Below are 72089 nucleotides of genomic sequence, written 5' to 3' on the forward strand. Positions count from 1 at the left end.
TTAGGACATAAATGTTTTTAGCCCCTGGAACGCAACATTGATTTTGATCATTTTAAATTGGCCGTTAAACTCTGTGGGGCATTATATGGTAATATGGCAAGGATTGTTACTGTGTGGGGCATTATATGGTAATATGGCAAGGATTGTTACTGTGTGGGGCATTATATGGTAATATGGCAAGGATTGTTACTGTGTGGGGCATTATATGGTAATATGGCAAGGATTGTTACTGTGTGGGGCATTATATGGTAATATGGCAAGGATTGTTACTGTGTGGGGCATTATATGGTAATACTAGCCCCAGCGTAAGGGGCTGCGCCCCCTTAATTTGTGAATATTTGTATATGAGAAATATGGTTAGAATATGAAAGATGCCTGTATTACAACTTGAGTTATAGGTGAAATGTGTTAAATAGAGAGCATATGATGTGGAAGGGGGTGTGTATTGTTTTGTTTAATTAAAAAGCGGTTACAGAGTAAGATGTACATTGATAGTGTGGAGGGTACAGTGACATTTGTGGGTGTGTGGGGGGTGTGTGCATGTTGTTCAGGTGTGTGTGCAACAGTATAGTAGGCTGTTTTTGAGTCAGCGGCTCCCCACTGGCGGAGGTCACGACACAAGAAAACAGGAGGCTGGGTAGTGATAGGGGTGTGTGGGCATAAGGGGGACTAAAGAGGAGGGTGGGGGACACTGTGCAGTTTTTGCTAGTGGGTAAGGGTCCAGCGTGGCATCACAGGACGGTGGCCCTGAGTCAGTGTCTCCTCCTACTGGGTGGGAGTTAGGGTGCATGAGAGCAGGAGGCTGGGCTATGAGGCGTGATAGGGGTATGTGGGCGACACAGCGTCAGCGACTCGCCAGTGGTGGAATTTACGGTTCAGGAGAGCAGGAAGCTGGGTAGTGATAGGGGTGTGTGGGCATAAGGGGGACTAAAGAGGAGGGTAGGGGACACTGTGCAGCTTCTGCCAGTGGGTGAGGGTCCAGCGTGGCAGCACAGGAGTACAGGACGGTGCCCCTGAGTCAGTGTCTCCTCCTACTGGGTGGAAGTTAGGGTGCATGAGAGCAGGAGGCAGGGCTATGAGGCATGATAGGGGTATGTGGGCGACACAGCGTCAGCGACTCGCCAGTGGTGGAATTTACGGTTCAGGAGAGCAGGAAGCTGGGTAGTGATAGGGTGTGTGGGCATAAGGGGGACTAAAGAGGAGGGTGGGGGGACACTGTCCAGCTTCTGCCAGTGGGTGAGGGTCCAGCGTGGCAGCACAGGAGTACAGGATGGTGCCCCTGAGTCAGTGTCTCCTCCTACTGGGTGGAAGTTAGGGTTCATGAGAGCAGGAGGCAGGGCAGTGATAGAGGTGTGTGGGCATGAGGGGTAGTAAAGGTTTTTGGCTGTTGAAGAGTAGGGATGGGCATTGGTGCAGACGCCATCGATGGTTGGCATTGATGGTGATTTTGCACCCTGCCATCGATAGTAGTAACATATTACTTGGATAACCATCGATTGTCGTAGCTATCGATGGTCATTCATTATATCTGACTGAATAGGACGTGGGTCAATCAGAACTCGGTGGCGGGACTTCCGGGTGTGGGGGGCGGAGCTATGCTCCGTATCCCGGCACCTTAAAAAATTTGAAACTTGATCGGTTCTCCTTTGCCATTGATGTAGGGAAACCATCTGGTCCTCCCACATCGATGGCAAAAGTATTCAACATCGGCCATAAACCATCGGTGATTTGAAATCATTGATGGTCGATGGGCATCCCTAGAACTGGAGGAGGGTGGGTAACAGTATGCAGCTCCCGGCAGTGGGTGAGCGTCTCCTCCCACTGGGAGGGAGTGAGGGTGCATGAGAGCAGGAGGCTGTATAATAGTGGTATAGTGTTCCCGCTAGGCTGTTTTAGCGGGGCGCTGCGCCCTGCCCGTTTTTTTAAAGAGCAAAATGCGCCCTGCCCCTCTAGCAGCGCCCCGCTAAAACAGCCTGGTGCCTGCCCGACTCCTTGCGCGGGGAAGCCCAGCGCCGCCTTAGACGGCGATGCCTGGCGCTTCCCCGGCATCAAGGCACCTTCCCCCAGCATCTTCAGCGCGGCCGGGCCCACCCACTTTAGTGACGCCGGCGGCCCGCCCACTTTAGTGACGCCGCCGGGCGGGCCCGCCCACTTTAGTGACGCTGCCGGGCGGCCCGCCCACTTTAGTGACGCCGCCGGGAGGGGGCACGAGGGGGTCATGAATCGCGGGAGGGGGGTGTGAATCACGAGGGGGGTCACGATTCGCGGGAGGGGAGCGCGGGAGGTGCCGTGGGTGTCTGTGAATCGCGGGAGGGAGTCCGCAAATCACGGGATGGCGCAGTGGGGGGTGCTGCCGTGAATCACGGGAGGGGGACCGCAAATTCCGAGGGGGCCAGGGCCGGATTTTCACCTAGGGGCGGCACCTGCTTGTGGCGGTACAGGATCCCATCATTCTCACGGGGGTATGTGAAATGCAGGAGCGGGGTCGCGTGGTTCTGCTGGGGGGGGGGATTGCCGGAAAGGGGTCAGGGGGGTCTGCAAATGGCGGGAGAGGGAAGGTGCGGGGATCTCTGATTAGCGGGAGGGGGCGGGGGTCAGGGAATCGCGGGGGGGCAAATTGCGGGAGCGGGGTTGTGGGGGTCAGTGAATTGCGTAAGGGGGGGTTGTGGGGGTCCGCAAATCGCAGGAGGGGCGTGCCGTAAATGAAGGGAGGGGGGCGCGGGGGTCCGCGAATCATGGGAGGGGGGCGCGGGGGGGTCAAGAATCGTGGGGGGGGGGGGTAGTGGGAGGTCGCGAATTGCGGGAGGGGGGGTGCGGGGGGTGCCGTGAATCACGGGAGGGGGGGGGGGCGTGAATCGTGGGGGGGGGGTAGTGGGAGGTCGCGAATTGCGGGAGGGGGGTGCGGGGGGTGCCGTGAATCACGGGAGGGGGGGGCGTGAATCGTGGGGGTGTCTGCAAATCGCGGGAGGGGGGTGGGGGAGGTGCCGTGGGGATCCGTGAATCGCGTGAGGGGGTCTACAAATTCCGGGAGGGGGGGCACGAATCGCGGGGTGGCGCAGTGGGGCTAGAATCGCGGGAGGGGGCGGGAATCGCGGGGTGAGGGATCGCGGGGGGCAAATCGCAGCAGGGGGGTGCTGTGAATCACAGGGGGGACAGGGGTTTGCAAATCACGGGAGGGGCGCAGTGAATCGGGGGAGGGGGGGGTCGCCGTGAATAGCTGGAGGGGGGGTCGCGGGGGGTGCCGCGAAGTGTGGGAGGGGGGGCACGGGGGGCCCGCGAATCGCGGGAGGGGTGTTACTGTGTGGGGGCATTATATGATAATATGGTAATGGGCGTTACTGTGTGGGGCATTATATGATAATATGGCAAGGGGGTTACTGTGTGGGGCATGATATGATAATATGGCAAGGGGCGTTACTGTGTGGGGCATTATATGATAATATGGCATGGGGCATTACTGTGTGGGGCATTATATTGTAATATGGCAAGGAGTGTTACTGTGTGGGGCATTATATGGTAATATGGCAAGGGTTGTTACTGTGTGGGGCATTATATGATAATATGGTAATGGTAGTTACTGTTTGGGGCATTATATGATAATATGGCAAGGATTGTTACTGTGTCGGGCACTATATGGTAATATGGTAAGGGGCATTACTGTGTTGGGCATTATATGATAATATGGCAAGGGGCGTTACTGTGTGGGCATTAGATGATAATATGGCAAGGGGGTTACTGTGTGGGCATTATATGATAATATGGCAAGGGGGTTACTGTGTGGGGCATTATATAATATCGTGCAGGAGCATTACTGTGTGGGGCATTATATGATAATATGGCAAGGGGCATTACTGTGTGGGGCATTATATAATATGGCATGGGGCATTACTGTGTGGGGCATTATATTGTAATATGGCAAGGAGTGTTACTTTGTGTGCATTGTGCAGGCAGGGGGTGGTGTGCAGGCATGGGGTGGTGTGCAGGCAGGAGGTGGTGTGCAGGCAGGAGGTGGTATGCACTGTGCAGGCAGGAGGTGGTGTGCAGGCAGCAGGTGGTGTGCACTGTGCAGGCAGGAGGTGGTGTGCAGGCAGGAGGTGGTATGCACTGTGCAGGCAGGAGGTGGTGTGCAGGCAGGAGGTGGTATGCACTGTGCAGGCAGGAGGTGGTGTGCAGGCAGGAGGTGGTGTGCAGGCAGGAGGTGTCCATGTAGGCAGGCAGAGGGTGGTATGTAGTCAGAGGATGGTGTGTAGGCAGAGGTTGGTGGGCAGTCAGGAGGTGGTGTACTGGAAGTAGGTGGTGTGCTGGCAGGGGGTGGTGTGCAGGCAGATGGTGGTGGGCAGTCAGGAGGTGGTGTGCAGGCAGGGGGTGGTGTGCAGGAAGGAGGCGGTGTGCAGGTAGGAGGCGGTGTACAGGCAGGGGGTGGTGTGCAGGCAGGGGGCGGTGTGCAGGCAGGGCGTGGTGTGCAGGCAGTGGGTGGTGTGCAGGCAGGGGGTGTCGAGGCAGGAGGCGGTGTGCAGGCAGGAGGTGGTGTGCAGGCAGGGGGTGGTATGCAGGCAGGGGGTGGAGTCGAGGCAGGAAGCGGTGTGCAGGCAGGAGGTGGTGTGCAGGCAGGAGGTGGTGTGCAGGCAGGAGGCGGTGTGCAGGCAGGAGGTGGTGTGCAGGTAGGGGGTGGTGTGCAGGCAGGGGGTGGTATGCAGGCAGGGGGTGGAGTCGAGGCAGGAGGTGGTGTGCAGGCAGGGGGTGGTGTGCAGGCAGGGGGTGGTGTACAGGCAGAAGGTTGTGTACTGGCAGGGGAGTGATACGCAGACAGAGGTATGCACTGCCTATATTTATTGGATGTGCTGTTTTCCATTCTATGACAGCATTAGATAAATCACTATGGACACTAGATATAACTCTAATTAAACAAATGTGCTTAAAAAAATATTACTAACAAAAATTCTTATATTAAGTCACATCTCACTAGCAGCAGCATGCTATGGATGAGTGCACACCAGCACAGATAAGGAGACCCCCTGTGATCATGTGTTGCTGCCTCTCTCTCCTATCCAGGGTTACCACAAGGGGTTAATGAGAGTGGTCAGCAGCTACAGGAAATCACAGTGATTGCAGCAAATCATTGTCCTTGCAAAGAAACTCTGAAGATTCCGGGAGATTAGGATACTATGCTAGGTAGCAGGAGATTTATGACTGCAGGAGCCTCCTGTGGTATCCGGGAGATTAGGATACAATACAGGGTAGCAGGAGATTTATGACTGCAGGAGCCCCCTGTGGGATCCGGGAGATTAGGATACTATGCAGGGTAGCAGGAGATATATGACTACAGGAGCCTCCTGTGGTATCCGGGAGATTAGGATACTATGCAGGGTAGCAGGAGATTTATGACTGCAGGAGCCTCCTGTGGGATCCGGGAGATTAGGATACTATGCAGGGTAGCAGGAGATTTATGACTGCAGGAGCCTCCTGTGGGATCCGGGAGATTAGGATACTATGCTAGGTAGCAGGAGATTTATGACTGCAGGAGCCTCCTGTGGTATCCGGGAGATTAGGATACAATACAGGGTAGCAGGAGATTTATGACTGCAGGAGCCTCCTGTGGGATCCGGGAGATTAGGATACTATGCAGGGCAGCAGGAGATTTATGACTGCAGGAGCCTCCTGTGGGATCCGGGAGATTAGGATACTATGCTAGGTAGCAGGAGATTTATGACTGCAGGAGCCTCCTGTGGTATCCGGGAGATTAGGATACAATACAGGGTAGCAGGAGATTTATGACTGCAGGAGCCTCCTGTGGGATCCGGGAGATTAGGATACTATGCAGGGTAGCAGGAGATTTATGACTGCAGGAGCCTCCTGTGGGATCCGGGAGATTAGGATACTATGCTAGGTAGCAGGAGATTTATGACTGCAGGAGCCTCCTGTGGTATCCGGGAGATTAGGATACAATACAGGGTAGCAGGAGATTTATGACTAGAGGAGCCTCCTGTGGGATCCGGGAGATTAGGATACTATGCAGGGTAGCAGGAGATTTATGACTGCAGGAGCCTCCTGTGGGATCCGGGAGATTAGGATACTATGCTAGGTAGCAGGAGATTTATGACTAGAGGAGCCTCCTGTGGGATCCGGGAGATTAGGATACAATACAGGGTAGCAGGAGATTTATGACTGCAGGAGCCTCCTGTGGGATCCGGGAGATTAGGATACTATCCAGGGCAGCAGGAGATTTATGACTGCAGGAGCCTCCTGTGGGATCCGGGAGATTAGGATACTATGCTAGGTAGCAGGAGATTTATGACTGCAGGAGCCTCCTGTGGTATCCGGGAGATTAGGATACAATACAGGGTAGCAGGAGATTTATGACTGCAGGAGCCTCCTGTGGGATCCGGGAGATTAGGATACTATGCAGGGTAGCAGGAGATTTATGACTGCAGGAGCCTCCTGTGGGATCCGGGAGATTAGGATACTATGCAGGGTAGCAGGAGATTTATGACTGCAGGAGCCTCCTGTGGGATCCGGGAGATTAGGATACTATGCTAGGTAGCAGGAGATTTATGACTGCAGGAGCCTCCTGTGGTATCCGGGAGATTAGGATACAATACAGGGTAGCAGGAGATTTATGACTAGAGGAGCCTCCTGTGGTATCCGGGAGATTAGGATACAATACAGGGTAGCAGGAGATTTATGACTAGAGGAGCCTCCTGTGGGATCCGGGAGATTAGGATAAAATACAGGGTAGCAGGAGATTTATGACTGCAGGAGCCTCCTGTGGGATCCGGGAGATTAGGATACTATGCAGGGCAGCAGGAGATTTATGACTAGAGGAGCATCCTGTGGGATCTGGGAGATTAGGATACTATGCAGGGTAGCAGGAGATTTATGACTGCAGGAGCCTCCTGTGGGATCCGGGAGATTAGGATACAATGCAGGGTAGCAGGAGATTTATGACTGCAGGAGCCTCCTGTGGGATCCGGGAGATTAGGATACTATGCAGGGTAGCAGGAGATTTATGACTGCAGGAGCCTCCTGTGGGATCCGGGAGATTAGGATACAATGCAGGGCAGCAGGAGATTTATGACTGCAGGAGCCTCCTGTGGTATCCGGGAGATTAGGATACAATACAGGGCAGCAGGAGATTTATGACTGCAGGAGCCTCCTGTGGTATCCGGGAGATTAGGATACTATGCAGGGCAGCAGGAGATTTATGACTGCAGGAGCCTCCTGTGGTATCCGGGAGATTAGGATACTATGCAGGGTAGCAGGAGATTTATGACTGCAGGAGCCTCCTGTGGGATCCGGGAGATTAGGATACTATGCAGGGCAGCAGGAGATTTATGACTGCAGGAGCCTCCTGTGGGATCCGGGAGATTAGGATACTATGCAGGGCAGCAGGAGATTTATGACTGCAGGAGCCTCCTGTGGTATCCGGGAGATTAGGATACTATGCAGGGTAGCAGGAGATTTATGACTGCAGGAGCCTCCTGTGGGATCCGGGAGATTAGGATACTATGCAGGGCAGCAGGAGATTTATGACTGCAGGAGCCTCCTGTGGGATCCGGGAGATTAGGATACTATGCAGGGCAGCAGGAGATTTATGACTGCAGGAGCCTCCTGTGGGATCCGGGAGATTAGGATACTATGCAGGGCAGCAGGAGATTTATGACTGCAGGAGCCTCCTGTGGGATCCGGGAGATTAGGATACTATGCAGGGTAGCAGGAGATATATGACTGCAGGAGCCTCCTGTGCGATCCGGGAGATTAGGATACTATGCAGGGTAGCGGGAGATTTATGACTGCAGGAGCCTCCTGTGGTATCCGGGAGATTAGGATACTATGCAGGGTAGCAGGAGATTTATGACTGCAGGAGCCTCCTGTGGGATCCGGGAGATTAGGATACTATGCAGGGTAGCAGGAGATTTATGACTGCAGGAGCCTCCTGTGGGATCCGGGAGATTAGGATACTATGCAGGGCAGCAGGAGATTTATGACTGCAGGAGCCTCCTGTGGGTTCCGGGAGATTAGGATACTATGCTAGGTAGCAGGAGATTTATGACTGCAGGAGCCTCCTGTGGGATCCGGGAGATTAGGATACTATGCAGGGTAGCAGGAGATTTATGACTGCAGGAGCCTCCTGTGGTATCCGGGAGATTAGGATACTATGCAGGGTAGCAGGAGATTTATGACTGCAGGAGCCTCCTGTGGGATCCGGGAGATTAGGATACTATGCAGGGTAGCAGGAGATTTATGACTGCAGGAGCCTCCTGTGGGATCCGGGAGATTAGGATACTATGCAGGGTAGCAGGAGATTTATGACTGCAGGAGCCTCCTGTGGGATCCGGGAGATTAGGATACTATGCGTTGTACATGATACACACATAGTACATTATATTTTACAACAGCAAATGCTCCTGATTTAGAGATTCTATTAACCTGACAGAACTAAGCTGGGTACCTCGCTGTGCGATATGTCGTGTGTTCCAATGGATTGGACAAGGATATGGTTGACATAAGTTTTGGGGATCACACCCCTTTGGGAATAATAAACAATGAATAAATATACAGTAATGTCAGTTCTGTACTTTCCTAGAACCTTTTCCTCTAATAGAATCCGGCGCAGTTTTGTGAGAGTGACCTTAGCGATACATCCTGACGTCCTTCATCCTCTGAGGTGGTAATGGAATGAGGTCTGGAGCGGTCACTAGTAGCGGCATCCCTATGGGAAAGCTGCAGAGCCCTTCCATTGATCCAGCTGTCCACACTTCACATACAATTCTGTCCGCACCACTGACCGCTCTGCGCGGGGATCGCGCCGGCTCTGCAGATGCTGGAAATAGCACGTTCCTTAAAGGAGAACCTCGCCATTGTTACTATAACATGTAATCCCTACTCGGTCCATAAAGAGGGGCGATGTATCAAGCATTGGACGGAGATAAACTGGAGGAGTTTCCAGAAGTAACCAATCAGCTTTTAGTTGGTAATATAACATGGGGTACTTGTGTAGTTTCACAGCGGCAGCTTGCGTAGTTAGCGTAGCGTCCTGTCAGAATCGGCATAGTGTTCCTGAGGCCAGCCTAGTCAGCGTAGTCAGTCAGAAGTAGCGTAGTGTTCACGCGGCTGCTAACCGTAGTCAGCGTCCCTGTCTGATCCAGCGTAGTGTTCCCACGGACAGCGTAGTCAGTCATCAGGTACATTGTCTCAGAGTTACATTGGCTGCTGAAAAGCTTACTATTTTTAACCTGCCGCAGACGGAGGACGAGTCTGTGGCTTTTTTACGTTCCTGAAACAGCTCCACTATCCACGGCAGCCCGAAGCGTGGCGAGCACAGCATTACACGTCCTCCCGACCTTTTCATACCCCCACTATCCACGTCGGCGTGGAGTGGTCTTTATATAGTGTGGCGAGTCACTGAGCCCGAAGCGTGGCGAGCGCAGCAAGGGGACACGGGTTACCTTACATGTAATCCCCTCTCCGCCAAAGAGATGGGATCATGCTGGCGCCGACGGTGTGAGAGAGGCGCTGACTAGGCTTGCCAGGGACGCCGGGCACAGAGATGCAGAGTCACGGCGGCAGCCTACGCTGCTAATGTAGCCTAGGCTGCCACGTGAAGTAAGGCAGCCGTATGTATCTTACGCTGCTGCTGTGAAAGTACACAAGTACCGGATATGGTAATTCAGAGGCGGGGCCTGATATAAGTAGCTGCCTCCTGCTCACACTAGTGATTCGTTCTGCAGCATCGGATCACCATCGTTAATGATATTGCGCAGACACATCCGCTCGCATGCAGCCACACGGGAGAGAAATTAATCAATGATCGCTCACCATCGAATGATATTTTTTTTCCCCTGCGCAGATAAATGCCGGTCTAAACTGACTTTTATCATGGTCTGAGATGGTCGAATCCGGGGTGGGCGCTGATGTCATGTGACGACAGCTGTCCGCACCAAGCAGGCGTCGACACTATGGGCATTCCTCTGCCCGCCCATCCAGCAGGCAGCACCGATAGAGTACATTGGCGCAGGCACAGTATACCGATAAATGCTCAGCTGCGTGACCATCGGCATTGCGTACAAATCTGAGTCAGGCGCTAGGTCTGTTGGAAGTAGGAATAATACCTGTGCCACATGTACAATAACCCGACGGCCCACATACAGCGGGTGAGACCATTTCATGTGTCCAAACATTTTTTGGGATGTCATGTGACCTGCGGTAGTTGCGCAATGCTCATTTAGGATTGTTTTGGACAGCCAGGATATCTTCATGGGGCCACAAGGTCGCCTTGTGGAAAATCTGCCTTGGGTAGAGCCCAGTGATCAGTTAATCAGAAATCCTGCCCTGTGCATGACTGCAGGGAGCGTGTGAAAATATAACAGCTGCAAATATATTCACAATCACTCCCCATGTAATGATTCCCCAGTGTGTGCAGTGTGTGCGTAGCCCAGGACTTACTCAGCGGCTGCGATAGAATCAGGCTGATCGGGGGCGGAGCTGACATCACATGACTTCCCCTCACACACCTGGCCACGCCTGCGTATTACCTGACACTCCCAGATAACAGCCACTCACCATGTAATGATTCCCCAGTGTGCGCAGTCTGTGTGTAGCCCAGGACTTACTCAGCGGCTGTGATAGAATCAGGCTGATCGGGGGCGGAGCTGATGTCACATGACTTCCCCTCACACACCTGGCCACGCCTGCGTATTACCTGACACTCCCAGATAACAGCCACTCACCATGTAATGATTCCCCAGTGTGTGCAGTGTGTGCATAGCCCAGGACTTACTCAGCGGCTGCGATAGAATCAGGCTGATCAGGGGCGGAGCTGACATCACATGACTTCCCCTCACACACCTGGCCACACCTGCGTATTACCTGACACTCACAGATAACAGCCGCTCACCATATAATGATTCCCCAGTGTGTGCAGTCTGTGCGTAGCCCAGGACTTACTCAGCGGCTGTGATAGAATCAGGCTGATCGGGGGCGGAGCTGATGTCACATGACTTCCCCTCACACACCTGGCCACGTCTGCGTATTACCTGACACTCCCAGATAACAGCCACTCACCATGTAATGATTCCCCAGTGTGTGCAGTGTGTGCGTAGCCCAGGACTTACTCAGCGGCTGCGATAGAATCAGGCTGATCAGGGGCGGAGCTGACATCACATGACTTCCCCTCACACACCTGGCCACACCTGCGTATTACCTGACACTCACAGATAACAGCCGCTCACCATATAATGATTCCCCAGTGTGTGCAGTGTGTGCGTAGCCCAGGACTTACTCAGCGGCTGTGATAGAATCAGGCTGATCGGGGGCGGAGCTGATGTCACATGACTTCCCCTCACACACCTGGCCACGCCTGCGTATTACCTGACACTCCCAGATAACAGCCGCTCACCATGTAATGATTCCCCAGTGTGTGCAGTGTGTGCGTAGCCCAGGACTTACTCAGCGGCTGTGATGGAATCAGGCTGATCGGGGGCGGAGCTGATGTCACATGACTTCCCCTCACACACCTGGCCACACCTGCGTATTACCTGACACTCCCAGATAACAGCCGCTCACCATGTAATGATTCCCCAGTGTGTGCAGTGTGTGTGTAGCCCAGGACTTACTCAGCGGCTGTGATGGAATCAGGCTGATCGGGGGCGGAGCTGATGTCACATGACTTCCGCTCATACACCTGACCACGCCTGCGTATTACTTGACACTCCCAGATAACAGCCGCTCACCATGTAATGATTCCCCAGTGTGTGCAGTCTGTGCGTAGCCCAGGACTTACTCAGCGACTGTGATGGAATCAGACTGATCGGGGGCGGAGCTGATGTCACATGACTTCCGCTCATACACCTGACCACGCCTGCGTATTACCTGACACTCCCAGATAACAGCCGCTCACCATGTAATGATTCCCCAGTGTGTGCAGTGTGTGCGTAGCCCAGGACTTACTCAGAGGCTGTGATGGAATCAGGCTGATCGGGCGCGGAGCTGATGTCACATGACTTCCCCTCACACACCTGGCCACACCTGCGTATTACCTGACACTCCCAGATAACAGCCGCTCACCATGTAATGATTCCCCAGTGTGTGCAGTGTGTGTGTAGCCCAGGACTTACTCAGCGGCTGTGATGGAATCAGGCTGATCGGGGGCCGAGCTGATGTCACATGACTTCCGCTCATACACCTGACCACGCCTGCGTATTACCTGACACTCCCAGATAACAGCCGCTCACCATGTAATGATTCTCCAGTGTGTGCAGTGTGTGTAGCCCAGGACTTACTCAGCGGCTGTGATAGAATCAGGCTGATCCGGGGCGGAGCTGATGTCACATGACTTCCCCTCACACACCTGGGCACACCTGCGTATTACCTGACACTCCCAGATAACAGCCGCTCACCATGTAATGATTCCCCAGTGTGTGCAGTATGTGTGTAGCCCAGGACTTACTCAGCGGCTGTGATAGAATCAGGCTGATCGGGGGCGGAGCTGACGTCACATGACTTCCCCTCACACACCTGGCCACGCCTGCATTATCCCTGACACTCCCAGATAACAGCCGCTCACCATGTAATGATTCCCCAGTGTGTGCAGTCTGTGCGTAGCCCAGGACTTACTCAGCGGCTGTGATGGAATCAGGCTGATCGGGGGCGGAGCTGACGTCACATGACTTCCCCTCACACACCTGGCCACGCCTGCGTATTACCTGATACTCCCAGATAACAGCCGCTCACCATGTAATGATTCCCCAGTGTGTGCAGTGTGTGCGTAGCCCAGGACTTACTCAGCGGCTGTGATAGAATCAGGCTGATTGGGGGCGGAGCTGACGTCACATGACTTCCCCTCACACACCTGGCCACGCCAGCGTATTACCTGACACTCCCAGATAACAGCCGCTCACCATGTAATGATTCCCCGGTGTGTGCAGTGTGTGCGTAGCCCAGGACTTACTCAGCGGCTGTGATAGAATCAGGCTGATCAGGGGGCGGAGCTGATGTCACATGACTTCCCCTCATACACCTGGCCACGCCTGCGTATTACCTGACAATCCCAGATAACAGCCGCTCACCATGTAATGATTCCCCAGTGTGTGCAGTGTGTGTGTAGCCCAGGACTTACTCAGCGGCTGTGATAGAATCAGGCTGATCGGGGGCGGAGCTGATGTCACATGACTTCCCCTCACACACCTGGCCATGCCTGTGTATTACCTAACACTCCCAGATAACAGACGCTCACCATGTAATGATTCCTCAGTGTGTGCAGTGTGTGTGTAGCCCAGGACTTACTCAGCGGCTGTGATAGAATCAGGCTGACCGGGGGCGGAGCTGATGTCACATGACTTCCCCTCACACACCTGGCCACACCTGCGTATTACCTGACACTCCCAGATAACAGCCGCGCACCATGTAATGATTCCCCAGTGTGTGCAGTGTGTGCGTAGCCCAGGACTTACTCAGCGGCTGTGATAGAATCAGGCTGATCGGGGCGGAGCTGATGTCACATGACCCCCTCACACACCTGGCCACGCCTGCGTATTACCTGACACTCCCAGATAACAGCCGCTCACCATGTAATGATTCCCCAGTGTGTGCAGTCTGTGTGTAGCCCAGGACATACTCAGCGGCTGTGATAGAATCAGGCTCATCGGGGGCGGAGCTGATGTCACATGACTTCCCCTCACACACCTGGCCCCACCTGCATATTACCTGACACTCCCAGATAACAGACAGGTATTACACATTGGTCAATCAGCCATAAATAAAAGACACTGGATTTAATTGCAGCACGGTCTTGCGCATGCGTACTACAATCCATATACGTGCGCAGATGATCAATAAGTGCTAAATAGCAGCCATGCGATCAGGTCTGTATAACCCCCCATGTACCAACAGAAAGCAGCCGAACACTTCACAGCAACTGCAAAATAACCAGTGTGCAGCTGGCGCCCTCTGCTGATCCCACTGAATATTGCAGCTGTAATTCATGTTTAGGGGCCCATTTATCAAATAAGATTTGCGGCTAAATCCCCGAAAGTTAACAATATGATCCTGGGCAGTAATATTCCGCCCAGATCGCATTATAAATGCGATATTGATAAATGTGACCCATAGTCCTTTCTCCGTCAGACCGATCACTTTGCTCGGATACAAGTAACAATGTTTAACTCCTTAAATAACTTGGACTCCAGAAAGACCCATATCAGAAGAGATAAGTGGTTGCATGATGCCCATTGCCATATAAAGCAGCAACAGCCGCTACGTTTCCATAGGGGACACAGCTCATACTGTAGGGGAGGTGTACAGAGGTAGAGCTACCACTGGTGCAGCATCATGGCCCCTAAGGACTAAGGGGCCCACTGCTGCCCCTGTCACACTCTTCCTGTCACGCACTGTTTTTTCCTGACACACTCTGCTCCCCCTGCCTCTCCCTGTCACCCCCTGCCTCTCCCTGTCACCCTCTCAACCTCATTAGTCTAGCAATCTCCCTCATGTTACCTAGCCCACATTACACTGTTACACCATAGTTACCTCCCCTCCTGCATTCTGCAGGAGACTCCCTGACATAGCAGCAATCTCCCTCTCTCCCCCATTAGTCTAGCAATCTCCCTCATGTCACCTAGCCCACATTACACTGTTACATCATAGTTACCTCCCCTCTTGCATTCTGCAGGAGACTCCCTGACATAGCAGCAATCTCCCTCTCTCCCTCATTAGTCTAGCAATCTCCCTCATGTCACCTAGCCCACATTACACTGTTACATCATAGTTACCTCCCCTCCTGCATTCTGCAGGAGACTCCCTGACATAGCAGCAATCTCCCTTTCTCCCTCATTAGTCTAGCAATCTCCCTCATGTCACCTAGCCCACATTACACTGTTACATCATAGTCACCTCCCCTCTTGCATTCTGCAGGAGACTCCCTGACATAGCAGCAATCTCCCTCTCTCCCTCATTAGTCTAGCAATCTCCCTCATGTAACCTAGCCCACATTACACTGTAACATCATAGTTACCTCCCCCCCTGCATTCTGCAGGAGACTCCCCGACATAGCAGCAATCTCCCTCTCTCCATCATTAGTCTAGCAATCTCCCTTATGTCACCTAGCCCACATTACACTGTTACATCATAGTTATCTCCCCTCCTGCATTCTGCAGGAAAATCCATGACATAGCAGCAATCTCCCTCATTAGTCTAGAAATCTCCCTCATGTCACCTAGCCCACATTACACTGTTACATCATAGTTACCTCCCCTCCTGCATTCTGCAGGAGACTCCCTGACATAGCAGCAATCTCCCTCTCTCCCTCATTAGACTAGCAATCTCCCTCATGTCACCTAGCCCACATTACACTGTTACATCATAGTTACCTCCCTTCCTGCATTCTGCAGGAGACTCCCTGACATAGCAGCAATCTCCCTCTCAAACTCATTAGTCTAGCAATCTCCCTCATGTCACCTAGCCCACATTACACTGTTACATCATAGTTACCACCAATGTTCCCTCTAATTTTACGAAGGCTGTGTGCGGCAAAAGATTTTGTTTGTGCAACTTTGGAAGGAAATAAAAAATTTGTGTGTCACTTAAACATAACTGGAAAATGACGTTCAACATTTGTGTTAACTTTACTTCAAAATGATATTAAACATTTAAACATTCAAAACACAGCACACAATGTAGTTAATGGGTGAAACACACATTAATTGAGTCCACAACTGCAAAAAGGGACCACTGCTGCTTTGTGCACTCTGTAATGTCTGTGCGCACGCTCGGCAAGTTGTGTGCGCGCGCACGTGCGCACAGCTTAGAGGGAACACTGGTTACCACCCTCCTGCATTCTGCAGGAGACTCCCTGACATGCTGTAGCAGCAATCTCCCTCATTAGTCTAGCAATCTCCCTCATGTCACCTAGCCCACATTACACTGTTACATCATAGTTACCTCCCCTCCTGCATTCTGCAGAAGACTCCCTGACATGCTGTAGCAGCAATCTCCCTCATTAGTCTAGCAATCTCCCTCATGTCACCTAGCCCACATTACACTGTTAAATCATAGTTACCTCCCCTCCTGCATTCTGCAGGAGACTCCCTGACATAGCAGTAATCTCCCTCTCTCCCTCATTAGTCTAGCAATCTCCCTCATGTCACCTAGCCCACATTACACTGTTACATCATAGTTACTGCAGGAGACCCTGATATAGCAGCAATCTCCCTCTCTCCCTCATTAGTCTAGCAATCTCCCTAATGTCACCTAGCCCACATTACACTGTTACATTTTGGGGGGAAAAAGGAATGAGAGACAGGTACATTTACACTGAATCATCAGCACCATTTCCCAGCACTTTACCAAGTAAATCTCTTACTAACTGCTTTGGGGGATCATCTACATTTGGATATAAGTCATTTTTACAAGATTCCTCTCAGATGTAGCAGTACACACCCACGCCTCTAGGTGTCACATTCACAATCTCTTTTCACAATCTCTCCATATATGGAACTAGACACACCCTTTGGGAGGAGCATGACACGCCCACTCAATGGGGCACTGTGCAAAATTCTATTACCAACTATAATCTCCCTGAAACTAGTTTTCAAAAGTAGGCAATTATGGCACATGGTCCGTGCGCACACTACACTACCCCTGCACATTCGCACACTACACTTCCCCTAGCACAGCACAAGGTCCATGCACACATTACACTACCCCTAACTCTACACACAATCAAACAATACATTACTGCTAGCCTTGCACATTCTACCTGCACAAACGGGCCCGGTGCCTCGCTACGCTCAGCACGCTATTTTATTCTCCCTCTATGGGTGTCGTGGACACCCACGGAGGGAGAAAGTTTCGGGATTTCGGCGGTCGGGATTCCAGTGTCGGGATTCTGAACGCCGGGATCCCGACCGCCGGCAAATTGACCGCATCCCGCACAAACTACACTGCAGCTAGGGCTGCACCTACTCCCTGCACACAAGCTAGCATTTACCTTAAGAAAAATCCAATTTTCACTTAATTGGATACCACAGATATTGGAAGGGTAGTGCACATACCCTTGGTAAAATGGGATGTCGGCATATTTAATGCGGGCAACACCTTTCAGCCAATTGAATAATCCCCTTAGTCCACACAAATTCTAAACAACAAAGTTTGCACAATAAAATGAGTGTGTGTGTTTGCTAGCCCAGCCCCACCTCCCACTTACATCTAGCTGTGACTCCTCACCACAGCCCTGAGTCCTCTCCCCCAGTCCATGGGCTCCAGAACAGGAAGTAATTTTCAGGCTGCTCCTGTTTGCATGATGACAAAGTTACCGATAAGCTCCGCCCCTTTTGGCCTCGAGGTTAAAGGGAAAGGAATCCTTTCTCCCCATTGGTGAATGGTGGCCATTTTTTTGTAGCCTGCTATGGGGGTATCCATTTTCTGTTAGCACCTGCTTCTGAATCTGCCTCCCTGTGACCAGTGACATAGGTAGCAATAGCATCTTCTGCCTGCGTCCTGCAGTCAGGCGGCCCTCGGACACTTAAATGAACTGCCTGGGGGTTAGATGGCACCCTGCCCCCCGGCCCAGCCCGCCTTTGGTCGGCGCTGTAGGGGAGGTGTAGCGGTGTGTCAGCGCTGTAGGGGAGGTGTAGCTGTGTGTCGGCGCGGTAGGGGAGGTGTAGCTGTGTGTCGGCGCTGTAGGGGAGGTGTAGCTGTGTGTCGCCGCGGTAGGGGAGGTGTAGCTGTGTGTCTGCGCTGTAGAGGAGGTGTAGCTGTGTGTCTGCGCTGTAGGGGAGGTGTAGTTGTGTGTCAGCACTGTAGCGGATTTGTAGCTGTGTGTGTCGGCACTGTAGTGGAGGTGTAGCTGTGTGTCTGCGCTGTAGAGGAGGTGCAGCTGTGTGTCTGCGCTGTAGGGGAGGTGTAGCTGTGTGTCTGCGCTGTAGGGGAGGTGTAGTTGTGTGTCAGCACTGTAGCGGATTTGTAGCTGTGTGTGTCGGCACTGTAGTGGAGGTGTAGCTGTGTGTCTGCGCTGTAGAGGAGGTGCAGCTGTGTGTCTGCGCTGTAGGGGAGATGTAGCTGTGTGTCAGCGCCGTAGGGGAGGTGTAGCTGTGTGTCAGCGCCGTAGGGGAGGTGTAGCTGTGTGTCTGCGCCGTAGGGGAGGTGTAGCTGTGTGTCGGCGCCGTAGGGGAGGTGTAGCTGTGTGCCGGAGCGGTAGGGGAGGTGTAGCTGTGTGTCAGTGCTGTAGGGGAGGTGTAGCTGTGTGTCAGTGCGGTAGGGGAGGTGTAGCTGTGTGTTGGCGCTGTAGGGGAGGTGTAGCTGTGTATCAGCGCGGTAGGGGAGGTGTAGCTGTGTGTCGGAGCTGTAGGGGAGGTGTAGATGTGTGTCAGCACTGTAGGGGAGGTGTAGCTGTGTGTCGGCGCGGTAGGGGAGGTGTAGCTGTGTGTCGGCGCTGTAGGGGAGGTGTAGCTGTGTGTCGCCGCGGTAGGGGAGGTGTAGCTGTGTGTCTGCGCTGTAGAGGAGGTGTAGCTGTGTGTCTGCGCTGTAGGGGAGGTGTAGTTGTGTATCAGCACTGTAGCGGATTTGTAGCTGTGTGTGTCGGCACTGTAGTGGAGGTGTAGCTGTGTGTCTGCGCTGTAGAGGAGGTGCAGCTGTGTGTCTGCGCTGTAGGGGAGGTGTAGCTGTGTGTCAGCGCCGTAGGGGAGGTGTAGCTGTGTGTCAGCGCCGTAGGGGAGGTGTAGCTGTGTGTCTGCGCCGTAGGGGAGGTGTAGCTGTAAGTCGGCGCCGTAGGGGAGGTGTAGCTGTGTGCCGGAGCGGTAGGGGAGGTGTAGCTGTGTGTCAGTGCTGTAGGGGAGGTGTAGCTGTGTGTTGGCGCTGTAGGGGAGGTGTAGCTGTGTATCAGCGCGGTAGGGGAGGTGTAGCTGTGTGTCAGCGCGATAGGGGAGGTGTAGCTGTGTATCAGCGCGGTAGGGGAGGTGTAGCTGTGTGTCGGAGCTGTAGGGGAGGTGTAGCTGTGTGTCGGAGCTGTAGGGGAGGTGTAGCTGTGTGTCGGTGCTGTAGGGGAGGTGTAGTGTGTCAGTGCTGAATGGGCTGTGCAGGTGGCATGCGGATGGCAGTTAGAGGTCTCTGCCCCACACACCAGCTCTGTGCCATCGTCTCCCAGGTGACAAATGACAATATGTGGATGGATTTGAAGATTACAGGGTGGTGCAGACTGATGTGGAGGTAACTCATCTGGGCAAATGGGCAGTGCGTGGGCACTACGTCTGAGGAGAGACACTGGCCACGAGGCTCCTCTGCGCTGATACATTACCAAAAGGTGAGGGTGGCAGGAAGGAAACCCTGATGCCATGCTTCTTAACATTTGGTGCCACCAACCCGCCAATTAAATCTAGTGCCCAAAACAAAAAGTGGGTTCAGTTATATACAGTCCGGGTATCAGTGGGTGATTGGTTATATACAGGTGATGGGCAGTCCGGGTATCAGCGGGTGATCGGTTATATACAGATGATGGGCAGTCCGGGTATCAGCGGGTGATTGGTTATATACAGGTGATGGGCAGTCTGGGTATCAGCACTGCGCTGCCATGTTCCCCCCATCGTCCTGCCACTGCTGCTGCAGTAACAGATCCGTGTCCCCCCTGCCACTCACTTCCCACCGACCAATCCGCAATCCACGTAGACCGCGTCCCAGGGGACCCGCCTGTTTTGTTTTTTTAAAGTCCCTTACAGGCGTTTGCAGGTTAAATACATGCTAGATCACGTTTTTGCGAACCCTGAACTTACTAATGGAACCAGTACTTTAAGAACATTAGTGGGTCTGATACAGACCCACTCGCTGGGCTGCACCTGCCAATTATCAAATGACCAAACATACGCATGGTACACAGTGCGCATGTGCGAGCCATCCTTCCGCAGGCAGTGAGCAGAGGCGAGCCATCCGTCGGCAGGCAGTGCGCATGTGCAAGCCATCCGTCCGCAGGCAGTGAGCAGAGGCGAGCCATCCGTCCGCAGGCAGTGAGCAGAGGCGAGCCATCCGTTCGCAGGCAGTGAGCAGAGGCGAGCCATCCGTCCGCAGGCAGTGAGCAGAGGCGAGCCATCCGCCTGCAGGCAGTGAGCAGAGGGGAGCCATCCGTCCGCAGGCAGTGAGCAGAGGCGAGCCATCCTTCCCCAGGCATTGAGCAGAGGCGAGCCATCCGTCCGCAGGCAGTGAGCAGAGGTGAGCCATCCGTCCGCAGGCAGTGCGCATGTGCGAGCCATCCGTCCGCAGGCAGTGAGCAGAGGCGAGCCATCCATCCGCAGGCAGTGAGCAGAGGCTAGCCATCCGTCCGCAGGCAGTGAGCAGAGGCGAGCCATCCGTCCGCAGGCAGTGAGCAGAGGCGAGCCATCCGTCCGCAGGCAGTGCGCATGTGCGAGCCATCCGTCCGCAGGCAGTGAGCAGAGGCTAGCCTCGCTATTTAGTACAGCAGGTGGCAGCAGAGAGCAGGCTGGTGTATAGGGTGCGGTACAGCAGGCGGCCGGCGGGGGCAGCAGAGAGCAGGCTGGTGTACAGGGTGTAGTATAGCAGTCGGCCAGCGGGGGCAGCACATAGCCGCTGCAGCGGGTGTAGTACAGCAGGCGGCCGGCGGGGGCAGCAGAGAGCGGCGCAGCTGAGTCTCCGGTAGTGTCTCCGGTGCCCGGTCAGGCAGCGCTGTGAGCCGGTGACACGCTGGAGCGGCGGCGGCAGCAGATCTCGGATTTCTCCAGGTCCTCCCGGGAGAAGCTGCTGCAGCAGAGGGGGAAGATGTTCTCCAAGCTGACGTCCATACTGCAGCAGGCGGTGGAGGCGGTGAGTGCCCGGGGAGAACCGGGGGCAGCTAGGCCGCAGCACCTGTACTCTCCTGCGTAGTGGCCGGGGGCCGGGCTCCGGGAGGCAGAGACAGGGGGCGGCAGGGAGCGATGATGTGGCCGGAACTGCTCAGCCCGAGGGGGGATCCGCTGCTTCCTATATACCCCCCTGTCTGTTATATATGTACACGTACCCCTATACCCCAATATACTACACACATACTGTACACTATATACTACACACATACTGTACACATACCCCTATATACTACACACATACTGTACACGTACCCCTATATACTACACACATACTGTACGCGTACCCCTATATACTACACACATACTGTACACATACCCCTATATACTACACACATACTGTACACATACCCCTATATACTACACACATACTGTACACATACCCCTATATACTACACACATACTGTACACATACCCCTATATACTACACACATACTGTACACATACCCCTATATACTACACACATACTGTACACATACCCCTATATACTACACACATACTGTACACGTACCCCTATATACTACACACATACTGTACACGTACCCCTATATACTACACACATACTGTACACATACCCCTATATACTACACACATACTGTACACATACCCCTATATACTACACACATACTGTACACATACCCCTATATACTACACACATACTGTACACATACCCCTATATACTACACACATACTGTACACATACCCCTATATACTACACACATACTGTACACATACCCCTATATACTACACACATCCCTATATACTACACACATACTGTACACATAACCCCTATATACTACACACATACTGTACTGGTTAGCATTACTGCCTCACAGCACTGAGGTCATGGGTTCAATACCCACCATGGCCCTAACTGTGCGGAGTTTGTATATTCTCCACGTACTTGCGTGGGTTTCCTCCGGGTACTCCGGTTTCCTCCCACAATCCAAAAATATACTGCTAGGCTAATTTGGCTCCCAACAAAATTAACCCTAGAATGTCTGTGTGTGCGTGTACATGTGGTAAGGAATATAGATTGTAAGCTCCACTGGGGCAGGGACTGATGTGAATGGTCAAACATTCTCTGTAAAGCGCTGCGGAATCTGTGTGCGCTATATAAGAAACTGCTAATAAATAAATAACCCCTATATACTACACACATACTGTACACATACCCCTATATACTACACACATACTGTACACATACCCCTATATACTACACACATACTGTACACATACCCCTATATACTACACACATACTGTACACATACCCCTATATACTACACACATACTGTACACATACCCCTATATACTACACACATACTGTACACATACCCCTATATACTACACACATACTGTACACATACCCCTATATACTACACACACATACTGTACACATACCCCTATATACTACACATATACTGTACACATACCCCTATATACTACACACATACTGTACACATACCCCTATATACTACACACATACTGTACACATACCCCTATATACTACACACATACTGTACACATACCCCTATATACTACACACATACTGTACACATACCCCTATATACTACACACATACTGTACACATACCCCTATATACTACACACATACTGTACACATACCCCTATATACTACACACATACTGTACACATACCCCTATATACTACACACACATACTGTACACATACCCCTATATACTACACACATACTGTACACATACCCCTATATACTACACACACATACTGTACACATACCCCTATATACTACACACATACTGTACACATACCCCTATATACTACACACATACTGTACACATACCCCTATATACTACACACATACTGTACACATACCCCTATATATTACACACACACACTGTACACATACCCCTATATACTACACACATACTGTACACATACCCCTATATACTACACACATACTGTACACATACCCCTATATACTACACACATACTGTACACATACCCCTATATACTACACACATACTGTACACATACCCCTATATACTACACACATACTGTACACATACCCCTATATATTACACACACACACACACACTGTACACATACCCCTATATATTACACACATACTGTACACATACCCCTATATACTACACACATACTGTACACATACCCCAATATACTACACACATACTGTACACATACCCCTATATACTACACACATACTGTACCTCTGTATACTACACACAGTGCCTATGTATATACCCCCCTGTCTGTTATATATGTACACGTTCCCCTATACCCCAATATACTACACACAGTGCATATATATATATATATATATATATATATATATATATATATATATATATATATATATATATATATATATATATATATATATATATATATATACACACACACTGTACACATACCCCTATATACTACACACAGTGCCTATATATACACATACTGTACACATACCCCTATATACTACACACATACTGTATACATACCCCTATATACTACACAACATCTGTATATACACTGCACACATACCCCTATATACTACACATCTGTATATACACTGTACACATACCCCTATATACTACACAACATCTGTATATACACTGTACACACACCCCTATATACTACACCAATCTGTATACACACTGTACACATACCCCTATATACTACACACAACATCTGTATATACACTGTACACATACCCCTATATACTACACACTGTATACATACCCCTATATACTACACAACATCTGTATATACACTGTATATATACCCCTATATACTACACAACATCTGTATATACACTGTACACATACCCCTATATACCACACAACATCTGTGTATATATACTGTACACATACACCTATATACTACAAAACCTCTGTATATACACTGTATACATACCCCTATATACCACACAACATCTGTATATACACTGTACACATACCCCTATATACTACACAACATCTCTATATACACTGTACACATACCCCTATATACTACACAACATCTGTATATACACTGTACACATACCCCTATATACTACACACATCTGTATATACACTGTACACATACCCCTATATACTACACAACATCTCTATATACACTGTACACATACCCCTATATACTACACACATCTGTATATACACTGTACACATACCCCTATATACTACACACATCTGTATATACACTGTACACATACCCCTATATACTACACAACATCTCTATATACACTGTACACATACCCCTATATACTACACAACATCTGTATATACGCTGTACACATACCCATATATACTACACAACATCTGTATATACGCTGTACACATACCCCTATATACTACACAACATCTCTATATACGCTGTACACATACCCCTATATACTACACAACATCTGTATATACACTGTACACATACCCCTATATACTATACATCTGTATATACACTGTACACATACCCCTATATACCACACACATCTGTATATACACTGTACACATACCCGTATATACTACACATCTGTATATACACTGTACACATACCCGTATATACTACACAACATCTGTATATACACTGTACACATACCCCTATATACTACACAACATCTGTATATACGCTGTACACATACCCCTATATACTACACAACATCTCTATATACACTGTACACATACCCGTATATACTACACAACATCTGTATATACACTGTACACATACCCCTATATACTACACACATCTGTATATACACTGTACCAGGGATAGCCCAACTATGGCCCTCCAGCTGTTGTGAAACTACAAGTCCCATCATGCCTTGCCACAGTTTTGCTAAAACTATGGCAAGGCATGCTGGGATGTGTAGTTTCACAACAGCTGGAGGCCACAGTTTTGTCATGCCTGCACTATACTAGCACCTATATAACCCCTGATATATATATATATATATATATATATATATATATATATATATATACTATACATTGTACACATACCCCTATATACTACATCAGGGAGGACACATCTGTATACCATAGTTTGGTAGCAGAGGATATATACCACTCAGTAGTAGCGATGTGCGCAGCCCTGCCCGTCTGTAAGACCTCCACCATGTCTGGCCATCGCTGCTGGCAGACTCAGCTGATTAGGTGTCAGGCCTCCTGATTGGGTCACGCTGGTCCCAGTGTGCAGCTCTCAGCCACCGTGGATGCGGTGTACGGAGGCTGAGGGGGACAAACGCGAATACATGTTCCCAGTACCGGGACCTGGTGTCATACAGAAGGTAGCGCTATGTGGGGCTCATTCCTGCATCTGCAGACAGTTCCCTGTATCTTGTACCATGCATATTGTGTGCATGGCAGTGACGCTCTTGTTCCGTCCTATGCAGCTTGCGCCATCACTGCCGCTACAAGAAGACTTTGTGTACCACTGGAAAGCCATCACCCATTACTACATAGAGACGTCTGGTAAGTGAGCCCGTCACCCCTGCCCCGAAGCTCCGCGCCCTCGCTGTCTCCTCGGCTCCATCTGGTGTCAGACTCATACATGTTTCATGGAATATTATAACACGGCTGACACGTACACAGTAACCCCTACACACAACACGGCTACTACCCAGCTCACATCTGTCATCAGCCAGGCATGGCAGCTTGTGAGAGATAGCCGAATCATCCACCCAGTGCAAGGCATTACTATTCCATCCCAGTTAATAAGGGTCTCATAGCGATTTTATTGCAATTACGGATTGGGGCTAATGTAATATGGGAGAGATTTATCTCAGTCTCGTTTGACTCTGAGGGTTATATTTACTAATAGCAAACAATCTGATTCTAGCTCCTTCTAGAAGGTGCTAGATAAGTGACAAGCAGGGACACTACAGCGAGTGCTGTGCTATAGGTACACCCCCTCCTAGGGACACTACAGCGAGTGCCGTGCTATAGGTACACCCCCTCCCAGGGACACTACACCCTGCACATAGTAACCTAGATGGCTGCTCCCATCCGTTCCTGTGTAATGTTACCGCTGCCGTGGCCCCCGCGGGTGCTGTGCTATAGGTACACCCCCTCCCAGCGACACTACACCCTGCACATAGTAACCTAGATGGCTGCTCCCATCCGTTCCTGTGTAATGTTGCTGTAGACCTCTCACCATAACGGCTGCACCCTGTTTCCCTGTGTCACAGATGACAAAGCCCCCGTCACAGATACCAACATCCCCTCTCACCTGGAGCAGATGCTGGACATTTTGGTGCAGGAAGAGAGTGAGCGCGAGTCCGGGGAGACCGGGCCCTGTATGGAGTATTTGTTACATCACAAGGTCCTGGAGACCCTGTACACCCTCGGGAAAGCCGACGTGAGTTTCTTACCGTTATATCGTGTCATTTTGCAATCACCGGGGGGGGGGGGTGTGATGTATCCCCTGGTGTGCTGCTACGGAACCCCGCTGTGTGTAATACTCAGTACTGATGTATCCCCTGGTGTGCTGCTACGGAACCCCGCTGTGTGTAATACTCAGTACTGATGTATCCCCTGGTGTGCTGCTACAGAACCCCGCTGTGTGTAATACTCAGTACTGATGTATCCCCTGGTGTGCTGCTACGGAACCCCGCTGTGTGTAATACTCGGTACTGATGTATCCCCTGGTGTGCTGCTACAGAACCCCACTGTGTATAATACTCGGTACTGATGTATCCCCTGGTGTGCTGCTACGGAACCCCACTGTGTGTAATACTCAGTACTGATGTATCCCCTGGTGTGCTGCTACGGAACCCCGCTGTGTATAATACTCAGTACTGATGTGTCCCCTGGTGTGCTGCTACGGAACCCCGCTGTGTGTAATACTCAGTACTGATGTATCCCCTGGTGTGCTGCTACGGAACCCCACTGTGTGTAATACTCAGTACTGATGTATCCCCTGGTGTGCTGCTACGGAACCCCGCTGTGTGTAATACTCGGTACTGATGTGTCCCCTGGTGTGCTGCTACGGAACCCCGCTGTGTGTAATACTCAGTACTGATGTATCCCCCGGTGTGCTGCTACGGAACCCCGCTGTGTGTAATACTCAGTACTGATGTATCCCCTGGTGTGCTGCTACGGAACCCCGCTGTGTATAATACTCGGTACTGATGTGTCCCCTGGTGTGCTGCTACGGAACCCCGCTATGTGTAATACTCAGTACTGATGTATCCCCTGGTGTGCTGCTACAGAACCCCGCTGTGTGTAATACTCAGTACTGATGTATCCCCTGGTGTGCTGCTACGGAACCCCGCTGTGTGTAATACTCAGTACTGATGTATCCCCTGGTGTGCTGCTACGGAACCCCGCTGTGTGTAATACTCAGTACTGATGTATCCCCTGGTGTGCTGCTACGGAACCCCGCTGTGTGTAATACTCAGTACTGATGTATCCCCTGGTGTGCTGCTACGGAACCCCGCTATGTGTAATACTCAGTACTGATGTATCCCCTGGTGTGCTGCTACAGAACCCCGCTGTGTATAATACTCGGTACTGATGTATCCCCTGGTGTGCTGCTACGGAACCCCGCTGTGTATAATACTCGGTACTGATGTATCCCCTGGTGTGCTGCTACGGAACCCCGCTGTGTGTAATACTCAGTACTGATGTATCCCCTGGTGTGCTGCTACGGAACCCCGCTGTGTGTAATACTCGGTACTGATGTATCCCCTGGTGTGCTGCTACGGAACCCAGCTGTGTGCAATACTCAGTACTGATGTATCCCCCCGCTGTGTGTAATACTCAGTAGTACGAGGTATATTACAGCTGTGTCTGCCAGAGGTGATGTCAGGGCGTCCTGGCACTGTACTTTACCCTCTGTATCAGTGACGGTATACCCTGTACTGCGGGTGTACACCTTATTGGTCATGACATACTAAATCCATGTATGCTAATTACGTGTCCTGTTACTGCACTCACTCTGCTCCTGCTACCTCCATTTTGCTTCCGTTATTGATACCTCTATCTTTAAGGCTGGATCTGCCCCTATATTTGCCAGAGTACAGTGCTCCGTGTGCAGTGTCCTCTGTGTACGTGTAATGTGCCTTCATAGACTGCAGTGTAGGCAGCCTGTACACAGGAGGTGTCTCTGCCTGGGACTCATGCGTGCAGTGTAGGCAGCCCGTACACAGGAGGTGTCTCTGCCTGGGTCTCATGCGTGCAGTGTAGGCAGCCTGTACACAGGAGGTGTCTCTGCCTGGATCTCATGCGTGCAGTGTAGACAGCCCGTACATAGGAGGTGTCTCTGCCTGGGTCTCATGCGTGCAGTGTAGACAGCCCGTACATAGGAGGTGTCTCTGCCTGGGTCTCATGCGTGCAGTGTAGGCAGCCCGTACACAGGAGGTGTCTCTGCCTGGGTCTCATGCATGCAGTGTAGACAGCCCGTACATAGGAGGTGTCTCTGCCTGGGTCTCATGCGTGCAGTGTAGGCATCCTGTACACAGGAGGTGTCTCTGCCTGGGTCTCATGCGTGCAGTGTAGACAGCCCGTACATAGGAGGTGTCTCTGCCTGGGTCTCATGCGTGCAGTGTAGGCAGCCTGTACACAGGAGGTGTCTCTGCCTGGGTCTCATGCGTGCAGTGTAGGCAGCCTGTACACAGGAGGTGTCTCTGCCTGGGTCTCATGCGTGCAGTGTAGACAGCCCGTACATAGGAGGTGTCTCTGCCTGGGTCTCATGCGTGCAGTGTAGGCAGCCCGTACACAGGAGGTGTCTCTGCCTGGGTCTCATGCATGCAGTGTAGACAGCCCGTACATAGGAGGTGTCTCTGCCTGGGTCTCATGCGTGCAGTGTAGGCATCCTGTACACAGGAGGTGTCTCTGCCTGGGTCTCATGCGTGCAGTGTAGGCAGCCTGTACACAGGAGGTGTCTCTGCCTGGGTCTCATGCGTGCAGTGTAGGCAGCCTGTACATAGGAGGTGTCTCTGCCTGGGTCTCATGCGTGCAGTGTAGACAGCCCGTACATAGGAGGTGTCTCTGCCTGGGTCTCATGCGTGCAGTGTATGCAGCCCGTACACAGGAGGTGTCTCTGCCTGGGTCTCATGCGTGCAGTGTAGGCAGCCTGTACACAGGAGGTGTCTCTGCCTGGGTCTCATGCGTGCAGTGTAGGCAGCCCATACACAGGAGGTGTCTCTGCCTGGGTCTCATGCGTGCAGTGTAGGCAGCCTGTACACAGGAGGTGTCTCTGCCTGGGTCTCATGCGTGCAGTGTAGGCAGCCTGTACATAGGCGGTGTCTCTGCCTGGGTCTCATGCGTGCAGTGTAGACAGCCCGTACATAGGAGGTGTCTCTGCCTGGTTCTCATGCGTGCAGTGTAGACAGCCCGTACATAGGAGGTGTCTCTGCCTGGGTCTCATGCGTGCAGTGTACGCAGCCTGTACATAGGAGGTGTCTCTGCCTGGGTCTCATGCGTGCAGTGTAGACAGCCCGTACACAGGAGGTGTCTCTGCCTGGGTCTCATGCGTGCAGTGTACGCAGCCTGTACATAGGAGGTGTCTCTGCCTGGGTCTCATGCGTGCAGTGTAGACAGCCCGTACACAGGAGGTGTCTCTGCCTGGGACTCATGCGTGCAGTGTAGACAGCCCGTACACAGGAGTTGTCTCTGCCTGGGTCTCATGCGTGCAGTGTAGACAGCCCGTACATAGGAGGTGTCTCTGCCTGGGTCTCATGCGTGCAGTGTAGACAGCCCGTACATAGGAGGTGTCTCTGCCTGGGACTCATGCGTGCAGTGTAGGCAGCCTGTACACAGGAGGTGTCTCTGCCTGGGACTCATGCGTGCAGTATAGGCAGCCCGTACATAGGAGGTGTCTCTGCCTGGGACTCATGCGTGCAGTGTAGACAGCCTGTACACAGGAGGTGTCTCTGCCTGGGTCTCATGCGTGCAGTGTAGGCAGCCTGTACATAGGAGGTGTCTCTGCCTGGGTCTCATGCGTGCAGTGTAGGCATCCTGTACACAGGAGGTGTCTCTGCCTGGGACTCATGCGTGCAGTGTAGGCATCCTGTACACAGGAGGTGTCTCTGCCTGGGACTCATGCGTGCAGTGTACGCAGCCTGTACATAGGAGGTGTCTCTGCCTGGGACTTATGCGTGCAGTGTACGCAGCCTGTACACAGGAGGTGTCTCTGCCTGGGTCTCATGCGTGCAGTGTAGGCATCCTGTACACAGGAGGTGTCTCTGCCTGGGACTCATGCGTGCAGTGTAGGCATCCTGTACACAGGAGGTGTCTCTGCCTGGGACTCATGCGTGCAGTGTACGCAGCCTGTACATAGGAGGTGTCTCTGCCTGGGACTCATGCGTGCAGTGTACGCAGCCTGTACATAGGAGGTGTCTCTGCCTGGGACTCATGCGTGCAGTGTACGCAGCCTGTACATAGGAGGTGTCTCCGCCTGGGACTCATGCGTGCAGTGTACGCAGCCTGTACATAGGAGGTGTCTCCGCCTGGGACTCATACGTGCAGTGTACGCAGCCTGTACATAGGAGGTGTCTCTGCCTGGGACTCATGCGTGCAGTGTACGCAGCCTGTACATAGGAGGTGTCTCCGCCTGGGACTCATACGTGCAGTGTACGCAGCCTGTACATAGGAGGTGTCTCTGCCTGGGACTCATGCGTGCAGTGTACGCAGCCTGTACATAGGAGGTGTCTCCGCCTGGGACTCATACGTGCAGTGTACGCAGCCTGTACATAGGAGGTGTCTCTGCCTGGGACTCATGCGTGCAGTGTACGCAGCCTGTACATAGGAGGTGTCTCCGCCTGGGACTCATACGTGCAGTGTACGCAGCCTGTACATAGGAGGTGTCTCTGCCTGGGTCTCATGCGTGCAGTGTATGCAGCCCGTACATAGGAGGTGTCTCTGCCTGGGTCTCATGCGTGCAGTGTATGCAGCCCGTACATAGGAGGTGTCTCTGCCTGGGTCTCATGCGTGCAGTGTACGCAGCCCGTACACAGGAGGTGTCTCAGTGCTGACCTATGTAAATGATCCCTCTCACGTTGTGCTGGGTCCCCTCATGTCCTTTCTCTCTTTCGGTCTCATTTTCCTAATTGTATTGTCATTTTCCAGGGAAATTCCATAATAAGTGATATTAGACTGAACGTACAGTGAGGATGAGAGTTCCTGTAGGAAAGTTTCCATGATGTGAATGGTGTAACATGGGATGTGCCAGGAGTGCCATCCCCTAGGATTACTGCATTGGCGCCGTTACCTGTTCCTTGGTGCAATGCTCCGGATCGGCACATTCACCCGGTACTGATGATGTGACGGAAACCCCCGCGCTGGTGTATATGTATCATGGATGGGTTGGGGAATACTGTCATGTCTGTATCTGGTATGGGGACAGCTGTCACTAGCATTAAACCCCCTCACACCAAACAGCTTGTTCCAAATCATTCTGTGAAATAAGTCTTTTATGATTCTCCTTTCCTAAATGATTCCCGGGACGTTCCTCTGCCAGCGCTGGCTTCCTGATATTGTGTGTTCCCGGAGTGTACAGGAAGCCACCACAGGTTCTGTACAGTGTAACGTCAGGCTTTGTGCTGTCTCCTCCAGTGTCCACCAGGCATGAAGCAGCAGATCCTGGTCTTCTACACAAAGCTTCTGGGCAGGATAAAGCAGCCACTGCTCCCACATATCAACGTGCACCGACCAGTGCAGGTAAATGTGCAAACCGGAGGCCACAAATTCACCAGCAGTGTAACATCCTTCTTCAGGTCATAGATCCCCAAATCAGGGCAGGAATTAGCACATTATTTATTAGAAATCTGCGCACAATTTTATAATAACAGTTACCAATAGATGGGCCATAAGAATATACCTTTTATATTGCGGTTTGCCCTGCCCATCCCGTATCCTCGCATTCCGCGTCCTGATACTTCATTTTTAAAATGTTTTTTTTTTTTTTTTTACACATTCGCCAGCAGGGGGCGGGGAGCCGCCCATTAGATATTCACTGCACACTGGTCCCGCTCATTACATATGCACGAGCGGGACCAGTGCAGCGGCTCCCTACCCGAATCCCCTGCCAGATCTCCCGGGGGCAGCTTCTGCTGCCTGTGTCTCCAGGATCCCTCCTTCTCCCCCACACATTCTAGGGCAGGAAGGGCGGCTTCCATCTCCCTGCCTGCCGCCAGCTCGCAAGGGTTATAAATCGCCGTCAGGGGCAGCGAGCCCCTGAGGCGTTGAATAGGGTGACAGGGAGGGCTGGTAGCGAATGCTCCAGCCCTCCGGAACCCTGCGAATGTGCAGCGATTCGCTGCACATAGTGATATATCACATTGATTACCTGCCTTGGTATTTAACTTGTTCTCTTTGTTCCCCACCATAGAAACTTATCCGTCTGTGCGGGGAGGTGCTGGCCAATCCGACAGAGAATGAGGAGATCCAGTTCTTGTGTATCGTGTGCGCTAAGCTTAAGCAGGACCCTTATCTGGTTAACTTCTTTCTGGAGGTGAGTTCTATAGCCCAATGTCCCAAATACTACAATATGATGGTCTCCATTGCAGATCGCTGGCAGCGCTTTACTCCTCAGCTTAATGTCAGTGGTTCAGCTCACCGCCAGCCCTCACTGCCAGCCCTCACCATAGCCCATCACCATAGCCCTCACCGCCAGCCCTCACCATAGCCCTCACCGCCAGCCCTTACCATAGCCCTTACCGCCAGTCCTCACCATAGCCCTCACTATAGCCCTCACCGCCAGCCCTCACCACCAGCCCTCACCATAGCCCTCACCGCCAGCCCTCACCATAGCCCTCACCGCCAGCCCTCACCATAGCCCTCACCACCAGCCCTCACCATAGCCCTCACCGCCAGCCCTCACCACCAGCCCTCACCATAGCCCTCACTGCCAGCCCTCACTATAGCCCTCACCATAGCCCTCACCATAGCCCTCACCACCAGCCCTTGCCATAGCCCTCACTGCCAGCCCTCACTGCCAGCCCTCACCATAGCCCTTACCATAGCCCTCACCGCCAGCCCTCACCACCAGCCCTCACCACCAGCCCTCACTGCCAGCCCTCACTATAGCCCTCACCTCCAGCCCTCACTATAGCCCTCACCTCCAGCCCTTGCCATAGCCCTCACTGCCAGCCCTCACCATAGCCCTCACTGCCAGCCCTCACCATAGCCCTCACTGCCAGCCCTCACCATAGCCCTTACTGCCAGCCCTCACCATAGCCCTCACTGCCAGCCCTCACTATAGCCCTCACTGCCAGCCCTAGTTCTGGATCGCTGTAGGCCTGCTCTCGTAGGTGGCTCGCTGTAGGCCTGCTCTCGTAGGTGGCTCGCTGTAGGCCCGCTCTCGTAGGTGGCTCGCTGTAGGCCCGCTCTCGTAGGTGGCTCGCTGTAGGCCCGCTCTCGTAGGTGGCTCGCTGTAGGCCCGCTCTCGTAGGTGGCTCGCTGTAGGCCCGCTCTCGTAGGTGGCTCGCTGTAGGCCCGCTCTCGTAGGTGGCTCGCTGTAGGCCTGCTCTCGTAGGTGGCTCGCTGTAGGCCTGCTCTCGTAGGTGGCTCGCTGTAGGCCTGCTCTCGTAGGTGGCTCGCTGTAGGCCTGCTCTCGTAGGTGGCTCGCTGTAGGCCTGCTCTCGTAGGTGGCTCGCTGTAGGCCTGCTCTCCTCTGTGACTCGCTGTAGGCCTGCTCTCCTCTGTGACTCGCTGTAGGCCTGCTCTCCTCTGTGACTCGCTGTAGGCCTGCTCTCCTCTGTGACTCGCTGTAGGCCTGCTCTCCTCTGTGACTCGCTGTAGGCCTGCTCTTGTAGGTGGCTCGCTGTAGGCCTGCTCTCGTAGGTGGCTCGCTGTAGGCCTGCTCTTGTAGGTGGCTCGCTGTAGGCCTGCTCTCGTAGGTGGCTCGCTGTAGGCCTGCTCTCGTAGGTGGCTCGCTGTAGGCCTGCTCTCGTAGGTGGCTCGCTGTAGGCCTGCTCTCGTAGGTGGCTCGCTGTAGGCCTGCTCTCGTAGGTGGCTCGCTGTAGGCCTGCTCTCGTAGGTGGCTCGCTGTTGGCCTGCTCTCGTAGGTGGCTCGCTGTAGGCCTGCTCTCGTAGGTGGCTCGCTGTAGGCCTGCTCTCGTAGGTGGCTCGCTGTAGGCCTGCTCTCGTAGGTGGCTCGCTGTAGGCCTGCTCTCCTCTGTGACTCGCTGTAGGCCTGCTCTCCTCTGTGACTCGCTGTAGGCCTGCTCTCCTCTGTGACTCGCTGTAGGCCTGCTCTCCTCTGTGACTCGCTGTAGGCCTGCTCTCCTCTGTGACTCGCTGTAGGCCTGCTCTAGTAGGTGGCTCGCTGTAGGCCTGCTCTAGTAGGTGGCTCGCTGTAGGCCTGCTCTTGTAGGTGGCTCGCTGTAGGCCTTCTCTCGTGGGTGGCTCGCTGTAGGCCTGCTCTCGTGGGTGGCTCGCTGTAGGCCTGCTCTAGTAGGTGACTTGCCTAGATGTCCCTGTGTCTGTGACGTTGACCCCTGTCCTTCATTCCTTAGAACAAGACGAAGACGTTTCTAACGGCTGGATTGTCTAACAGCGTCGCAGGGGGCAGCCAGGTGGAGGTTCTAGCGAATGACACCGGGCAGTCCCACCACCCCCCTGGAGCAGAGAGCGGTGATGCAGGTGCCGATGAGATTCTCAGCACACACACTGAGCCCCCCGACACCACCCCAACATCTGCCGACACCCTGGAAGATGAAGCAGCCGCCAATTATGTGCAGCAGGATTATAATCTGGTTAACTCCTTACTAAACCTGACAAAGAGCCCGGTGAGTGGGTCCCTCCCATAGCGGGAGGATGGGCCGCCGGTAATCCACGGGGCCCTCTGGTCATTGTCCTTCCTCTCTGCCCTTAGGATGGCCGAGTAGCTGTGAAAGCTTGCGAGGGGCTCATGTTATTAGCGAGTCTGCCGGAACCAGCAGCCGCTAAGTGCCTTACGCAGAACACCTCCCTGTGCGAGCTGCTGACGGACCGGCTGACATCCCTCTACCGCGCTCTGCCGCAGTCCATAGACCCGCTGGACATCGAAACTGTGGATGGGATTAACTGGGGGTAAATATCTGCCTTCCTGTACCGATAGCGGTCTCATCACACGTTCATTTGTCTCATCCATTAGGTGCAGTTCTGTCCCAGTGGCTTTAAGGACATTGAACATGTAAAATAGTCCACAGGGAGGTGGGAATAATTCTGTAGACCAGGGGTGCGGAACCTTTCTGGGGCCAAGGGCCGTTGCTATTAAGGGGATAATGCCTCGGGGGCCATATATAAAAAACACACTTACAAATTGCCCTGCGGCAGCCGTCCCACGCTCCGGCGGCTGCCGCAGTTTAAGAGTCGCCGGTCTGTGTGGTCCGGCGGCTGTGCAGGGAGACAAGTATATGGGAAATCTCGCGAGAGGTCGGTAGCTCTCGCGAGATTTCCCCTGTACTTGGCTCCCTGCACAACTGAGGGGAGGGTGGGCAGGCCACACAGACCAGCTGCGGGGGTAGTATACGGCCCGCGGGACGGAGGTTCCCCACCACTGCTGTAGACTATAATCCACTCGCTGTAGTAAATGGGCTCCCGGATCTCACCGTTTAGTACAGTTCCGTTATTTGCTCTCACTTTTCCATTACAGATGTATAGTACTAGTTCCTAGTAAAGTAACCGGTGCTGGGTGACCTCCAGACAGTCTGGAATCCCGATTTACCTGGGCTTATCTCCCTTGTGGGGGTCAACAACCGCCATGCTGGGAGAATATAACCTGTGGTGAATGCCACCGAGCCGCAGCATGGCAGGACTGCAAGGGGCTTCTCTGTGCTCACCCCGTTGTCGGAGTTCCGGCAGTTGGGATTCCGATGTCGGTCTAATGACCTTCGGAATCCTGACTGTGGAACCCCCAAACCACATCCTAAAGGAACACCTAATAATTATGTGACCGTACAATAGCGTTTGTGGTGTAGCCCCTATATGCCAGGGATATATATATATATGTGGGTGTGGTATAAAAACCCGACGGTCGGGATTCCGACAGTCATTAGTCAGACATCGGAATCCCGACTGCACAGCGTGGGGAGTGCAATGAAGCCCCGGGTCGTGGACCCCCACGAGGGAGCAGTCAGGATTCCGACGTCGGAGTAATGACTGTCGGGGAACCGTCCGGCTCCTATATATGTAAAGTCAATGACTGACTTTGGCAATGTCCAGAGAGGTCTGCATGTATGTTCTGCCGGAAACTGGAGTTACTCCCATGTAGGAGAGATAGTAATTGGTATGCGGGGAGCGAAGGGTAATGTCCTATCACCCCCTGTTCCCCTGTGCTCTGTGTCACACTGTACTGATTGCTGATTGTCCTGCTCTCCGCAGCCTGGACTCCTACAATGTAATTACTGTAGGCCTGCGCCCACTAGGGGTATATGGTTGTATTGCTGTGCGTCTGTATGCGGGGAGTGAAGGGTAATGTCCTATCACCCCCCGTTCTCCTGTGCTCTGTGTCACACTGTACTGATTGCTGATTGTCCTGCTCTCCGCAGCCTGGACTCCTACAATGTAATTACTGTAGGCCTGCGCCCACTAGGGGTATATGGTTGTATTGCTGTGCGTCTGTATGCGGGGAGTGAAGGGTAATGTCCTATCACCCCCCGTTCTCCTGTGCTCTGTGTCACACTGTACTGATTGCTGATTGTTCTCCTCTCCGCAGCCTGGACTCCTACAATGTAATTACTGTAGGCCTGCGCCCACTAGGGGTATATGGTTGTATTGCTGTGCGTCTGTATGCGGGGAGTGAAGGGTAATGTCCTATCACCCCCCGTTCTCCTGTGCTCTGTGTCACACTGTACTGATTGCTGATTGTCCTGCTCTCCGCAGCCTGGACTCCTACAATGTAATTACTGTAGGCCTGCGCCCACTAGGGGTATATGGTTGTATTGCTGTGCGTCTGTATGCGGGGAGTGCAGGGTAATGTCCTATCACCCCCTGTTCTCCTGTGCTCTGTGTCACACTGTACTGATTGCTGATTGTCCTGCTCTCCGCAGCCTGGACTCCTACAATGTAATTACTGTAGGCCTGCGCCCACTAGGGGTATATGGTTGTATTGCTGTGCGTCTGTATGCGGGGAGTGAAGGCTAATGTCCTATCACCCCCTGTTCTCCTGTGCTCTGTGTCACACTGTACTGATGGCTGATTGTCCTGCTCTCCGCAGCCTGGACTCCTACAATGTAATTACTGTAGGCCTGCGCCCACTAGGGGTATATGGTTGTATTGCTGTGCGTCTGTATGCGGGGAGTGAAGGGTAATGTCCTATCACCCCCGTTCCCCTGTGCTCTGTGTCACACTGTACTGATTGCTGATTGTCCTCCTCTGCAGCCTGGACTCCTACAATGTAAAGGACGACACTACGGCCTTTCCCGGGAAGAGAGCCTTGATCTCGTTCCTTTCCTGGTTTGATTATTGCGACCAGCTTATTAAAGAAGCGCACAGGGTGAGTGACTTACCCGTCTGTTCTCTCTCTGCTAGAGTCCCGTTATTACGCTACGATCCGTTGCGTTTAGGGTACAAGATAAACGTATGTCATGTATTGGATGTTCCTCCTCTTTATCCCATCAGACGACTGCAGACACCTTGGCCAGATCAGTGCGGGAGATGTTCCTGGTGGGGGTGATGGAACCGCAGCTCATGCAGACGTAAGTGTCCATTGTATAATGGGAGATCTTCAGCTCCTCCCCCTTCCCGTATACACATAGGGGTGTCTTATGCGACAGCGGGGTCCCGTCAGATATATGGACAATAAACTCTTATTGTGACATACTATACGTAAAGGAGTAAGACTTGTGGGGGGGGAAGCCGTGACCGGCCGTGTGGCGGAGGGGATCTGACACAATGTGACCGGCCGTGTAGCGGAGGGGATCTGACACAATGTGACCGGCTGTGTAGCGGAGGGGATCTGACACAATGTGACCGGCCGTGTAGCGGAGGGAATCTGACACAATGTGACCGGCCGTGTAGGGATCTGACACAATGTGACCGGCCGTGTAGGGATCTGACACAATGTGACCGGCCGTGTAGCGGAGGGGATCGGACACAATGTGACCGGCCGTGTAGCGGAGGGGATCTGACACAATGGGACCGGCCGTGTAGCGGAGGGGATCTGACGTAATCTGACCGGCCGTGTAGCGGAGGGAATCTGACACAATGTGACCGGCCGTGTAGGGATCTGACACAATGTGACCGGCCGTGTAGGGATCTGACACAATGTGACCGGCCGTGTAGCGGAGGGGATCTGACACAATGGGACCGGCCGTGTAGCGGAGGGGATCTGACGTAATCTGACCGGCCGTGTAGCGGAGGGGATCGGACACAATGTGACCGGCCGTGTAGCGGAGGGGATCTGACACAATGGGACCGGCCGTGTAGCGGAGGGGATCTGACGTAATCTGACCGGCCGTGTAGCGGAGGGCATCTGACACAATGTGACCGGCCGTGTAGCGGAGGGGATCTGACACAATGTGACCGGCCGTGTAGCGGAGGGGATCTGACACAATGTGACCGGCCGTGTAGCGGAGGGGATCTGACACAATGTGACCGGCCGTGTAGCGGAGGGGATCTGACACAATGTGACCGGCCGTGTAGCGGAGGGGATCTGACACAATGTGACCGGCCGTGTAGCGGAGGGAATGTGACACAATGTGACCGGCCGTGTAGCGGAGGGGATCTGACACAATGTGACCGGCCGTGTAGGGATCTGACACAATGTGACCGGCCGTGTAGCGGAGGGGATCTGACACAATGTGACCGGCCGTGTAGCGGAGGGGATCTGACACAATGTGACCGGCCGTGTAGGGATCTGACACAATGTGACCTGCCTTGTAGCGGAGGGAATCTGACACAATGTGACTGGCCTTGTAGCGGAGGGGATCTGACTGGCCTTGTAGCGGAGGGGATCTGACTGGCCTTGTAGCGGAGGGGATCTGACTGGCCTTGTAGCGGAGGGGATCTGACTGGCCTTGTAGCGGAGGGGATCTGACTGGCCTTGTAGCGGAGGGGATCTGACTGGCCGTGTAGCGGAGGGGATCTGACTGGCCGTGTGGGGGGGGGATCTGACTGGCCACGTCTCTGTACAGTGGACTCCAGCGCAGGTGCGGCCATTCTGTTACTCCCGGTGGCTGCATGAAGTGCCTGGCTCCTCCGCCGTACCCTCTCTATGTACTAACGATGCTCTCTCTTTTCCTCAGGTCAGAGATCGGCATCCTAACAGCCACGTCCCTCCTCCACAGAATGGTGCGCCAGGTCACGTCTGACTCCCTCCTTACTCAAATCGTCGGCTTTCTTCTGGGAGATGAGCGCGAGGCAGAGACCCTAAGCAGCATCCAGAGAATCCCCCTACGCCATCGTCTCATAGAACACTGTAACCATATCTCCGATGAGGTAATGCCAGCCGGCTGTGTAGAAGTTCCGTCTTCACGCCAGCAGATGCCGCCACTGAGTACCACTCATTACCTGTATCCACAGATCAGTATTATGACCCTCCGGCTGTTCGAGCACCTGTTACAGAAACCCAACGAGCACATTCTCTACAACCTGGTGCTGCGGAATCTACAGGAACGGAACTATATAGAGTACAAGCCGCCGTGTCCTGAGGACCGGGACATTGTGGAGAACGGACAGATCGCCGGGGCCGTGTATGTGTATAGTATATATTTCTGGGTTACTGCATGGGGCTATACGTTATACACTCTCCTATTGATAATCGCCATGGCAATAAACCGTGATGTAGATGTCCCCGCTTTGCGTTTGCAGTGATCTCGAGGAAGATCCCATATTTACAGACATGTCTCCTGACAACGCCCTGTCTAAGGAATGGCTGAGCGCATCGCCCCCCATCACCCCAGATCATCAGCGGAATGACGGCAAGACGGAGGTGCACAAGATCGTCAATAGGTGAGCCTGGATTCTATTGGTTGTTTCATCTGCTGCCCCAGTCAGGGACTTTAGCGTGTGCGCAGTAAGTGATGTATACCCCACAGCGACCCCTGACCTCAGATCATACAGCCAGTGGGATGGATGGAATCATTATCTGTAGCTGGGTGGCAGCGGGACGCAGTCTGTGCAGATTGGTGCCGGATCTGTTGCGCCAGGCCTAGTCCAGGTGTGATTGTACGCTGATGATGTCGGCTATTGGGACGAGCGTACAGATCAGGCAGCCGCGTAGACACAGTGACTACCCGCGTTTATGTCCATGCGAGCAGTGGGTCTGATTCGGACGCTATTGTAAAAGCTGATGCGTTTCCCAATTATCAGGAGGCTGCGCACCGCCACACCGTGCAGACGACTCAGAATCCAGGCCCCGTGTGAGTGTCCACTATCCCAATTATAGCAGAGCAGTCCCAGGTTTTGGGGGAGAAAGGGATCACATCCAGACTGGGTGGGCAGTGAGCAGGTCAGGCTTATACCCCTTTCAGACATACGGCAAAATCCCGGGATTTTTCACGTGCACGCGCACTATCCCGGGACTAGGGTATGTCTGAAAGGTTCTTCCAGGGATTTTAGTCTTCAAAAATTCCGGGTCCTGCGTACCTGCAATGGACCTGGGATTTTTCAAAACCCGGGTTTGAACCGGGTCTAAAATCCCGGGTAGTATGTCTGAAAGGGGTATTAGTGTCATTATCCCGGTCTGTGCCAGTGTTGGTGTCATAGTTACTGTGGAAGAAGAACTTTACCAGGAAATACGTTACCACAGAACCTTTCCTCCCCGTAGCTTCCTCTGTCTCGTTCCTGATGAAGCCAAGTCCTCGTACCAGGTGGAGGGCACCGGTTACGACACATACCTCAGGGATGCGCACCGCCAGGTAACAGGACCGGCACACTCATCATTTATGTCATATACGCCGTGTTCCCACCCCTCCCTGTCACCACATCTCTTACTATACTAATAGTTATCAACACAACTTCTGCTGGGTCAACCTCCGCCAAATGCCACCCGCTGTCTTACCCAACCCCTTCCCACCCACTACATCCTGTTCCCACCCACTTCCTCCCATTCCCACCCACTTCCTCCCATTCACACCCACTTCCTCCCATTCCACTTATACCCTTTCCCTTCTTCCTCTCCCTGGCACCTTTCCTTCTGCTCCCTGACACCTTTCCTTTCCTCCCGCTCCCTGACACCTTTCCTCCCGCTCCCTGACACCTTTCCTTTCCTCCCGCTCCCTGACACCTTTCCTTTCCTCCCGCTCCCTGACACCTTTCCTCCCGCTCCCTGACACCTTTCCTCCCGCTCCCTGACACCTTTCCTCCCGCTCCCTGACACCTTTCCTCCCGCTCCCTGACACCTTTCCTCCCGCTCCCTGACACCTTTCCTCCCGCTCCCTGACACCTTTCCTCCCGCTCCCTGACACCTTTCCTCCCGCTCCCTGACACCTTTCCTCCCGCTCCCTGACACCTTTCCTCCCGCTCCCTGACACCTTTCCTCCCGCTCCCTGACACCTTTCCTCCCGCTCCCTGACACCTTTCCTCCCGCTCCCTGACACCTTCCCTCCCGCTCCCTGACATCTTCCCTCCCGCTCCCTGACACCTTTCCTCTCGCTCCCTGACACCTTTCCTTTCCTCCCGCTCCCTGACACCTTCCTTCTTCCCTCCCGCCCCCTGACACCTTCCTTCTTCCCTCCCGCCCCCTGACACCTTCCTTCTTCCCTCCCGCCCCCTGACACCTTCCTTCCCTCCCGCTCCCTGACCCCTTCCTTCCCTCCTGCTCACTGACCCCTTCCTTCCTCCCGCCCCCTGACACCTTCCTTCCTTCCCTCCCACCCCCTGACCCCTTCCTTTCCTCCCGCTCCCTGACGCCTTTCCTTTCCTCTGACCCCTTCCTTCCCTCCTGCTCACTGACCCCTTCCTTCCCTCCTGCTCACTGACCCCTTCCTTCCCTCCTGCTCACTGACCTCTTCCTTCCCTCCCGCTCACTGACCCCTTCCTTCCCTCCCGCTCCCTGACCTCTTCCTTCCCTCCCACTCCCTGACGCCTTTCCTTTCCTCTGACCCCTTTCTTCCCTCCTGCTCACTGACCCCTTCCTTCCCTCCTCCTCACTGACCCCTTCCTTCCCTCCTGCTCACTGACCCCTTCCTTCCCTCCTGCTCACTGACCCCTTCCTTCCCTCCTGCTCACTGACCTCTTCCTTCCCTCCCGCTCACTGACCCCTTCCTTCCCTCCCGCTCCCTGACCTCTTCCTTCCCTCCCGCTCCCTGACCTCTTCCTTCCCTCCCGCTCCCTGACCTCTTCCTTCCCTCCCGCTCCCTGACCTCTTCCTTCCCTCCCGCTCCCTGACCCCTTCCTTCCCTCCTACTCACTGACCCCTTCCTTCCTTCCTCCCGCCCCCTGACACCTTCCTTCCCTCCCGCCCCCTGACCCCTTCCTTTCCTCCCGCTCCCTGACGCCTTTCCTTTCCTCTGACCCCTTCCTTCCCTCCTGCTCACTGACCCCTTCCTTCCCTCCCGCTCACTGACCCCTTCCTTCCCTCCTGCTCACTGACCCCTTCCTTCCCTCCTGCTCACTGACCCCTTCCTTCCCTCCCGCTCACTGACCCCTTCCTTCCCTCCTGCTCACTGACCTCTTCCTTCCCTCCTGCTCACTGACCCCTTCCTTCCCTCCCGCTCACTGACCCCTTCCTTCCCTCCCGCTCCCTGACCTCTTCCTTCCCTCCCGCTCCCTGACCTCTTCCTTCCCTCCCGCTCCCTGACCTCTTCCTTCCCTCCCGCTCCCTGACCTCTTCCTTCCCTCCCGCTCCCTGACCCCTTCCTTCCCTCCTACTCACTGACCCCTTCCTTCCTTCCTCCCGCCCCCTGACACCTTCCTTCCCTCCCGCCCCCTGACCCCTTCCTTTCCTCCCGCTCCCTGACCCCTTCCTTTCCTCCCGCTCCCTGACGCCTTTCCTTTCCTCTGACCCCTTCCTTCCCTCCTGCTCACTGACCCCTTCCTTCCCTCCTGCTCACTGACCCCTTCCTTCCCTCCTGCTCACTGACCCCTTCCTTCCCTCCTGCTCACTGACCCCTTCCTTCCCTCCTGCTCACTGACCTCTTCCTTCCCTCCTGCTCACTGACCCCTTCCTTCCCTCCTGCTCACTGACCCCTTCCTTCCCTCCCGCTCCCTGACCTCTTCCTTCCCTCCTGCTCCCTGCCGCCGTCCCTCTTATCCCAACACTCCCCTGTTCCTTGGCCTCTATTTGCATGTATGCTTCACACTTAATGTGCCGGGCATGTGTAATTGGAGCTGGGTCGTGCGCAGTGCACATTGGGTGTGATGTACACGTGCCACAGTCACAATGAGGTCACCACACAAATGTTCGTGTTTATGTCAGGTACAATTTGTTTCACTAGAAATGCCGGAATGTTCCTTACAACTCGTTATCTCTTGTGACTTACCAGTTCCGGGATTACTGCGCCATCTGCCTGCGCTGGGAGTGGCCTGGCACCGCCAAAGCCATTGAGAAGTGCAATTTGGAAGCTCCTTTCTTCGAGGGACACTTTTTGAAGATTTTATTTGACAGAATGGGCAGGATCCTCGATCAGGTATATACTGTATACTGTGCAGACTGTATACTGTACAGGGTGTATACTGTATACTGTGCGGGGTATATACTGTGTAGGGTATATACTGTATACCGCGCAGGGTATAATAATGTATTGCACTAATATATTACACTATATATGATACCTGGGTTGGATTACCCCTACTGACTGCGCCTTTGGTGTTTCCGCAGCCGTATGATGTGAACTTACAGGTGACGTCCGTGTTGTCCAAACTGTCTCTCTTCCCTCACCCCCATACGCACGAGTACCTGCTGGACCCCTACATCAGCCTGGCCCCTGGCTGCCGGTCCCTGTTCTCCGTCATTGTCAGGGTGAGTTCTGTTCCTGATTGTTCCGATAGGTGACGATAATCTGTTATCCGTGCCAGGAGCTGAGCGCAGCTTATAGGAAGTACTGTGTGTTTGGGGGAATTGCTTCCCCACAGATGTGTCCGTCCTCTGCGGATAGTTCTTGTAAATGTTCTGTAACTTTTACTGCAGCAGTTTGTGATCTGTGTGTTTAATATGAAGTCCATTCTTTCCGGCTCATTTATTAACCCCGCAGCCAGGACCAGACCCCCTCACAGCGGTATAAATCACTTTCACTAGGGGTCCTGAGGACCGAGTTTGAGAGCCTGTGATCTACAGATGGAGCAGGTCTCATCCTGCCAGTGTTGGCAATCACAGGGTTAAGACCCTCACCCGCAAGCTGATGTGTTGGATATGAGTATATGGGTTTCTGTAGTTATGGAAAGATCAGTGGAGAACGAGTGACTCTAATATTCCGTCTTCCCATCATGATTCGCATGGATTCTACAGACTAAAGGTGCCCATATACGGTACAATTGCTGGGTGCGATGAGATGCTGCACATACTGTACTAGATCTCATCTCATTGCATCCCATTGCCTTGCAAAACCCATGCCATGCGATGTAGTCCAAATTGTATACAATCTTCGCACCGTGTATGGGCACCTTGAGAAATAGAAATTATTTGAGTCCATGTGATATTGGGGTGTGCAGACTCCCCAACGGTCTGAAATAGTTAATACCCAGCATTGCACAATAATGTTATTTGTCATTTCTAAACTGGATTTCATTCTCTTCCAGGTGGTTGGAGATCTCATGGTGAGAATCCAGCGGATCCCAGACTTCACTCCCAAACTTCTGCTTGTGAGAAAGAGGTTGCTGGGCCTGGAGCCCGATGGGCCGATGTAAGTCCTCAGATTCCCCGCAGTTCCCCCGATCAGTCTTGCTTAGTATGAGCCCATGTGAGGCGGCCATTGTTTCTGCCTGCAATGCTTTTGTGACATATGAAAGGTTGCACCAGATTGATGTAAGATGTTGGCTCAGATCAGGGTTGGGCAATTATTTCAGGTGTTTTCTTAAAAAGCTGTAGATAACAGTCAATTGCTGCATGAAAATGTGCAACCCTTTATGCCATCAGATCCTCCTACAGGCCCCCTTTATGCCATCAGATCCTCCTACAGGCCCCCTTTATGCCATCAGATCCTCCTACAGGCCCCCTTTATGCCATCAGATCCTCCTACAGGCCCCCTTTATGCCATCAGATCCTCCTACAGGCCCCCTTTATGCCATCATATTCTCCTACATGCCCCCCTTTATGCCATCAGATCCTCCAACGTGCCCCCTTTATGCCATCAGATCTTCCCACGTGCCCCCTTTATGCCATCAGATCCTCCAACGTGCCCCCTTTATGCCATCAGATCCTCCTACATGCCCCCTTTATGCCATCAGATCCTCCTACAGGCCCCCTTTATGCCATCAGATCCTCCTACAGGCCCCCTTTATGCCATCAGATCCTCCTACAGGCCCCCTTTATGCCATCAGATCCTCCTACAGGCCCCCTTTATGCCATCAGATCCTCCTACAGGCCCCCTTTATGCCATCAGATCCTCCTACAGGCCCCCTTTATGCCATCAGATCCTCCTACAGGCCCCCTTTATGCCATCAGATCCTCCTACAGGCCCCCTTTATGCCATCAGATCCTCCTACAGGCCCCCTTTATGCCATCAGATCCTCCTACAGGCCCCCTTTATGCCATCAGATCCTCCTACAGGCCCCCTTTATGCCATCAGATCCTCCTACCGGCCCCCTTTATGCCATCAGATCCTCCTACAGGCCCCCTTTATGCCATCAGATCCTTCTACAGGCCCCCTTTATGCCATCCGATCCTCCAATGTGACCCCTTTATGCCATCAGATCCTCCTACAGGCCCCCTTTATGCCATCAGATTCTCCTACAGACCCCCTTTATGCCATCGGATTCTCCTACAGACCCCTTTATGCCATCAGATCCTCCTACAGGCCCCCTTTATGCCATCAGGCATCTCCACATGCCCCTGTTATGCAATCAGGCCTCTCCTCCACATGCCCCCGTTATTCCATCAGACCCCTCCCCACATGCCTCCGTTATGCCGTCGGACCCCTCCCCATATGCCCCTGTTATGCCGTCAGACCCCCACCTCCACATTCACCTGTTATGCCATCAGACCCCTCCCCACATGCCCCCGTTATGCCATCAGACCCCTCCACATAAGTAATCTATCATCAGAATATGCGCATTGGCCCTTGGGAAGACACAGAACATGTGCGGCTGGTACGTCAGAAGAGGATTGGCAGCTTTTGTGGATAGAAATTGCAAAGGAACACAGTGACCATTCTGGATATAGACTAGTTAGATTTTAACATCCCACCACCACCACCCAAATATCAACCCCACAAACATACCCCTTACACCAAAGGACACGGCTTATGACAGCAGTTTGCCTGGCAGTGCAGGGGGTAGATGTCTGTACCGGCTGCCTATATACCCAGCTCCTCTAGGACCGGGCAGCATTGGCTGTTCCTGGGGCAGCAGGGAGTCGCCATAGTAATTTATTACATGCATGTATACAGTTATGAAGCGGACCGTCGCTGACATTCTCCCCTGTCTCCTCTCTCCCCAGCGTGGATCACATGACCTTGTTAGAGGGCGTCATTGTACTAGAAGAATTCTGCAAAGAACTGGCTGCCATTGCGTTTGTCAAATATCACAGTTCCGGCACCCCCTGATGGCGTCACCGGCGCTGCCCCAACACACCTGCGAGACCAAATTTATCTTCTAATTATTTGTTTGTTTTGTGCGAGGACTTTATGTTGGAAAGAAGGGAACTGGGACACCGCCTGCGACCATGTCCGGCTCGCAGCCGCGGCTCCCGCCTTCCGGGACACATGGCATAATGACACTTTACTGCATATTGGAGATACGTTATTCTCCTCCGTTACATTGAGTGTTCTACAGAACTTTTTAAGTACTTGGCTTTCGGCTCCATGTATTTGGACTCGTTATGTATTAATTTTACCTTTTTTACTTCAGCTTTTAATTTGAAATCATCACCGCACGGAAATAACCGACGATTCTGCCATTAATCGGAAAACCTGGTGTCAGAAGTTTACGTGAACATTGTGTTATATTTCACACCGCAAAGTGATTGAGGCTGAATCCGAAATGGCGAGACGTTTTATTCTTGCGCATAAAGTGGGGGATTACATTCAGGCGGACTGGACAGAACTACGGCGGTATTGAAACACAGAGACGACAACACAACGCGTTTTGGCGTTTTATTCTTGTGCGTTCTGGAAAAGTTGTTCTTTATTTCGGGCAGGCTGCAACTCTGCGCTCTTCTCATTGGTTGGGGCGAGCAGTAACTGACAGCCCGGACAGTCTCCATGTTTGTGCGTCGTGCCGCCATCCGCTACTGTGCTTCTTGCGTTTTGCACTATGGCGCCAGATGTCATCGCTTAATAACGCGCTGCTACTGTCTGTTCAGCCACACACGATTTTACACCTTTTAAGTCGCTTTTTAACGTTTTTTTTTTACATTTTAATATAAATATTGTTGGTGCGGATGTTGGCATTTGTGATATGAGCTTGTAAAAATAATATATTTCAGGACGGGATGTCATTATATGTCTTCTTCTCTCAGTGTATCTGCTTTCTGTATATATGTAGTGTATAAATTGTACTATACATAAAGTCTTCCCAGGAAGGAAGTCGTTCTGTACCTCAGTGTGTATTGCCCGAAGCGGTCCGCGCTCGCCGTTACCACCATGCACAGGGACGCACGTGTGCTGAGGACTGAGGATTATGGATGTGCCCAGCGTGGCAGTATCGCCAGGCGCCCATTTGGAGAATTTGTCATGTCCATTCACTGATAAGGCGTGTCATACCTCAGTGACATCACCCGGTGTCTGTCTCCCATGATGCTCGCAGGCAGTAGGCTCATGCAAGTGAGGTACACAGCAGAATTGGCAAGGACAGGAACACCAACGCAGTCTGCCACCATTCCTTGTCATGGGATTCCTCGATCTGTAGTTCCCAGCCTAGGGGGTATGCAATCCCTGATCACGATTGTCAGTCCGTCCAGGCAGCCGTGATCCTGGCCCGTATGTCGTTTGTAAGTATGTAAGTTAATTTATATAGCGCACTTTCTCCAACAGGACCCAAGGAAAATCGGCAGGCGGGATTCAATGTCCCATCTGCCGATTGGCGAAGAGGGGGCGTGTCCGCGTAAACAGTCGTGGATTGTCCACCCATCCGAAATAGCAGCGGAGGATTGCATACTCCCCTAGGTCTCTAAGGATCCCCAACCGTGCATGTTTTCCAGATCACCTCACAAAATAACAAGTTTAATAATTACAAATGATACAGGTTGTTTTTTCCAACCTCACCAAAATGTTTCTGTGAGTAATGACTGCACCTGTGCACCAGCTGGGCGATCTAGAAAACGTGACCTGCTGCAGCTTTTTTTTTTAAGACCAATTTTGGGAACTATGGCTATATATCTTATATCAGTGCTGTAGAACCACAAATCACAGCATACCATGACAGAGCGGGACTTGTGGTTCCAACACAGCTGGAGAACTTGGTTTAGTTGTCTGTGTGTGTTTCTACTGTGATGGATATATTATTATTTGAGGTATCTATTTTCTACGCTTGTCTCGCATTACTTGTTTGTCAGATACACTCTGTAGGACGTAGGTGCTCAACTCTAACGTACTCCCAACAGGCCATGTTTGTCGGATTCCTGTCTGTGGTAAAGATCCAGCAATATAGAGGAACTGCATAGCTGGTCCTCCCGCAGGACATGACCTGTTGGGGTACTTGTAGAGTGCAGGTTAGAACCCCGTGGTAGAGCGCACCCCATGTACAGGATCGGGGTGTACCGCGTCCAAACCAATGGCATCTGGCCGCTGGTAGAATACACCCACCCCCCTGACGTAGAGCCTGATCCTAGAGGCACTGTTAGATACACCATACAGGAGTGTTTCTAACTAACAATTAAGCTAATGTAACGTTTCACATAGAAAATAATTATTTGGGGTTTTTAATATAACTTCAGCGCTTCAGTCTGTTACTGTAATTGTTATTTGTCCTTCATCCACTAGGTGTCACTGGAGTGCTTACAGTTGGGGAATAGAAGGGTGACTGCAAGGAGCATGGGCAGTATTGAACAGTGTGGTTAGCTCCTCCCCTTCTACTTACCTGTAATTAGGTATTGTGCAATCTCCAGTCCTGTCCCACAGTAATGTCCTGTAACGCTAGACCTCCGGGGTATAACATGATGATGTCATAGTCTTTATTATCGTACGGATAGTTTCACAGACAGAACCACTTACGGTATTAGAGATACAGGAGCCCGCAGGCCGCTGTAGCGATTGTATACAGATTTATGATAGGTATTATGTCCGGCACTCTGTTATGGATACATGTACTGCGCCCGTGTGTAGGATAACATGTCACTAACCGCAGATGCTGTGCCGCGTTGTACTCTGGCGTAATAAAGCTATTGTGCGCTAATTAGAAATAGAATTCGCCAAAAGAAACACCGGCTTACCACCACTGCCCGGTGCCCCTACCATGGCTGCCCGGAGCCCCTCACCAGGAACCAGAACGCAGGTGAATGTACCCTCGTACAGTGTGGCTTCAGTCACGCCAAACAGCCCTCATGGTGCGCCAGGTCACATGGGATGTAGAGAGTACATTTGCACCTCCCACACATAAATAAAACTATTTGATTCCACTGAATAATGTGCATCATCTGTGTAACCAAGTCTGACGCTATGTACAAAGGGCTCTGATGCAGGGGACAGGTTTTCTCCCTCCATGTTCTGTTGCAGTGTCTGAGATTCAAGGTGAAATCGTAAAGAGAAAGATAACACTCCGCTTCAGTGCTGCGGTGTGACATATAGAGCTGTGGTGAATGAGGTGACCGCTGTGTGCCAGGTGTGTGACTTGTCCGAGTGACCGCTGTGTGCCAGGTGTGCGACTTGTCCGAGTGACCGCTGTGTGCCAGGTGTGCGACTTGTCCGAGTGACCGCTGTGTGCCAGGTGTGCGACTTGTCCGAGTGACCGCTATGTGCCAGGTGTGCGACTTGTCCGAGTGACCGCTGTGTGCCAGGTGTGCGACTTGTCCGAGTGACTGCTGTGTGCCAGGTGTGCGACTTGTCCGAGTGACCGCTGTGTGCCAGGTGTGCGACTTGTCCGAGTGACCGCTATGTGCCAGGTGTGCGACTTGTCCGAGTGACCGCTGTGTGCCAGGTGTGCGACTTGTCCGAGTGACCGCTGTGTGCCAGGTGTGCGACTTGTCCGAGTGACCGCTGTGTGCCAGGTGTGCGACTTGTCCGAGTGACCGCTGTGTGCCAGGTGTGCGACTTGTCCGAGTGACCGCTATGTGCCAGGTGTGCGACTTGTCCGAGTGACCGCTGTGTGCCAGGTGTGCGACTTGTCCGAGTGACCGCTGTGTGCCAGGTGTGCGACTTGTCCGAGTTACCGCTGTGTGCCAGGTGTGCGACTTGTCCGAGTTACCGCTGTGTGCCAGGTGTGCGACTTGTCTGAGTAACCCCTGTGTGCCAGGTGTGCGATTTGTCCTGGTGACCGCAGTGTGCCAGGTGTGCGACTGGTCCGGGTGACCGCAGTGTGCCAGGTGTGTGACTTGTCCGGGTTACCGCAGTGTGCCAGGTGTGTGACTTGTCCGGGTTACCGCTGTGCCCCAGGTGTGTGACTTGTCCGGGTGACTGCTGCGTGCCAGGTGTGTGACTGGTACGGGTGACCGCTGTGCGCCAGGTGTGTGACTTGTCCGGGTGACCGCTGTGCGCCAGGTGTGTGACTTGTCCTGGTGACCGCTGTGCGCCAGGTGTGTGACTGGTACGGGTGACCTCTGCGTGCCAGGTGTGTGACTGGTACGGGTGACCTCTGCGTGCCAGGTGTGTGACTGGTGCACACCATCTTCTACCATGTAATATGTACCTTCATCAATCTCTGGTGCTCCCATGACATCAGGTATTCTATTCTGTCCCCTGCTGTATGGTAACACCTCCACTGCGCACTGTCCAAAAAATACTTCTCACTGCCCAAATCTCTGTCTTCTATATACTGTGACATCCTGCTAACCCTACACAAACATGCAATGTATATATAGCTCTGTGACATTATATATGATATAGGACCAGTTACAGCTGTGTATATATATCCCAGTGACAGTATATATGATATAGGAGCCCAGGGATGAGACTAGTCACAGCTGTGTATATATCTCCCAGTGACAGTATATATGATATAGGGCCCCAGGGATGAGACCAGTTACAGCTGTGTATATATCTCCCAGTGACATTATATATGATATAGGGCCCAGGGAGGAGACCAGTTACAGCTGTGTATATATCTCCCAGTGACAGTATATATGATATAGGGCCCCAGGGATGGGACCAGTTACAGCTGTGTATAGATCTCCCAGTGACATTATATATGATATAGGGCCCCAGGGATGGGACCAGTTACAGCTGTGTATATATCTCCCAGTGACATTATATATGATATAGGGCCCCAGGGATGGGACCAGTTACAGCTGTGTATAGATCTCCCAGTGACATTATATATGATATAGGACCCCAGGGAGAAGACCAGTTACAGCTGTGTATATATCTCCCAGTGACATTATATATGATATAGGGCCCCAGGGATGGGACCAGTTACAGCTGTGTTTAGATCTCCCAGTGACAGTATATATGATATAGGGCCCCAGGGAGGAGACCAGTTACAGCTGTGTATATATCTCCCAGTGACATTATATATGATATAGGGCCCCAGGGATAGGACCAGTTACAGCTGTGTATATATCTCCCAGTGACAGTATATATGATATAGGGCCCCAGGGATGAGACCAGTTACAGCTGTGTATATATCTCCCAGTGACAGTATATATGATATAGGACCCCAGGGATGAGACCAGTTACAGCTGTGTATATATCTCACAGTGACAGTATATATGATATAGGACCCCAGGGATGGGACCAGTTACAGCTGTGTATATATCTCCCAGTGACATTATATAGGATATAGGGCCCCAGGGATAGGACCAGTTACAGCTGTGTATAGATCTCCCAGTGACATTATATATGATATAAGGCCCCAGGGATAGGACCAGTTACAGCTGTGTATATATCTCCCAGTGACATTATATATGATATAGGACCCCACGGAGGAGACCAGTTACAGCTGTGTACAGATCTCCCAGTGACATTATATATGATATAGGACCCCACGGAGGAGACCAGTTACAGCTGTGTATAGATCTCCCAGTGACATATATTATATAGGGCCCCAGGGATGGGACCAGTTACAGCTGTGTATATATCTCCCAGTGACATTATATATGATATAGGACCCCAGGGATGGGACCAGTTACAGCTGTGTATATATATCTCCCAGTGACATTATATATGATATAGGACCCCAGGGATGGGACCAGTTACAGCTGTGTATATATCTCCCAGTGACATTATATATGATATAGGGCCCCAGGGATGGGACCAGTTACAGCTGTGTATAGATCTCCCAGTGACATTATATAGGATATAGGACCCCAGGGAGGAGACCAGTTACAGCTGTGTATAGATCTCCCAGTGACATTATATATGATATAGGACCCCAGGGATAGGACCAGTTACAGCTGTGTATATATATCTCCCAGTGACATTATATATGATATAGGACCCCACGGAGGAGACCAGTCACAGCTGTGTATATATCTCCCAGTGACATTATATATGATATAGGGCCCCAGGGATGGGACCAGTTACAGCTGTGTATATATCTCCCAGTGACATTATATATGATATAGGGCCCCAGGGATGAGACCAGTTACAGCTGTGTATAGATCTCCCAGTGACAGTATATATGATATAGGACCCCAGGGATGGGACCAGTTACAGCTGTGTATAGATCTCCCAGTGACATTATATATGATCTAGGACCCCAGGGATGGGACCAGTTACAGCTGTGTATAGATCTCCCAGTGACATTATATATGATATAGGACCCCAGGGATGGGACCAGTTACAGCTGTGTATAGATCTCCCAGTGACATTATATATGATATAGGGCCCCAGGGATAGGACCAGTTACAGCTGTGTATAGATCTCCCAGTGACAGTATATATGATATAGGACCCCACGGAGGAGACCAGTTACAGCTGTGTATATATCTCCCAGTGACAGTATATATGATATAGGACCCCACGGAGGAGACCAGTTACAGCTGTGTATATATCTCCCAGTGACATTATATATGATACAGGGCCCCAGGGATCGGACTAGTTACAGCTGTGTATATATATCCCCCAGTGACAGTATATATGATATAGGGCCCCAGGGATCGGACCAGTTACAGCTGTGTATATATCTCCCAGTGACATTATATATGATATAGGGCCCCAGGGATGGGACCAGTTACAGCTGTGTATAGATCTCTTAGTGACAGTATATATGATATAGGCCCCAGGGATGGGACCAGTTACAGCTGTGTATATATATCTCCCAGTGACAGTATATATGATATAGAGCCCCAGGGATGAGACCAGTTACAGCTGTATATATATCTCCCAGTGACAGTATATATGATATAGGACCCCACGGAGGAGACCAGTCACAGCTGTGTATAGATCTCCCAGTGACATTATATATGATCTAGGACCCCAGGGATGGGACCAGTTACAGCTGTGTATAGATCTCCCAGTGACATTATATATGATATAGGACCCCAGGGATGGGACCAGTTACAGCTGTGTATAGATCTCCCAGTGACATTATATATGATATAGGGCCCCAGGGATAGGACCAGTTACAGCTGTGTATAGATCTCCCAGTGACAGTATATATGATATAGGACCCCACAGAGGAGACCAGTTACAGCTGTGTATATATCTCCCAGTGACAGTCTATATGATATAGGACCCCACGGAGGAGACCAGTTACAGCTGTGTATAGATCTCCCAGTGACATTATATATGATATAGGGCCCCAGGGATAGGACCAGTTACAGCTGTGTATAGATCTCCCAGTGACAGTATATATGATATAGGACCCCACGGAGGAGACCAGTTACAGCTGTGTATATATCTCCCAGTGACAGTATATATGATATAGGACCCCACGGAGGAGACCAGTTACAGCTGTGTATATATCTCCCAGTGACATTATATATGATATAGGGCCCCAGGGATCGGACTAGTTACAGCTGTGTATATATATCCCCCAGTGACAGTATATATGATATAGGGCCCCAGGGATCGGACCAGTTACAGCTGTGTATATATCTCCCAATGACATTATATATGATATAGGACCCCAGGGATGGGACCAGTTGCAGCTGTGTATATATCTCCCAGTGACATTATATATGATATAGGGCCCCAGGGATGGGACCAGTTACAGCTGTGTATATATCTCCCAGTGACATTATATATGATATAGGACCCCAGGGATGAGACCAGTTACAGCTGTATATATATATATATATATCTCCCAGTGACATTATATAGGATATAGGGCCCAGGGATGGGACCAGTTACAGCTGTGTATATATATCTCCCAGTGACATTATATATGATATAGGGGATGAGACCAGTTACAGCTGTGTATATATCTCCCAGTGACAGTATATATGATATAGGGCCCCAGGGATGGGACCAGTTACAGCTGTGTATATATCTCCCAGTGACATTATATAGGATATAGGGCCCCAGGGATGGGACCAGTTACAGCTGTGTATATATCTCCCAGTGACATTATATATGATATAGGGCCCCAGGGATGAGACCAGTTACAGCTGTGTATAGATCTCCCAGTGATATTATATAGGATATAGGACCCCAGGGATGAGACCAGTTACAGCTGTGTATATATCTCACAGTGACAGTATATATGATATAGGACCCCAGGGATGGGACCAGTTACAGCTGTGTATATATCTCCCAGTGACATTATATATGATATAGGACCCCAGGGATGGGACCAGTTACAGCTGTGTATATATCTCCCAGTGACATTATATATGATATAGGGCCCCAGGGATGGGACCAGTTACAGCTGTGTATATATCTCCCAGTGACATTATATATGATATAGGGCCCCAGGGATGGGACCAGTTACAGCTGTGTATATATCTCCCAGTGACATTATATATGATATAGGGCCCCAGGGATGGGACCAGTTATAGCTGTGTATATATCTCCCAGTGACATTATATATGATATAGGGCCCCAGGGATGGGACCAGTTACAGCTGTGTATAGATCTCCCAGTGACAGTATATATGATATAGGACCCCAGGGATGAGACCAGTCACAGCTGTATATATATCCCCCAGTGACATTATATATGATATAGGGCCCCAGGGATCGGACTAGTTACAGCTGTGTATATATATCCCCCAGTGACAGTATATATGATATAGGACCCCAGGGATAGGACCAGTTACACCTGTGTATAGATCTCCCAGTGACATTATATATGATATAGGACCCCAGGGAGGAGACCAGTTACAGCTGTGTATATATCTCCCAGTGACATTATATATGATATAGGGCCCCAGGGATGTGACCAGTCACAGCTGTGTATATATCTCCCAGTGACATTATATATGATATAGGACCCCAGGGAGGAGACCAGTTACAGCTGTGTATAGATCTCCCAGTGACATTATATAGGATATAGGCCCCAGGGATGGGACCAGTTACAGCTGTGTATAGATCTCCCAGTGACATTATATAGGATATAGGACCCCAGGGATGAGACCAGTTACAGCTGTATATATATATATATATATCTCCCAGTGACATTATATAGGATATAGGGCCCAGGGATGGGACCAGTTACAGCTGTGTATATATATCTCCCAGTGACATTATATATGATATAGGGGATGAGACCAGTTACAGCTGTGTATATATCTCCCAGTGACAGTATATATGATATAGGGCCCCAGGGATGGGACCAGTTACAGCTGTGTATATATCTCCCAGTGACATTATATAGGATATAGGGCCCCAGGGATGGGACCAGTTACAGCTGTGTATATATCTCCCAGTGACATTATATATGATATAGGGCCCCAGGGATGAGACCAGTTACAGCTGTGTATAGATCTCCCAGTGATATTATATAGGATATAGGACCCCAGGGATGAGACCAGTTACAGCTGTGTATATATCTCACAGTGACAGTATATATGATATAGGACCCCAGGGATGGGACCAGTTACAGCTGTGTATATATCTCCCAGTGACATTATATATGATATAGGACCCCAGGGATGGGACCAGTTACAGCTGTGTATATATCTCCCAGTGACATTATATATGATATAGGGCCCCAGGGATGGGACCAGTTACAGCTGTGTATATATCTCCCAGTGACATTATATATGATATAGGGCCCCAGGGATGGGACCAGTTACAGCTGTGTATATATCTCCCAGTGACATTATATATGATATAGGGCCCCAGGGATGGGACCAGTTATAGCTGTGTATATATCTCCCAGTGACATTATATATGATATAGGGCCCCAGGGATGGGACCAGTTACAGCTGTGTATAGATCTCCCAGTGACAGTATATATGATATAGGACCCCAGGGATGAGACCAGTCACAGCTGTATATATATCCCCCAGTGACATTATATATGATATAGGGCCCCAGGGATCGGACTAGTTACAGCTGTGTATATATATCCCCCAGTGACAGTATATATGATATAGGACCCCAGGGATAGGACCAGTTACACCTGTGTATAGATCTCCCAGTGACATTATATATGATATAGGACCCCAGGGAGGAGACCAGTTACAGCTGTGTATATATCTCCCAGTGACATTATATATGATATAGGGCCCCAGGGATGTGACCAGTCACAGCTGTGTATATATCTCCCAGTGACATTATATATGATATAGGACCCCAGGGAGGAGACCAGTTACAGCTGTGTATAGATCTCCCAGTGACATTATATAGGATATAGGCCCCAGGGATGGGACCAGTTACAGCTGTGTATATATCTCCCAGTGACATTATATATGATATAGGACCCCAGGGAGGAGACCAGTTACAGCTGTGTATAGATCTCCCAGGGACATTATATATGATATAGGACCCCAGGGATGGGACCAGTTACAGCTGTGTATATATCTCCCAGTGACATTATATATGATATAGGGCCCCAGGGATGGGACCAGTTACAGCTGTGTATAGATCTCCCAGTGACATTATATAGGATATAGGGTCCAGGGAGGAGACCAGTTACAGCTGTGTATATATCTCCCAGTGACATTATATATGATATAGGACCCCAGGGATGAGACCAGTTACAGCTGTGTATATATCTCCCAGTGACAGTATATATGATATAGGACCCCAGGGAGGAGACCAGTTACAGCTGTGTATAGATCTCCCAGTGACAGTATATATGATATAGGACCCCAGGGATGGGACCAGTTACAGCTGTGTATATATCTCCCAGTGACATTATATATGATATAGGGCCCCAGGGATGGGACCAGTCACAGCTGTGTATATATCTCCCAGTGACATTATATATGATATAGGACCAGTTACAGCTGTGTATAGATCTCCCAGTGACATTATATATGATATAGGACCCCAGGGATGGGACCAGTTACAGCTGTGTATAGATCTCCCAGTGACATTATATATGATATAGGGCCCCAGGGATAGGACCAGTTACAGCTGTGTATAGATCTCCCAGTGACAGTATATATGATGTAGGACCCCAGGGATGAGACCAGTTACAGCTGTGTATATATCTCCCAGTGATATTATATATGATATAGGGCCCCAGGGATGGGACCAGTTACAGCTGTGTATATATCTCCCAGTGACAGTATATAGGATATAGGGCCCCAGGGATGGGACCAGTCACAGCTGTGTATATATCTCCCAGTGACATTATATATGATATAGGACCAGTTACAGCTGTGTATAGATCTCCCAGTGACATTATATATGATATAGGACCCCAGGGATGGGACCAGTTACAGCTGTGTATATATCTCCCAGTGACAGTATATATGATATAGGGCCCCAGGGATGGGACCAGTTACAGCTGTGTATATATCTCTCAGTGACATTATATAGGATATAGGGCCCAGGGAGGAGACCAGTTACAGCTGTGTATATATCTCCCAGTGACATTATATATGATATAGGACCCCAGGGATGAGACCAGTTACAGCTGTATATATATATATATCTCCCAGTGACATTATATAGGATATAGGGCCCAGGGATGGGACCAGTTACAGCTGTGTATATATATCTCCCAGTGACATTATATATGATATAGGGGATGAGACCAGTTACAGCTGTGTATATATCTCCCAGTGACAGTATATATGTTATAGGGCCCCAGGGATGGGACCAGTTACAGCTGTGTATATATCTCCCAGTGACATTATATAGGATATAGGGCCCCAGGGATGGGACCAGTTACAGCTGTGTATATATCTCCCAGTGACATTATATATGATATAGGGCCCCAGGGATGAGACCAGTTACAGCTGTGTATAGATCTCCCAGTGATATTATATAGGATATAGGACCCCAGGGATGAGACCAGTTACAGCTGTGTATATATCTCACAGTGACAGTATATATGATATAGGACCCCAGGGATGGGACCAGTTACAGCTGTGTATATATCTCCCAGTGACATTATATATGATATAGGACCCCTGGGATGGGACCAGTTACAGCTGTGTATATATCTCCCAGTGACATTATATATGATATAGGGCCCCAGGGATGGGACCAGTTACAGCTGTGTATATATCTCCCAGTGACATTATAAATGATATAGGGCCCCAGGGATGGGACCAGTTACAGCTGTGTATATATCTCCCAGTGACATTATATATGATATAGGGCCCCAGGGATGGGACCAGTTATAGCTGTGTATATATCTCCCAGTGACATTATATATGATATAGGGCCCCAGGGATGGGACCAGTTACAGCTGTGTATAGATCTCCCAGTGACAGTATATATGATATAGGACCCCAGGGATGAGACCAGTCACAGCTGTATATATATCCCCCAGTGACATTATATATGATATAGGGCCCCAGGGATCGGACTAGTTACAGCTGTGTATATATATCCCCCAGTGACAGTATATATGATATAGGACCCCAGGGATTGGACCAGTTACACCTGTGTATATATCTCCCAGTGACATTATATATGATATAGGACCCCAGGGAGGAGACCAGTTACAGCTGTGTATATATCTCCCAGTGACATTATATATGATATAGGACTCCAGGGATCGGACCAGTTACAGCTGTGTATATATCTCCCAGTGACATTATATATGATATAGGACCCCAGGGATGGGACCAGTCACAGCTGTGTATATATCTCCCAGTGACAGTATATATGATATAGGGCCCCAGGGATGGGACCAGTTACAGCTGTGTATATATCTCCCAGTGACATTATATAGGATATAGGCCCCAGGGATGGGACCAGTTACAGCTGTGTATATATCTCCCAGTGACATTATATATGATATAGGACCCCAGGGAGGAGACCAGTTACAGCTGTGTATAGATCTCCCAGTGACATTATATATGATATAGGACCCCAGGGATGGGACCAGTTACAGCTGTGTATATATCTCCCAGTGACATTATATATGATATAGGGCCCCAGGGATGGGACCAGTTACAGCTGTGTATAGATCTCCCAGTGACATTATATAGGATATAGGGCCCAGGGAGGAGACCAGTTACAGCTGTGTATATATCTCCCAGTGACATTATATATGATATAGGACCCCAGGGATGAGACCAGTTACAGCTGTGTATATATCTCCCAGTGACAGTATATATGATATAGGACCCCAGGGAGGAGACCAGTTACAGCTCTGTATAGATCTCCCAGTGACAGTATATATGATATAGGACCCCAGGGATGGGACCAGTTACAGCTGTGTATATATCTCCCAGTGACATTATATATGATATAGGGCCCCAGGGATAGGACCAGTTACAGCTGTGTATATATCTCCCAGTGACAGTATATATGATATAGGGCCCCAGGGATGGGACCAGTCACAGCTGTGTATATATCTCCCAGTGACATTATATATGATATAGGACCAGTTACAGCTGTGTATAGATCTCCCAGTGACATTATATATGATATAGGACCCCAGGGATGGGACCAGTTACAGCTGCGTATAGATCTCCCAGTGACATTATATATGATATAGGGCCCCAGGGATAGGACCAGTTACAGCTGTGTATAGATCTCCCAGTGACAGTATATATGATGTAGGACCCCAGGGATGAGACCAGTTACAGCTGTGTATATATCTCCCAGTGATATTATATATGATATAGGGCCCCAGGGATGGGACCAGTTACAGCTGTGTATATATCTCCCAGTGACAGTATATAGGATATAGGGCCCCAGGGATGGGACCAGTCACAGCTGTGTATATATCTCCCAGTGACATTATATATGATATAGGACCAGTTACAGCTGTGTATAGATCTCCCAGTGACATTATATATGATATAGGACCCCAGGGATGGGACCAGTTACAGCTGTGTATATATCTCCCAGTGACAGTATATATGATATTGGGCCCCAGGGATGGGACCAGTTACAGCTGTGTATATATCTCCCAGTGACAGTATATAGGATATAGGGCCCAGGGAGGAGACCAGTTACAGCTGTGTATAGATCTCCCAGTGACAGTATATATGATATAGGACCCCAGGGAGGAGACCAGTTACAGCTGTGTATATATCTCCCAGTGACATTATATATGATATAGGGCCCCAGGGATGGGACCAGTTACAGCTGTGTATAGATCTCCCAGTGACATTATATATGATATAGGACCAGTTACAGCTGTGTATATATCTCCCAGTGACATTATATATGATATAGGGCCCCAGGGATGGGACCAGTTACAGCTGTGTATATATCTCCCAGTGACAGTATATATGATATAGGACCCCAGGGATGGGACCAGTTACAGCTGTGTATAGATCTCCCAGTGACATTATATATGATATAGGACCCCAGGGATGGGACCAGTTACAGCTGTGTATATATCTCCCAGTGACATTATATAGGATATAGGGCCCAGGGATGGGACCAGTTACAGCTGTGTATATATCTCCCAGTGACATTATATAGGATATAGGGCCCCAGGGATGGGACCAGTTACAGCTGTGTATATATCTCCCAGTGACATTATATATGATATAGGACCCCAGGGATGGGACCAGTTACAGCTGTGTATATATCTCCCAGTGACATTATATATGATATAGGGCCCCAGGGATGAGACCAGTTACAGCTGTGTATAGATCTCCCAGTGACAGTATATATGATATAGGGCCCCAGGGGTGGGACCAGTTACAGCTGTGTATATATCTCCCAGTGACATTATATATGATATAGGGCCCCAGGGAGGAGACCAGTTACAGCTGTGTATAGATCTCCCAGTGACAGTATATATGATATAGGACCCCACGGAGGAGACCAGTTACAGCTGTGTATATATATCTCCCAGTGACATTATATATGATATAGGACCCCAGGGATGGGACCAGTTACAGCTGTGTATAGATCTCCCAGTGACATTATATATGATATAGGGCCCCAGGGATGAGACCAGTTACAGCTGTGTATATATCTCCCAGTGACAGTATATATGGTATAGGGCCCCAGGGAGGAAACCAGTTACAGCTGTGCATATATCTCCCAGTGACATTATATATGATATAGGGCCCCAGGGATGAGACCAGTTACAGCTGTGTATATATCTCCCAGTGACAGTATATATGATATAGGACCCCAGGGATGAGACCAGTTACAGCTGTGTATAGATCTCCCAGTGACAGTATATATGATATAGGACCCCAGGGATGGGACCAGTTACAGCTGTGTATAGATCTCCCAGTGACAGTATATATGATATAGGGCCCCAGGGGTGGGACCAGTTACAGCTGTGTATATATCTCCCAGTGACATTATATATGATATAGGGCCCCAGGGATGGGACCAGTTATAGCTGTGTATATATCTCCCAGTGACATTATATATGATATAGGGCCCCAGGGATGGGACCAGTTATAGCTGTGTATATATTTCCCAGTGACATTATATATGATATAGGGCCCCAGGGAGGAGACCAGTTACAGCTGTATATAAATAAACCTGATGATTTTCCTTCATCGATGGCACAGCAAAACCGATGATTTGCTTTTATTTCTCTTAAGCTGTGTGCACACAGGAAAGAATCGCTGGCAATATGGTGCCCCCTTTTGATCGCAAGCTCCTGGAACCAGCTGATTCCCTCCACGGCTCCCCCAGCAGAGGTTCCTTTTCATTAGAGACCATCTCTGGACGCTGATGATAACGGGACAATGAGCGATAGCTCAGCGATATATCGCCCCGTGTGTGCGCACCTTAAGTGTCGGGACACGGAGTGTTCCACGAAGCCATGCCCCCTGTACTTTTGTTGGCCCCCAGGCCAATCAGTGAAAACAATGGATGACCATCGATAGGTAAAATCATCGATGGTCATCCATTGCATAGTTTAACACTATTGCCATCGATGGCAATAGTTGCACTATTGCCATCGATGTAAACCATCGATGGTAACGATGGTCATCACTACAGTTGTGTTCCCATGGAGCTACATCTGTATATATACATTTCTATCGCTCTCTGCCACCAGGTGGCGCTCTCCTCGCTGTCTAGCTGTCATCAGAGAGAACTCCAACTCCCACAATCCCCGGCGCTGACGTCATTGGTGTGCGCGGCTGCCAACATTGCCAGGACCAGGCATGGCAGCGGAGAAGGCGGCCAAGCTGCTGTCTCTGAGCGGCGTGTTCCCGGTGTACAAGCCCAGGGGACCGACCTCAGCCCAGCTCCTGAATGACCTGAAGCTGCGGCTGCTGGGAGGTTGTGCTGCGTTATCATAGTCCTATTATATCACCTTATAATGTCACTATATGTATGTTGTTGTATCATGTAATGTATAATATCACTCAGGTCCCTGCCAGTAAAACGCCACCTGTAACACATGGCTCCCCCTATGCAGGAGACCAGGGAGATGGGCAGGAGGCTGGTACAGGAGCTCCAGAGGGGGGCTGACCATATATAGGATGTTCTCCCATAGGGGGCCATGGAGGGACTGTATACACAGTGCAGCTGGCCAGGGAAGGTGGTCACTGGCCACTCTGGCTGCCTGGGTAGTGTTCAGTGAGTTACTGCTGACTTATCAGAGGATGGGCGTACAGTAATTCGTGAAGGGACGTTCCACAATGGTAATTGTCACATATAAATACCAGCTAGAGAGCTGCTGCCAAGGGGACAGATGCTGCGTATTAGTATATAGTAATTATTACAATATCCTGTATACGCTGGCAGGTCAGAAGATGGGGTGGGGGCTGTTATTTGGAGTCATCCCCACTGTCCCTCCTGCTATTCCCAGCAGCCTCTGTCTGTGGTTGGATGGAGGTTAAGGAAAAGGATCCAGCAAATAAAATATCAGCTGATTGTATGGAAGTGACTGAGTGAGAGATCATCCGGGTGTCTGGGATAATGTACAGAGGTATGGTTCTAGTCTCTGGTATGTGGAGGGATTGTGTAATGAGTCTTCTCTGCCAATTTTCTAGAAGCCAGCCTAAAGGAACAAACAAAGAGAAGGAAACAGACCCTGAAAATTGGGCATGGAGGGACCCTGGACTGCACTGCCTCCGGAGTTCTGGGTGAGTCTTTATATAACTATATAGAAGCATTGGGACATATAGTTCTCAGGGTGAGGGGAGACTGTATTGTCCTTTATGTCACTATTAGATACCCAGATCCCAGCCAGCGTGTATGTGTGACATGCCATCCCCATGGACTGCATCTGTCGGCTGTTTGGCCTCTAGCAGTTGGGGCACACACCGGGGGTGGGGGGGTTGGTAAAGTATCACCTCACTGGGTCAATAGAAAAACGTTGTCCCGTTACCTCCAGTGATCGCATTCGGTTCATAATTATGTTGTGTCGTCGCGCCCCCCCCCCCCCCCCCTCTCGACAGCTTTGCCTTTACCCTCTAGTTCTTCTGCTGCGTCCTGCATTAGGATCTTTTACAACTAATTATATGGAGAGATCTGTCCTCACTCTTCCCCTGATTGCATCACATGGAGATGGGTGAGAGCAACACGGGGATCCCTCGTCCTCACATAGGGCTGCAGCCTGGATGGGGCTGGAGGGGGATTGTGTCACTGAGGCAGGGAGATGTAGCTGGAGGGGGATTGCGACGCTGGGGCAGGGTGATGGGGCTGAAGGGGGATTGCGACGCTGGGGCAGGGAGATGGGGCTGGAGGGGGATTGCAACGCTGGGGCAGGAGGGGGATTGTGATGCTGGGGCAGGGAGATGGGGCTGGAGGGGGATTGCGACGCTGGGGCAGGGAGATGGGGCTGGAGGGGGATTGTGATGCTGGGGCAGGGAGATGTGGCTGGAGGGGGATTGTGACACTGAGGCAGGGAGATGGGGCTGGAGGGGGATTGTGATGCTGGGGCAGGGAGATGTGGCTGGAGGGGGATTGTGATGCTGGGGCAGGGAGATGGGGCGGGAAGGTGATTGCGACGCTGGGGCAGGGAGATGTGGCTGGAGGGGGATTGTGATGCTGGGGCAGGGAGATGGGTCCTGGAGGGGGATTGTGACACTGGGGCAGGGAGATGTGGCTGGAGGGGGATTGTGACACTGGGGCAGGGAGATGGGGCTGGAGGGGGATTGTGACACTGGGGCAGGGAGATGGGGCTGGAGGGGGATTGTGACACTGGGGCAGGGAGATGTGGCTGGAGGGGGATTGTGATTCTGGGGCAGGGAGATGGGGCTGGAGGGGGATTGCGACGCTGGGGCAGGGAGATGGGCCTGGAGGGGGATTGCGACGCTGGGGCAGGGAGATGGGGCTGGACGGGGATTGCGACGCTGTGGCAGGGAGATGGGGCTGGAGGGGGATTGCGACGCTGGGGCAGGGAGATGGGGCTGGAGGGGGATTGCGACGCTGGGGCAGGGAGATGGGGCTGGAGGGGGATTGCGACGCTGGGGCAGGGTTGGCGGTCTCCTGGACCCCTCTTTCTCCCTGTACATGTATGACACAAACAAAGAATAGGGGGTGGTGGAGCGCTCAAGTACAGAAATATGGCCAATTGGGTATTACAATTAGTTTATTTAATGATAAAATTAATATTGTGATGTTTCACATTTAAAAGCAATTAATAACATTTATAATAAGGCTTAAATAGGCCCGATACAATAAACACTGATAAATCAATATTGGTATACAGCCTGATATATTGCATACGTGGGATATCAATAAACAAAGACAGTTTTTCTCACTTGTTCCAGAGATTACCTCCCAGATGGAGATGGGTATGAGCTCCCAGTTTTTAATGGGAAGAACTGGATTGGCGGGTGTCCATAAACCTGACCGGAAGGAATAGGGCCTTGATCCTGAGTTTTATGAGGGATACTGATCTCAGTCCTGGTTAGAGGTTCCGGTGATTTTCAGGTGGTGGTGTCCCTTTGTAATGTCCAGTCTTGGTGTCCCGGATGGGAAAAAACTTGGGGGGGATGAAGAAGTGGGGGAGGTTGGTCCAAGTGAGATGGTGTCTGTCTGGAGTCCCAAAGTAATCAGAGCTGCAACGCCTAGCCTGACGCGTTTCGTTGCCCACAGGCAACTTTATCAAAGGTGTATTGGCATAGGTATGGTCAGGGTTTATATACCCCTATACAGGAAGTAAAACATTTGACATTGCATACAGTTACCCAATTGGTCCATTCAAAAAACATATCTATATCAATAAAAAATGATCATATCAAAGTAGAATATTAATAGTCAATAGGAGGCAGTATATATTATTATAATTACTTCATGAATCAACATAATATAGTCAGAAAACAGTCAAAAACAGTAAAAAATAGTCCCATTTCCGGTCGTTGGAACGCACGCTGCGTCCAACTTCCGGTTTGTATGGAACGCATATCCGATGGATAATATTCTTTTGTCCCCTGTACATTTTGGGGAATGATGAGAGGTTTACACAGTATAGAGACATTAAAGATGCTATAGAGCATGTCACGGTCATTTCGCAGATGACGGACCGGACTTACGGTTTCAGTTTGTCATCTTCCGGCTGGTGGAATGATAGTACAGAGCCGGTTTTAGGTTATCATTTCTGGCTGATAACCTAAAACCGGCTCTGTACTATCATTCCACCAGCCGGAAGATGACAAACTGAAACCGTAAGTCCGGTCCGTCATCTGCGAAATGACCGTGACATGCTCTATAGCATCTTTAATGTCTCTATACTGTGTAAACCTCTCATCATTCCCCAAAATGTACAGGGGACAAAAGAATATTATCCATCGGATATGCGTTCCATACAAACCGGAAGTTGGACGCAGCGTGCGTTCCAACGACCGGAAATGGGACTATTTTTTACTGTTTTTGACTGTTTTCTGACTATATTATGTTGATTCATGAAGTAATTATAATAATATATACTGCCTCCTATTGACTATTAATATTCTACTTTGATATGATCATTTTTTATTGATATAGATATGTTTTTTGAATGGACCAATTGGGTAACTGTATGCAATGTCAAATGTTTCACTTCTTGTATATAAACCCTGACCATACCTATGCCAATACACCTTTGATAAAGTTGCCTGTGGGCAACGAAACGCGTCAGGCTAGGCGTTGCAGCTCTGATTACTTTGGGACTCCAGACAGACACCATCTCACTTGGACCAACCTCCCCCACTTCTTCATCCCCCCCAAGTTTTTTCCCATCCGGGACACCAAGACTGGACATTACAAAGGGACACCACCACCTGAGAATCACCGGAACCTCTAACCAGGACTGAGACCAGTATCCCTCATAAAACTCAGGATCAAGGCTCTTTTCCTTCCGGTCAGGTTTATGGACACCCGCCAATCCAGTTCTCCCCATTAACAACTGGGAGCTCATACCCATCTCCATCTGGGAGGTAATCTCTGGAACAAGTGAGAAAAACTGTCTTTGTTTATTGATATCCCACGTATGCAATATATCAGGCTGTATATCAATATTGATTTATCAGTGTTTATTGTATCGGGCCTATTTAAGCCTTATTATAAATGTTATTAATTGCTTTTAAAAGTGAAACATCACAATATTAATTTTATCATTAAATAAACTAATTTTAATACCCAATTGGCCATATTTCTGTACTTGAGCGCTCCACCACCCCCTATTCTTTGTTTGTTCCTCTCTTTTTGGGGGCTGACCTCCCCACGGTGGTAGCAGCTTGCCAAACCACTCACCTCAAAGCGCCTGTTATATTATTCCACCTAGGTGGTATAATAGTTTGTAACATGTATGACACAGCTTGTGGCTTTCCTGATGTTTTGGTGTTAGGCTGACTGACCAAGGTGATCATACTGAGTGATCTATCGCATTAATGTCCTCCTTTGTGTGTTCTCTATTTTTTTCCCATCTCTTATGCAGTGGTTGGCATTGGCGATGGTACAAAGCAGCTGGGTGTACTGCTCACCGGGTCCAAGGTAAGAAGGGAAGGAATCGTTGCTTCTCTCCATCAGTGATGCCCAATTGCTTACATTAAGATGGCCGCATTTTTATGGTTGTGTGCGTAGCAGGGACCATTAGCAGGGGTTAGTGGGCTGGGCTGACCTCTTACACTAACTACAGGTCCCACGGCCTGACGCTCGCACCTCTTACACTAACTACAGGTCCCACGGCCTGACGCTCGCACCTCTTACACTAACTACAGGTCCTACGGCCTGACGCTCGCACCTCTTACACTAACTACAGGTCCCACGGCCTGACGCTCGCACCTCTTACACTAACTACAGGTCCCACGGCCTGACGCTCGCACCTCTTACACTAACTACAGGTCCCACAGCCTGACGCTCGCACCTCTTACACTAACTACAGGTCCCACGGCCTGACGCTCGCACCTCTTACACTAACTACAGGTCCCACGGCCTGACGCTCGCACCTCTTACACTAACTACAGGTCCCACGGCCTGACGCTCGCACCTCTTACACTAACTACAGGTCCCACGGCCTGACGCTCGCACCTCTTACACTAACTACAGGTCCCACGGCCTGACGCTCGCACCTCTTACACTAACTACAGGTCCCACGGCCTGACGCTCGCACCTCTTACACTAACTACAGGTCCCACGGCCTGACGCTCGCACCTCTTACACTAACTACAGGTCCCACGGCCTGACGCTCGCACCTCTTACACTAACTACAGGTCTCACGGCCTGACGCTCGCACCTCTTACACTAACTACAGGTCCCACGGCCTGACGCTCGCACCTCTTACACTAACTACAGGTCTCACGGCCTGACGCTCGCACCTCTTACACTAACTACAGGTCTCACGGCCTGACGCTCGCACCTCTTACACTAACTACAGGTCTCACGGCCTGACGCTCGCACCTCTTACACTAACTACAGGTCCCACGGCCTGACGCTCGCACCTCTTGCACTAACTACAGGTCCCACGGCCTGACGCTCGCACCTCTTGCACTAACTACAGGTCCCACGGCCTGACGCTCGCACCTCTTGCACTAACTACAGGTCCCACGGCCTGACGCTCGCACCTCTTGCACTAACTACAGGTCCCACGGCCTGACGCACGCACCTCTTGCACTAATTTCAGGTCCCATGGCCTGACGCACGCACCTCTTACATTAATTTCAGGTCCCACGGCCTGACGCCTGCACCTCTTGCACTAACTTCAGGTCCCACGGCCTGATGCCTGCACCTCTTGCACTAACTTCAGATCCCACGGCGTGACACTCGCACCTCTTACACTAACTTCAGGTCCCACGGCCTGACGCCTGCACCTCTTACACTAACTTCAGGTCCCACGTCCTGACCCTTGCACCTCTTGTACAAACTTCAGGTCCCACGGCCTGACGTTCGCACCTCTTACATTAACTTCAGGTCCCACGGCCTGACGTTCGCACCTCTTGCATTAACTTCAGGTCTCACGGCCTGACCCTCGCACCTCTTGCATTAACTTCAGGTCCCACGGCCTGACCCTCGCACCTCTTGCATTAACTTCAGGTCTCACGGCCTGACCCTCGCACCTCTTGTACTAACTTCAGGTCCCACGGCCTGACCCTCGCACCTCTTGTACTAACTTCAGGTCCCACGGCCTGACGTTCGCACCTCTTACACTAACTACAGGTCCCACAGCCTGACGCCTGCACCTCTTACACTAACTTCAGGTCCCACGGCCTGAAGTTATTCTAATTTATTCTCATTGTCATTGCTGAAGCGTGTCCACAAGCTTTCTGTTATTCAGTATCTCAGATTATCACAGTACATGCGTGTTGACATACACACATACATGTATCTCTCTACAGAAATACACAGCTGTTGGTGAGCTGGGGAAAGCCACAGACACACTGGATGCCTCGGGGGCTGTAACTGAAGAGAAGCCTTACGGTACGTCCTGCTTTCTCTTCTCATCAGATACCGCCCGGTACAGCCGGTATATTTATCATGTGTCTCCCTGATCCATCCTGTCTGATCTCCTGCACAGATCACATCACCAAGGAGGATCTGGAGACCGTGCTGAAGACATTCACGGGGGAAATCATGCAAGTTCCTCCGCTGTAAGTGGGATGTACATTATCATTTTCATTGTTACAGGCAATGTGTAGATCAGTCGTACATGCCCCACAGCCTGCCTTCTTCCTGACTCGCAGCCAGTGGATCTGGCTCCTACGTGCCCCACAGCCGGCCTTCTTCCTGACTCGCAGCCAGTGGATCTGGCTCCTACGTGCCCCACAGCCGGCCTTCTTCCTGACTCGCAGCCAGTGGATCTGGCTCCTACGTTCCCCACAGCTGGGCTTCTTCCTGACTCGCAGCCAGTGGATCTGGCTCCTACGTGCCCCACAGCTGGGCTTCTTCCTGACTCGCAGCCAGTGGATCTGGCCCCTACGTGCCCCTCAGCCGGCCTTCTTCGTGACTCGCAGCCAGTGGATCTGGCTCCTACGTGCCCCACAGCCGGCCTTCTTCATGACTCGCAGCCAGTGGATCTGGCTCCTACGTGCCCCACAGCCGGCCTTCTTCATGACTCGCAACCAGTGGATCTGGCTCCTACGTGCCCCACAGCCGGCCTTCTTCCTGACTCGCAACCAGTGGATCTGGCTCCTATGTGCCCCACAGCCGGCCTTCTTCCTGACTCGCAGCCAGTGGATCTGGCTCCTACGTGCCCCACAGCCGGACGTCTTCCTTACTCGCAGCCAGTGGATCTGGCTTCTACGTGCCCCACAGCCGGACGTCTTCCTTACTCGCAGCCAGTGGATCTGGCTCCTACGTGCCCCACAGCCGGACGTCTTCCTTACTCGCAGCCAGTGGATCTGGCTCCTACGTGCCCCACAGCCGGACGTCTTCCTTACTCGCAGCCAGTGGATCTGGCTCCTACGTGCCCCACAGCCGGCCGTCTTCCTGACTCGCAGCCAGTGGATCTGGCTCCTACGTGCCCCAAAGCCATCCTTCTTCATGACTCGCAGCCAGTGGATCTGGCTCCTATGCACCCCACAGCCGGCCTTCTTCCTGACTCGCAGCCAGTGGATCTGGCTCCTACGTGCCCCACAGCCGGACGTCTTCCTTACTCGCGGCCAGTGGATCTGGCTTCTACGTGCCCCACAGCCGGCCTTCTTCATGACTCGCGGCCAGTGGATCTGGCTCCTACATGCTCCACAGCCGGACGTCTTCCTGACTCGCGGCCAGTGGATCTGGCTCCTACGTGCCCCACAGCCGGCCGCCTTCCTGACTCGCAGCCAGTGGATCTGACTCCTACGTGCCCCACAGTAATAGATTTCCCCACAAATCTGGACTTTTTTCTCCACACACATTAAAAGTCTTTGGAAGGACCCAGAATTGATCCTAGCTGGGCCTTCATGGTTGGTAGGAGATTAGTGTAAGCTGTGGTGATAGAGCAGAGACATTTGTATGATGAACAGACGCCCATCAGTCTGTGTCCCCAGCCTGGTACAGACCCCGACCACACTGCGGCTGTAACCAGAGTTATTCCCGGGTGGGTGCCTTTTATGATACACACCGTTGCAGTGATAACTGTTCTGCTGGCGCGTAGCGGTGATGTCATCTCCAAGCGCCGCTGGTCCTTCTCTTCCTATACAGTGTATTGACATTTTAAGGAAGTGAATAAAAGTGTTTTGCACCACTATGAGTAATATGGGGAACAATTAACCCCCCCCATCGATGCTTTTATGTAGTAGAGGATGGTACTGACGTGCCGTAAATCTAGCACAGCGCGTTAGCGATGCCCATACTGCGCCCAATGCAGGTTAGAAACTTTTTACAGATGCTCTGGGGGTTGTGATGAGGGGGGGGGGGGTAACGAAGTAAGTACCAAAAAACTTATGACATTAACAAATTGTTTTTCAGCTTCTCTGCATTAAAGCGAGATGGGAAGAGACTGTCCGTCCTCCTCAGGGAGGGTGCGGAGGTGGCCCCGAAGCCGGCCCGGCCAGTGGTAGTCCACCAGCTGACGGTGACTGATTTCCAGCCCCCGCTCTTTACCCTGGGTAAGAAGTTACATAGTTACATAGTAGGTAAGGCTGAAAAAAGACTTGCGTCCATCTAGTTCAACCTGGTATAGATATCCATTGCTGATTTGGTAGGTTCTGGTATTTTACAGACAAATTATATTTCTTATTTGTACCCATGGATGTTTTTCTCCAGTAAATGTTTGTCCAACTTTGCCTTGAACGCATTTAATGAGCCAGCCGTTACCACCTCTCTGGGAAGAGAGTTCCAGAGTTTGACTGTTCTGACCGTAAAGGAATTCTTTCTACTAGCTGAATGAAATCTATTTTCTTCTAATCTATACTCATGCCCTCGCGTCCTAGATTCCTTTCTAGTAGAAAAGAGGGTGTGTGACAGTTCCTTATATTGGCCCTTGATATACTTGTACATGTTGAGCATGTCCCCCCTTAAACGTCTCTTTTCTAATGTAAATAGTCCCAAATTGCTTAATCTCTCCCCGTAGCTTAAATTCTCCATTCCCCTAATAAGCTTTGTTGCTCGCCTTTGGACTTTTTCTAAGTCTCACATAGAGGTCGGCACCTAGGGGTACGTGTGACGGGATGTAGCGGGGTGTTAGTTATTGTATAGAGCAGGCCTCCATAACTCGCAGTGATTACACACTTTTGTTTTTTTCTGGTCTCCTGACATTGGAGGATTAGCTGAATCCTGGTCACTCGCAGCGGGACAGTATTTATATATATATTTCAACAAGGTCCAGCACAGCCACAAATCACATCAGTCCTGAGCGG

At 51.2% G+C, this 72089-nt stretch overlaps 2 protein-coding genes across 2 annotated transcripts in view; both read left to right on the forward strand.

Annotated features, from left to right (window-relative positions):
- The first annotated feature begins 20589 nt into the window (after positions 1-20589).
- FHIP2A (FHF complex subunit HOOK interacting protein 2A) lies at positions 20590-47372 on the forward strand. The gene is made up of 17 exons (XM_083149892.1): positions 20590-20799; positions 25215-25293; positions 26010-26179; positions 31378-31482; positions 32153-32275; positions 34281-34553; positions 34640-34836; positions 37129-37243; positions 37369-37445; positions 38994-39186; positions 39271-39440; positions 39559-39699; positions 40517-40607; positions 43176-43319; positions 43511-43651; positions 44428-44531; positions 46286-47372. Exons 1-17 carry the CDS (start codon positions 20755-20757, stop codon positions 46389-46391), a joined length of 2274 nt encoding a protein of 757 aa, XP_083006018.1. The 5' UTR covers positions 20590-20754; the 3' UTR covers positions 46392-47372.
- A 15110-nt stretch (positions 47373-62482) lies between these two features.
- Positions 62483-72089, forward strand: part of TRUB1 (TruB pseudouridine synthase family member 1) — a 13020-nt gene continuing 3413 nt past the window's right edge. The window contains exons 1-6 of the mRNA XM_083149893.1: positions 62483-62661; positions 63378-63470; positions 67250-67305; positions 69147-69228; positions 69326-69398; positions 71200-71339. Of these exons, the coding sequence (XP_083006019.1) occupies positions 62544-62661; positions 63378-63470; positions 67250-67305; positions 69147-69228; positions 69326-69398; positions 71200-71339 (562 nt within the window). The 5' untranslated portion in view covers positions 62483-62543. The remainder of the gene's footprint in view (positions 62662-63377; positions 63471-67249; positions 67306-69146; positions 69229-69325; positions 69399-71199; positions 71340-72089) is intronic.

This window comes from Crinia signifera, chromosome 6 (genome assembly GCF_055691185.1).
Source record: "Crinia signifera chromosome 6, ASM5569118v1, whole genome shotgun sequence".
NCBI classification, from domain to species: Eukaryota; Metazoa; Chordata; class Amphibia; order Anura; family Myobatrachidae; genus Crinia; species Crinia signifera.

Coding starts and splice junctions, on each gene's coding strand:
- FHIP2A (XM_083149892.1), top strand. CDS start 20,755: ATGTTCTCCAAGCTGACGTCCATACTGCAGCAGGCGGTGGAGGCG. Junction 39,441..39,558: donor GGACAGATCGCCGGGGCCGT/GTATGTGTATAG, acceptor TTGCGTTTGCAG/TGATCTCGAGGAAGATCCCA. Junction 39,700..40,516: donor GTGCACAAGATCGTCAATAG/GTGAGCCTGGAT, acceptor TCCTCCCCGTAG/CTTCCTCTGTCTCGTTCCTG.